Source organism: Ylistrum balloti, unplaced genomic scaffold, assembly GCF_031769215.1.
Source record: "Ylistrum balloti isolate Yb309-2 unplaced genomic scaffold, AGI_CSIRO_Ybal_v1 Utg370236, whole genome shotgun sequence".
Lineage (NCBI taxonomy): Eukaryota > Metazoa > Mollusca > Bivalvia > Pectinida > Pectinidae > Ylistrum > Ylistrum balloti.
Window position 1 is genome coordinate 317,400 of NW_026782193.1, and position 72,089 is coordinate 389,488.

The 72,089-nt window shown below is 36.7% G+C and overlaps 1 protein-coding gene across 1 annotated transcript; it reads left to right on the forward strand.

Moving 5' to 3' along the window:
- Positions 1 to 3,329: 3,329 nt before the first annotated feature.
- LOC132552103 (neuropeptide receptor 15-like) lies at positions 3,330 to 58,854 on the forward strand. The gene is made up of 2 exons (XM_060216247.1): positions 3,330 to 3,805; positions 58,125 to 58,854. The coding sequence occupies exons 1-2, from the start codon at positions 3,330 to 3,332 to the stop codon at positions 58,852 to 58,854; spliced, it is 1,206 nt and encodes a 401-aa protein (XP_060072230.1).
- Positions 58,855 to 72,089: the final 13,235 nt, after the last annotated feature.

Sequence of the window (72,089 nt, forward strand, 5' to 3'; positions counted from 1 at the left end):
ACCCATTGGTGTCCGCGCAGTAGATGAAAGAGTTGTGTGATAATTTTATACTTGACTTTTCAAAGACTGTTAAAGTGCCTACTTTAATACTTAACACTCAATAATCAGAACTATGCATAACACACCAGCAACTGCGATAGGGTATCAGGACGCCGAAAGTTCAGTCAGGAACGGGAAACTGTGAATTTTCCAAAGTACTCCTGCTATCAGTGTAGTGCACTCATTGACCTCGATACCTCTCCGCCTCCTCGTGGAGTGCACTTAGCGTCATCTGCTGACAAACCTACCTGTTTCCTCCCCTTTCTCGGCACCCCCATGGAGACAGCCGCCCGGATTGGCATCTTACAATGACATACACACTGATAGAACAGTAAAATCTGCCAACAGGGAGGCAAACATTAGCTACCTACATCGGAAAGCGCATTAACCCGTACAAACACATGTTCAATATTATTGTAATTACAAGCGAGTTGTATTTAGTACTAGCGATTTGTCTACAGTTTTCTCCAGGAAAGAACGTTTCAGTAAATAACACCGGTATCAGTAGTGATAATAAAGGTATTTACGTATAAAAGCCATCAGCTCGGACGTGTTGTTCACAACAATTTACCGTTTATAGTAAGAATTGATGACGTGTTAAACAGTAAAACCACCACCAATGCCAGACGACCGCTAGTTTTAATCATAATCACCATTCTTTAAATACATATGCTTTATCGGATGTGTATTCTCAGTGCTGGAGTCAATGTATGCACTATCACGAGGCACTCTCCCTACTTCTGTTAAAATCGATCCATCATATAGACGGATGATATTTGGGCGCGTTGTCCCACCTTCCCGACAATCTACACGGCACACTTGTTCTAAACCAATAAAGAGGAATAGCAGAAGGTGAAAATCTGCCACCTGTGGATAACTGTAGGTGAAAACGGCCACCTGTGGATAACTGTAGGTGAAAACGGCCACCTGTGGATAACTGTAGGTGAAAATCTGCCACCTGTGGATAACTGTAGGTGAAAACGGCCACCTGTGGATAACTGTAGGTGAAAATCTGCCACCTGTGGATAACTGTAGGTGAAAATCTGCCACCTGTGGATAACTGTAGGTGAAAATCTGCCACTTGTGGATAACTGTAGGTGAAAACGGCCACGTGTGGATAACTGTAGGTGAAAATCTGCCACCTGTGGATAACTTTAGGTGAAAATCTGCCACTTGTGGATAACTGTAGGAGAAAACGGCCACCTGTGGATAACTGTAGGTGAAAATCTGCCACCTGTGGATAACTGTAGGTGAAAATCTGCCACCTGTGGATAACTGTAGGTGAAAATGGCCACCTGTGGATAACTGTAGGTGAAAATCTGCCACCTGTGAATAACTAGGTGAAAATCTGCCACCTGTAGATAACTGTAGGTGAAAATCTGCCACCTGTGAATAACTAGGTGAAAATCCGCCACTTGTGGATAACTGTAGGTGAAAACGGCCACCTGTGGATAACCGTAGGTGAAAACCTGCCGCTTGTGTTTAACTCTAGGTGAAAACTGCCACCTGTGGATAACCGTAGGTGAAAACGGCCACCTGTGGATAACTGTAGGTGAAAATCTGCCACCTGTGAATAACTAGGTGAAAACAGCCACCTGTGGATAACTAGGTGAAAATCCGCCACTTGTGGATAACTGTAGGTGAAAACGGCCACCTGTGGATAACCGTAGATGAAAACCTGCCACTTGTGTTTAACTGTAGGTGAAAACTGCCACCTGTGGATAACCGTAGGTGAAAACGGCCACCTGTGGATAACCGTAGGTGAAAATATGCCACTTGTGTTTAACTGTAGGTGAAAACTGCCACCCGTGGATAACCGTAGGTGAAAATCTGCCACCTGTGGATAACTGGAATTATGGAGATACGTTTGGATCGCTTGCTACATCTGATATGGTGGTTTGATATCGTATCCTTTTAATAACCAGGTTGAACGGTTTTTAAATATGCTTGGTTGTGGTATAAGTCGGAGAGAACTCATTTTTCCGTTTATTAATTGTTTTTATTTTAAATTTTGTTTTTATCTCTTGTATATTTCATTATTTTGACATTTTTGTTACCACGTATTAAATCTGCGTGACCATCAGTAAGATATAACACAAGGTGAAAACGACTTATTTTAAATGACGTCATGATGATAATTAGGGTATTTGTGTACCGAGGAAACATATGTTAGTTCTGATAGTTACTGGTACGTTTAGCTCTGATCAAGATCAGGTTGTGTATTGTTACAAGAATATAAATATAAAATTGATCGCGTTTTCGCAGAAATAAAAAAATATCGAAAGTGTCCATATATTTTATCTGTACAAACAGAGACATCCGGTCTATGAAATGACAATTATACAAGAGAACTTTTTAGAACGAAATGAAAAATTACCCCAGTTTCTATTAATTTTCTTTTGCTTTTATCTAAATGCCGATTTCGCTTTTCTCCAAATTTTTTTATTATTACTCGTTAATCAGAAAATGTTGCACGTGTATGCCACAAATGAAATATCAGCTTAGGCACGTGCCGATATCGGTACAATTTATCGATAAGTACAGGTGAAAATGACAGTTCTGACAACATAACGATTTTTGTGATTTACACTATACAGATGAAGAAAGATCATTCCATATATTATAATGAAAATGTAATTCAGTGATTACTTGTTATGTGGTGTCTGGTAACCGAAAATATTCAGTGTGAGTTACACGTGCACGGGAAATAAACAAGTTACGTGATTTAGGGCAACACGAATCACGTAACGAGTATGTGATAGCGTTATAGCTATAATAATTAAGCATGAAATTTGAAGAAAAATCTGGAATGTGATGGTGTCCCGTTTTTCTAAATAATCACATGTAGATCGACTTTTTGAATCTCGCTATGTCTCCAATATCACGAGGTCTCCCGTGTATTTACAAGAGAGAAACATATTGTTTGCTTTCCTAAATTTCCTTTATTAACATACAGATAGTGTTTGACTGTCGGACCAGGATTTACAGGAAACTGATCCCAGAGGTGGTCAGGAAAGTTCGTATCCATGGGAAGGAATGAGAGCGCGTGATCCGAAAGCGCGTGCGGATCTGGTTGGACAGGAGTTTGTAGAGTGTTAAACAGTGTCGAAGATTTTCTATGCGTCCTGATCGATATCAGTGAGCGCTATTAGTTTTAACTCTCACCTGTACAAGTCTGAATTAGTTTTGTGTTCTTAAGATGTATAAAGCATTCTAGAAACCACTGGCGACTCCTGTTGACTATCTGGAGAGTATTTGTGATTTGAAAAATTGGTTGTTTCTTGTCCATTATGGATAACAAGAAGGGTACTGTTTTGTCAGTGGAAACATGTATGGACTGTTTTGATGTCTTCGAAACTCCAACGGACACGACGATATTTCCTTTGTATTTCGGAAATGTTTCCGGCTGGCAAAAAAACATCACCCCGCCGTTTAAACCTGGAGAACGATCAAGTTCGCCAGTACTTCTGATCCTCTTGTCGGTTTTATTCTTTGTGATAGGTGTTACAGGGATTTGTGGTAATGCTTTAGTGGTCTTCGCTGTTATGCTTAACAGAAAGATGAGAACATCAATGACAAACTTACTGATAACTAATCTAGCTTTTGCTGACCTTGTTATCATGATCCTGGGCATTCCAGAGACTGTGCAGTTTATGATGGACCGAGGGTGGACGTTACAGGCAGTGTGTTGTAAGATAAACCGTTACGTGCTGGTGACCGCTTTATACGGGTCCGTCCTGACTCTCATGGCCCTCTGTGTGGAAAGGTAAGTAACATATCATCAAACCAACCGTAAAGGTCAAATATATATATAACAAATACCCGTCTTTCCGGGTCACTATTTTAGGGTCACTGTATCATACAAATTACAGAAAAAGCTTCTCTATATAACGACTACACCATCCACTAACGTGGCCTTGATAGAGGCACGTGATAGTTTCCCTTTAACACGGACTACAAATTGAAAATTAATTCTTGAATACTCTTAAAATCTAAGCTAAAGATAGTGGTGTTTACTGATTTTTCATTTTTGACAATAATTACTTTAAACAAGTTTAATACGTGCTCTACTTTCGAGAATGAATTTATAATTCTAAAGCGAGAAGATATTTTATATCATTTAGGCATTTTCTAGCTAAAATTCTAATTTGGTAAGATAAAAAAATTCTGTACGATCGCATTTTCTCCCGGGAACTGTCAATGTGGTTACTAAAAATATGATATTCAATTTTGTTTTTATATCTAAAAAGAAATCTATAGATAGTGATGCAAATTAATAAGTGTGTGTGCTTGTGGCTCCATTTCATTCACAAACCGGAAGTTGCTGCTACATCATAGTTATATGCTTATTACGAAATCATTGGTGCTGGTCGCAATAAAACGGAAATTGTTAATTTAAATAATTCATCATGGCGGGAGAGGGAGGAGGGAAAACTCTGTCGCTTATATAATAAGTCACATTCTCACTGACATGTTCCGTGAATGCTTGAAATACGAAATGGCTTACAGATTAAGGAGGCTGAATATGTATGGATTCAGCGAAGGAGGCTGAATATGTATGGATTCAGCGAAGGAGGCTGAATATGTATGGATTCAGCGAAGGAGGCTGAATATGTTAGGAATCAGCGAAGGAGGCTGAATATGTTAGGAATCAGCGAAGGAGGCTGGATATGTAAGGATTCAGCGAAGGAGGCTGAATTTGTAAGGATTCAGCGAAGGAGTCTGAATATGTATGGATTCAGCGAAGGAGGCTGGATATGTATGGATTCAGCGAAGGAGGCTGGATAAGTATGAATTCAGCGAAGGAGGCTGAATATGTTAGGATTCAGCGAAGGAGGCTGAATATGTATGGATTCAGCGAAGGAGGCTGAATATGTTAGGAATCAGCGAAGGAGGCTGAATATGTTAGGAATCAGCGAAGGAGGCTGAATATGTTAGGATTCAGCGAAGGAGGCTGAATATGTATGGATTCAGCGAAGGAGGCTGAATATGTATGGATTCAGCGAAGGAGGCTGAATTTGTTAGGAATCAGCGAAGGAGGCTGAATATGTTAGGAATCAGCGAAGGAGGCTGAATATGTATGGATTCAGCGAAGGAGGCTGGATATGTATGGATTCAGCGAAGGAGGCTGAATATGTATGGATTCAGCGAAGGAGGCTGAATATGTATGGATTCAGCGAAGGAGGCTGAATATGTATGGATTCAGCGAAGGAGGCTGAATATGTTAGGATTCAGCGAAGGAGGCTGAATATGTTAGGAATCAGCGAAGGAGGCTGAATATGTATGGATTCAGCGAAGGATGCTGAATTTGTTAGGAATCAGCGAAGGATGCTGAATTTGTTAGGAATCAGCGAAGGAGGCTGAATATGTATGGATTCAGCGAAGGAGGCTGAATATTACGGATAATTTGCAGTATTTCATGCAAGTTGACGCTCGGACTTAAGTCACTGAGTGATATTGCTACCACCAACAATGTTAGTATTTATCACTGTATCTATTCGGTATTTGACGGATGTGTATATTTATATAGGCCATGCCTGTTGCCAAATTCCTTTTGACGGTAAAATCATGACAATAAAATATTGAAATGAAAAATATGAGCGCCAAATTCTTACTGATATTTAAGTCTGTTTTTAATTTCGACCGAAGAAAGAACTGGTCAAACCTTCATTCATACGACGGATACAAGCAACACACTTAGCATGGTCAAACTTTAAACGAAAGTGGGATCAGCTTATCTAGGACAAATCATTGCGACAATTTACCAATATTTCTAAGGCTCTGATATTCTCCATGATAATATCTTCAAGCGATGAACGTTTCCATATTTAAGATCGTTGAAATTAGTTTTACAGCTTTCTATGACAAAAAGCTTCACGGAAATTCGACAGATTTATCAAATATAAGATCTTGAAAAACACATGTAACAATCATATGCCTCACTTTAAAATTTTTGGATTTTGAATTATCGAAAATGTAATTTGAGTTATCCAACGGCGGCGCTATCTATATTCAGGCTACATGACTCTTGTCATTAAAGCCGATCTTGATAACAAATGGGGAATCATCTGGGCTTATCTGATGAAAACGTGTCCACATTCATTTACTTTATTTTTTTAATTTTCAGATAATTATTTTAATTATGAAATATGACTTTCTTGCTGTTTTTTTATCTTGCTTGCTTAGCTTATCATCATGTTATTATTTGTGTTGACATTTAACGAAATAGCGTTTCAATCTCTCAGTTATCAAGTAAAATTCTCTCCTTGAATAATTATCTGTCATTTCAATCAGTCCAAACGCACAGGTTTGTGTAGGGTTGGTAACGAGGTCGTGGCATGTTTTTGCCGGATGTAGCATTTCCAAACTTGTTCGACAAATTTATTTGTTTAAACCAAGAAGAATGCAGGAGGCTATCGGCTGGCACTAATTATATGTACACTATCCCTTTAATATAAACTTTATTTATTTTACAACAATTGCGAAACAAGTTATGCTAACATCTTATACTAATCACTCTTGTTGGCCCGGATGTAAGCGCGCGAGGGGTCTTATTGTGGGAGGAAACCGGAGTATCCGGGGAAAACCCACGTGGTCGGGCAGGTGACCCCTTACCTTTGCACGTCCGTTCCGGGAATCGAACCACGGTCGGCTAGGTGAAAGGCGAGTGCGCCACCCGACCACACTATACCTTCAATTAATCACTTCTGCAGTTATTATGTTCATTGTGATTATCACTAGGCCCGGCCAAAAAATGCTGCCACGCTCTAAGCTTCAGGTTAATAACACATCTTAAACAATAACACTGATACAGGTGACAGCCGTATAAACATCTATTCTATGTCCAGCCTCATTACCATACTGTTGAAAGAGGAATGCAACGCATGCGTATCACACCGGAAGTAGCAAAGCGGAAGAACATACTCCAGCACTAACCTTAATTATCTCCCAAAGTCGGCCGTCTTTTGTCAAAATTTAGAGCTTGCGATGAACCATTCAGCAGATGTCAATGGTCTTTGAAGTGATATTTAGATGGATTAACTTTCATAGAATTATTCAACATTCAACAATATTCTGTGCTGTAGTAAATTTCATCAATAGGGACTCGACAGAGGCCAAATATAATTGCTCACGCGTCTCATCATACTTTGAGATCTGAGTATTAAATCCCAATAGCGATATCACAGGTTTATTTTCGATCTGAGGCGATGATACCGTGTCAGACGAAAAAGTAATTCAGTTATAAGTCAGGTTGATTCCTGTCTCGCAATCAGCTGAATCCAACAGGAGAGGTCATTGATAACAACGACAAACAGCAAACTTCATGCAAGTATTGCTTGTTTACTGAAAATACCGCACACAAATCCACTGTCTCGTATCAATTATTATTTTCGTTACAACCACGTGTGATAGTTTAGATTCTGTAACCGACATTAATATCGCTTGGAATTCAACTCATTAATTCCTAGGCTTCACTTTCAGTAGCTTTTGATAACTGCCGGAATCAGTGTTGAACACAGCCTCGAACATGTATACATGCTCTCCCCATTACTCCTACTATCGCAGGAGAAATTATTCTCAATGTCTAAGGCTATATAACCATCGAAAAAAACTTTCAAGCACGTTCTTATCAAATCCTTTCTGTGAATCAATGGTTCAGACATATGTCACTGTGAACTGGTGATTCAGACAGATGTCACTGTGAACTAGTGATTCACACAGATGTCACTGTGAACTGGTGATTCAGACAGATGTCACTGAGAACTAGTGATTCAGACAGATGTCACTGTGAACTGGTGATTCACACAGATGTCACTGTGAATCTATGGTTCAGACAGATGTCACTGTGAACTAGTGATTCAGACGGATGTCACTATGAACTGGTGATTCAGACAGATGTCACTGAGAACTAGTGATTCAGACAGATGTCACTGTGAACTAGTGATTCAGACAGATGTCACTGTGAACTAGTGATTCAGACAGATGTCACTGTGAACTAGTGATTCAGACAGATGTCACTGTGAACTAGTGGTTCAGACAGATGTCACTGTGAATCAATGATTCAGACAGATGTCACTGTGAACAAGTGATTCAGACAGATGTCACTGTGAACTAGTGATTCAGACAGATGTCACTGTGAACTAGTGATTCAGACAGATGTCACTGTGAACTAGTGGTTCAGACAGATGTCACTGAGAATCAATGATTCAGACAGATGTCACTGTGAACTAGTGGTTCAGACAGATGTCACTGTCAATCAATGATTCAGACAGATGTCACTGTGAACTAGTGATTCAGACAGATGTCACTGTGAACTAGTGATTCAGACAGATGTCACTGTGAACTAGTGATTCAGACAGATGTCACTGAGAACTGGTGATTCAGACAGATGTCACTGTGAACTGGTGATTCAGACAGATGTCACTGTGAACTAGTGATTCAGACAGATGTCACTGTGAACTAGTGGTTCAGACATATGTCACTGTGAACTAGTGGTTCAGACATATGTCATTGTTTCTGTAATACCTCGACTGTTTCTTTCAAGAGTACAATGTCGTCTGTAAACGCGTACAATAATGAATATATGACTTGCAGCTCAATACATACAGAAACACACATTTTATAGACACACTCCTCAATCATTTACATACATTTCATGCAGGAGATGATATTTCTCTTGAAATTAAATCTCGTTTTCAATGAAATCAGAAAAAATAGCATTTTAAATTATGATACCTACAATGCCTTGTTTAGCAGTGCGTACAGCATATTTAATATTGATGGTGATACAAGTTTGAACACGACGACGTGTGATGGTTATTTAATAACATATCATTCATCATATGGCGGGAGTGAAATGAGTTATTTGTTTACAGAATTCTATTGTAAATGTCGCTATACCTCAACCAAAAACCTCTCAACCGAAACCTCTAAAACAAATCAACCAAAACCTCTCAACCGAAACCTCTAAAACAAATCAACCAAAACCTCTCAACCGAAACCTATAAAACAGATCAACCGAAACTTTTAAAACAGAACAACCAAGAAGATTAGGCTGGAGAATTGAGCCTACTCCTATTGTACCCGTGGTTAATCATCCTATAAATTCACGAACTCTCGCGATCGGCGTTAAAGGCAGACGGTTACCACTTTAAGGAAACATAAAAATTATCATGTAAATTATATTGCTGAAATCTCAAAAAGATATACAACAGAAAACCAATGTTTTAGAATATATAATAACGAATTTGGCGTGGACGATGCACGAAACTTGAGTGAAATTTCCGCTCTATGTCAAAAGTCTTGCTGGCAATAGAAGGACCGGAAAACGACCTACAATTATCAAGGTTACTTGGATAAAAACGAGACACCATATCGTTCATTAATAGTCACACAATTACTACACTGTATCTCTTAAGACGACAACTTTCGTTTCGTTGCTTCCAATTATCTAAATTACGTCTGGTTGGAGAATACATATCGTTGCACGTGTTTTTTCGAAGGTTAATACTCTTTCTTACCATACGAACATACATAGATAATGAAAACACGCCAGATGTGACCTCAGCCCTATATTTTACACAACGCTATTGTTTCGAAGAGTATCTAAAACATGTATGGATGTTGACATAGTGAATGAGATATTTTGACATAAAACATGTATGGATGTTGCTATGGTAAATGAAATGATATTTGACATAAAACATGTATGAATGTTGCTATGGTAAATGAGATGATATTTTGACATAAACCATGTATGGATGTTCATATAGTGAATGAGATATTTTAACATAAAACATGTATGGATGTTGATATAGTGAATGAGGTATTTTGAAATAAAACATGTATGGATGTTGCTATGGTAAATGAGATGATATTTTGACATAAACCATGTATGGATGTTCATATAGTGAATGAGATATTTTAACATAAAACATGTATGGATGTTGATATAGTGAATGAGGTATTTTGACATAAAACATGTATGGATGTTGATATAGTGAATGAGACATTTTGACACGGTCAGTATGATGACTAGCTTTGATATGGTGACATTGGTAATGGTGATCGTGCTGCCCTATGGACAGCAAGGATATTTGAGATGGTGGTCTTTCCGCCCCGTGGACAGCAAGGACATTTGAGATGGTGATCGTGCCGCCCCGTGGACAACAAGGATATTTGAGATGGTGGTCTTGCCGCCCCGTGGACAGCAAGGACATTTGAGATGGTGGCAGACCCGCCCCTTGGACAACAAGGACATTGGTAATGGTGATCGTGCCGCCCCATGGACAACAAGGATATTTGAGATGGTGATCGTGCCGCCCCGTGGACAGCAAGGACATTTGAGATGGTGGCAGACCTGCCCCGTGGACAGCAAGGGCATTGGTAATGGTGATCTTGCCGCTCCGTGGACAGCAAGGACATTTGAGATGGTGGCAGACCCGCCCCGTGGACAGCAAGGGCATTAGTAATGGTGATCATGCCGCCCCGTGGACAGCAAGGACATTGGTAATGGTGATCGTGCCGCCCCGTGGACAGCAAGGACATTTGATATGGTGATCGTTCCGCCCCGTGGACAGCAAGGACATTTGAGATTGTGGCAGACCCGCCCCGTGGACAGCAAGGATATTTGAGATGGTGACCGTGCCGGCCCATGGAGAGCAAGGACATTTGATATGGTGATCGTGCCGCCCCGTGGACAGCAAGGACATTTGAGATGGTCATCATGTTGGTTCACAACGCCTTCGCAAATATATACACGTGTTTCTTTCTGCCATTCTCATCAATCATTGTTCTGTCGCTACGTCAATGTTTCATATGCAATGTCACTTCTTTTTGGATGTTGAAATGACTTATCGAAGAGTTCCAGCTCTGGGTACTTACTCGCTTTCAGTGTTCTGTAGTTGTTTCTCGCATTCAATTAACTTCGGGCTCCTCGGAAAGCATTTTTCGCAATTCAATTGCACTTAATGACGACAAATGACAGTATGTTCTAGTCTATGTCGATTCGGCACGAGATTCTATACTGAACAATACACGCTCCCAGTGTCTTGTACTTTTACAAACACGCCAATTTTTTAAACTCTTCCAAACAGTGAAATGTCAGTAAGAAATGGGAAGTGTTTTTTTTATTTACAAACCATCGATTGATGAGAATCGGCACAGTAGCTAAGCCCTTTGTAAAATTGGCTTTACTTTGAAAATGATTTGAAACCCGCATTTTGTATATCAGGTGTGCGTACTGAGATATCGACTATATCGCGACGAGACCGACGTCATTGGTGTGGATCTCTGTTTCTGATACACTGTATGACTGATATTCCACAACGTCAGTGGCGTGGATCACCTTTCTGATACACTGTATGACTGGTATTCCACAACGTCAGTTACGTGGATCACCTTTCTGATACACTGTATGACTGGTATTCCACAACGTCAGTGGCGTGGATCACTGTTTCTGATACACTGTATGACTGGTATTCCACAACGTCAGTGGCGTGTCTCACCTTTCTGATACACTGTATGTCTGATATTCCACAACGTCAGTGGCGTGTATCACCTTTCTGATACACTGTATGACTTGTATTCAACAACGTCAGTGGTGTGGATCACCTTTCTGATACACTGTATGACTGATATTCCACAACGTCAGTGGCGTGGATCACCTTTCTGATACACTGTATGACTGGTATTCAACAACGTCAGTGGTGTGGATCACCTTTCTGATACACTGTATGACTTGTATTCAACAACGTCAGTGGCGTGGATCACCTTTCTGATACACTGTATGACTGATATTCCACAACGTCAGTGGCGTGGATAACCTTTCTGATACACTATATGACTGGTATTCCACAACGTCAGTGGTGTGGATCACTGTTTCTGATACACTGTATGACTGATATTCCACAACGTCAGTGGCGTGGATCACCTTTCTGATACACTGTATGACTGATATTCCACAACGTCAGTGGTGTGGATCACCTTTCTGATACATTGTATGACAGATATTCCACAACATCAGTGGCGTGGATCACTGTTTCTGATACACTGTATGACTGGTATTCCACAACGTCAGTTGCGTGGATCACTGTTTCTGATACACTGTATGGCTGGTATCCCACAACGTCAGTGGCGTGGATCACCTTTCTGATACACTGTATGACTGGTATTCCACAACGTCAGTGGCGTGGATCACCTTTCTGATACACTGTATGACTGGTATTCCACAACGTCAGTGGCGTGGATCACTGTTTCTGATACACTGTATGACAGATATTCCACAACATCAGTGGCGTGGATCACCTTTCTGATACACTGTATGACTGGTATTCCACAATGTCAGTGGCGTGGATCACCTTTCTGATACACTATATGACTAGTATTCCACAACGTCAGTGGTGTGGATCACTGTTTCTGATACACTGTATGACAGATATTCCACAACGTCAGTGGCGTGGATCACCTTTCTGATACACTATATGACTGGTATTCCACAACGTCAGTGGTGTGGATCACTGTTTCTGATACACTGTATGACTGATATTCCACAACGTCAGTGGCGTGGATCACCTTTCTGATACATTGTATGACAGATATTCCACAACGTCAGTGGCGTGGATCACTGTTTCTGATACACTGTATGACAGATATTCCACAACGTCAGTGGCGTGGATCACTGTTTCTGATGCACTGTATGGCTGGTATCCCACAACGTCAGTGGCGTGGATCACCTTTCTGATACACTGTATGACTGGTATTCCACAACGTCAGTGGCGTGGATCACCTTTCTGATACACTGTATGACTGATATTCCACAACGTCAGTGGCGTGGATAACCTTTCTGATACACTATATGACTGGTATTCCACAACGTCAGTGGTGTGGATCACTGTTTCTGATACACTGTATGACAGATATTCCACAACATCAGTGGCGTGGATCACCTTTCTGATACACTGTATGACAGATATTCCACAACATCAGTGGCGTGGATCACCTTTCTGATACACTGTATGACTGGTATTCCACATTATTCAGTCTTGGCTCTTTTGTCGTTATTTGTATATATTGACATTAGCTATATTTGTTCACAATCAACATGCCGGGACTCATGGAAACAGGATTTCGGCAGAATGTAGTTGGATGTATTTAGCCAGGTGCCAAAGAACACTTGTTACCGTTTTCCCAGAAAACGTAGCCAGAAGTGTAACATTGGTATTGATTACGTCCATCCTTGTTTGTTATTGGAATATATATCAACTCAATTGTCACGTCTAGTTACTTCAAATCAATTATGACAATACACTATGTTGCTGTTATTGCTATATCAACTCATTCCAAAGCATTAACACGGTAAATCTTATGTTTAGAATATCGAAATCTATCATTATTTTTTACGAACTTGAAGTTAAATGGACATCACGGTAAACATTTTAGAATGGATTTATTGTTTACATATTCAATCAACACTCACGTATATTACGTCATTACATGACGTCACCCTATATATCATTATATACGTTGTATGTTATTGCTAAAGGCCCTCTGTAGAGGTATTGTATTTCAAGAATGTAACTCATTTATGTATATTTAATGGTTAAACATAATTATGTGTTATTGTGAAAGTGTTATTACAAAGTCTCTTGCTCATTACCCCAAATCCCCGGTAGTTAAAAAGTTGTTGATTCAAGTCTACTTTTCCAGATATACGTTTGTCGGCAAACAACGGGGCCTTTTAGTAATTCATGGTAATTTGCCTGAAAGCTGCATGTTGTAATGAACGTCAGTTTTTGTACTTTAATATTATACACCTGTTACACATACAATACCTTCACAGTAAGTAATTCCTGTATGATCTGAACGTGTCTCTGGGGGTTTATACTGTGATGGAGGTTCGCCGTTATAGCAAACAAGGTCAACGCTTCAATTACCGTGCAACGTGACGTTTGTGAAATGGTTTCGTGGAAATCATTTACACAGAAAATGAAGCGACGTGTTGATTGGTCAAACATTTGCCGTAATTGATAGCGATGCAAGTGTAAATTTAACAGCAGTGAATCACTCCCAGATTATCTGTATCTTAATACAGAATTAACATTACCTGTTAGCTTTGTTCACGGATAACAAGAAATTGTACAAAGTAAGAGACGCTTTCTAACGAGAACAGAAACAAATTTATTGAAAAATGTCTTTGAATTTTTAAATCATTTTATGTTATCGCCCAAGGCTATTTAGCATTATACACATAAAATATGAAGTAAACACGACGTGACACGTGTCCTTACTGCCCTGCAGACACAAGACTGAGTTTATCATAGGATTAATCATAAAAGAACGTTATTTAGAGCAATTAGAGTTGTCTCTAATTTAGTCCCAATTATAACTACGTGACAACGCTTCGGTTAAAATTTCACTTCAAGCGACAAATTATCAAGCATACGAGGAATTTTCAGATAAATAACGTTTTAACTCATTACTGCAACAACAAGTTACTACGCCTTTTTAATATCCGAGAACTTCTCAACACAATGATAAAGTACAAACGGGCGATGTCACAACACAGATTTGGAGTTTTGGGGGATTTTGTTAAACTAAAAACTTATAAGTAACATTATTTACATTCGCCTTAGGGTGGGGAAAATAAAACCTCCGTACATTTGTGATCAAGTGTTAAACAAGGCGTAGCTGAATTGACTACAGGACATTGTTACCATCAAGTGTATTTTTTTTACCTATAATCTTTTTACCATCTCGTCACACTAATTCGGACCTTAGTGTACTTACGATTATATTACAAATTTCAAACAATTTACTTACCTTTATCCTTATAACCAAGTACTTTCATCAGTGCAGTGGTAACACACTCGTCTCCCACCCAGGCGATCTGGGTTCGACTCCCCAGTCGGCCGTAAAAAGTAACCGGTCTGGCTACAGTAAGACACCGCTCTTTGATTCAATTAACAGAAACGATAAATTTATAATTTAAATTGTCGATTGCTCGTTTTGTCGTAAGATTTGCGGTCACATATTTTTCGCGGGTGGGGAGGGGGTTAAAAAATGGTATTTTTGGAAAAAACTAGATATCTTGAAATTAGGGAAAGAATAGAAATCCTTTTCATGCTGTTTGTAAAACTAAAAATTTGAAATAAAACATTGTTTGTAGTTATCTATAATTCGTTGGATTGGGAACATTGTGTCCCATTCGGGGAAAAGTCAAGAAAATTAGTGACGCTTATAGAAAATTAACAAACGTTTTGTATTGAAACTTGTCGGCCAAAGAGTTCTGCCTTAAAAGAATTTTTAAATGGGGGAAAATCATCAGTCTGAATGCCGATCTTTGCCACAATCATTTCAGATACTGTAACAGAGGCTATTTTCAATGGACTCTTATTTTCGCCAATTTCAGCGATATGGTAAAAGCTTTCAGAATAAAATACATATATAAAACAATAAGGACTCTGACATCGTTAAATGATTCCCTGGAGAGTTGGTTCTGATTGTACAGACGTTTGGTGAGACCTCGAAAAGCATCTATAAAAACTGGACTGTATCAGTGTAATACCTCCGTCTAGTTGTATACCCTCTCCAACATATTACGTAAATGGATTATAAAGAGATAAACATGTTGGTATGATCTATAACTATGTTGTACAATAGATATGGTAGGAGAATCACTTATTTGGCTGGAGACATATCACCATTATTAGATACAGACAGATACTGTGGCTGTAAAGTGTGCTCGGATATTGTACCAAAGCTCCCCCTACATAGTATATATGTCTTATCATTATAAGATAGTAGAACAATTACCCCGATATGTGATTCGGTGACAAGGACGAGTTTGACATTTATTATGTTACGGTATGAGTTGTAACATTAATCTAGTGTACTTGTATAGACAAAGATGTATATGGTGATTTGAATGATAACAAAAATGATGGTGTGTCTGTTTGGAACAGTGAACCGCATTCAAGGTGTATTCATAAGGAATACTGGGCAAATTAAGTGTAGTTTTGTTTTCTGTGTATCTTGGTAAAACGGTATGAGTGCTTAAAGAAACTCTTGATAATTAAAACGTACCGCGGTATTTGAAACAGTGTTTTTGAGTCGATCCAGATTCGGACCAGTGACTTAGGTAATCACAGTGTTCGTGAGTCGATCCAGATTCGGACCAGTGACTTAGGTAATCACAGTGTTCGTGAGTCGATCCAGATTCGGACCAGTGACTTAGGTAATCACAGTGTTCGTGAGTCGATCCCGACTCGGACCAGTAACTTAGGTAATCACAGTGTTCGTGAGTCGATCCAGATTCGGACCAGTGACTTAGGTAATCACAGTGTTCGTGAGTCGATCCAGATTCGGACCAGTGACTTAGGTAATCACAGTGTTCGTGAGTCGATCCAGATTCGCACCAGTGACTTAGGTAATCACAGTGTTCGTGAGTCGATCCAGATTCGGACCAGTGACTTAGGTAATCACAGTGTTCGTGAGTCGATCCAGATTCGGACCAGTGACTTAGGTAATCACAGTGTTCGTGAGTCGATCCAGATTCGGACCAGTGACTTAGGTAATCACAGTGTGCGTGGTTCGATCTCGACTCGGGACAGTGACTAAGGTAATCACAGTGTTCGTGGTTCGATCCATACTCGGGGTAGTGACTTAGGTAATCACAGTGTGCGTTGTTCGATCCCGACTCGGGACAGAGAATTAGGTAATCACAGTGTGCGTTGTTCGATCCCGACTCGAGACAGTGACTTAGGTAATCACAGTGTTCGTGAGTCGATCCCGACTCGAGACAGTGACATAGGTAATCACAGTGTGCGTGGTTCGATCCCAGCTCGGGACAGTGACTAAGGTAATAACAGTGTTCGTGGTTCGATCCATACTCGGGGTAGTGACTCAGGTAATCACAGTGTGCGTTGTTCGATCCCGACTCGAGAAAGTGACTTAGGTAATCACAGTGTGCGTGGGTCGATCCCGACTCGGACCAGTGACTCAGGTAATCACAGTGTGCGTGGTTCGATCCCGACTCGGGACAGAGACTTAGGTAATCACAGTGTGCGTGGTTCGATCCCGACACGGACCAGTGACTTAGGTAATCACAGTGTTCGTTGGTCGATCCCGACTCGTGACTTAGGTAATCACAGTGTGCGTGGTTCGATCCCGACTCGGACCAGTGACTAAGGTAATCACAGTGTTCCTGGGTCGATCCCGACTCGGGACAGAGACTTAGGTAATCACAGTGAGCGTGGTTCGATCCCGACTCGGGACAGTGACTAAGGTAATCACAGTGTGCGTGGTTCGATCCCGAATCGGGGCAATGATTTACGTAATCACAGTGTTCGTGTTTCGATTCCGACAGTGTTTGTAAGTCGATCGTGACTCGGTATAGATATTTATTATTCCCCGTGGTGTGATCTGTACTAATCATAACTTTGTGTTACCTGTTATTCCCCGTGGTGTGATCTGTACTGATAATAACTTTGTGTTACTTGTTATTCCCCTTAGTGTGATCTGTACAGCTAATAACTTGTGTTACATGTTATTCCCCGTGGTGTGATCTGTACTGATAATAACTTTGTGTTACTTGTTATTCCCCGTGGTGTGATCTGTACTGATAATAACTTTGTGCTACCTGTTATTCCCCGTGGTGTGATCTGTACTGATAATAACTTTGTGTTACATATTATTCCCCGTGGTGTGATCTGTACAGCTAATAACTTGTGTTACTTGTTATTCCCCGTGGTGTGATCTGTACTGATAATAACTTTGTGTTACCTGTTATTCCCGGTGGTGTGATCTGTACAGCTAATAACTTGTGTTACTTGTTATTCCCCGAGGTGTGATCTGTACTGATAATAACTTTGTGTTACTTGTTATTCCCCGTGGTGTGATATGTACTAATCATAACTTTGTGTTACCTGTTATTCCCCGTGGTGTGATCTGAATGATAATAACGTTGTGTTACTTGTTATTCCCCGTGGTGTGATCTGTACTGATGATAACTTTGTGTTACTTTTTATTCTCTGTGGTGTGATCTGTACTGATGATAACTTTGTGTTACTTTTTATTCTCTGTGGTGTGATCTGTACTGATGATAACTTTGTGTTACTTGTTATTCCCCGTGGTGTGATCTGTACTGATGATAACTTTGTGTTACTTTTTATTCTCTGTGGTGTGATCTGTACTGATGATAACTTTGTGTTACTTTTTATTCTCTGTGGTGTGATCTGTACTGATGATAACTTTGTGTTACTTTTTATTCTCTGTGGTGTGATCTGTACAGCTAATAACTTGTGTTACATGTTATTCCCCATGGTGTGATCTGTACTGATGATAACTTTGTGTTACTTGTTATTCCCCGTGGTGTGATCTGTACTGATGATAACTTTGTGTTACTTTTTATTCTCTGTGGTGTGATCTGTACTGATGATAACTTTGTGTTACTTTTTATTCTCTGTGGTGTGATCTGTACTGATGATAACTTTGTGTTACTTTTTATTCTCTGTGGTGTGATCTGTACAGCTAATAACTTGTGTTACATGTTATTCCCCATGGTGTGATCTGTACTGATGATAACTTTGTGTTACTTGTTATTCCCCGTGGTGTGATCTGTACTGATGATAACTTTGTGTTACTTGTTATTCCCCGTGGTGTGATCTGTACTGATGATAACTTTGTGTTACATTTTATTCTCTGTGGTGTGATCTGTACTGATGATAACTTTGTGTTACTTTTTATTCTCTGTGGTGTGATCTGTACAGCTAATAACTTGTGTTACATGTTATTCCCCATGGTGTGATCTGTACTGATGATAACTTTGTGTTACTTGTTATTCCCCGTGGTGTGATCTATACTGATTATAACTTTGTGTTACTTTTTATTCTCTGTGGTGTGATCTGAATGATAATAACGTTGTGTTACTTGTTATTCCCCGTGGTGTGATCTGTACTGATGATAACTTTGTGTTACTTTTTATTCTCTGTGGTGTGATCTGTACTGATGATAACTTTGTGTTACTTTTTATTCTCTGTGGTGTGATCTGTACAGCTAATAACTTGTGTTACATGTTATTCCCCATGGTGTGATCTGTACTGATGATAACTTTGTGTTACATGTTATTCCCCGTGGTGTGATCTATACTGATTATAACTTTGTGTTACTTGTTATTCCCCGTGGTGTGATCTGTACAGCTAATAACTTGTGTTATTTTCTTTTTAGAATGTATTTTTCGCTAATTATACTTTCACAGAAAAAAACTGAGAAATGCTACCGGCACGCAATGGATTAAAATTTTAAAAAATCCACTTTTAGTTTGGTAATCTCGGCTAGAAGTACATCTATATAGGATGGAGTATAAATACAGAAACACTTTTTTTCTGATTTTTTCAGATGTGGTTTGATCTGGTACGATCGATATCATTAGTTGTTAGTAAAACACCATTAAGCTATGTCAATTGCAAATACTGTGTGTTTTATCTACATTTATTTAACACGAACAGTGCCAATTTGTCAATACTAAAGGTTCGAATTGTAATGAAGATATGGGTTAACCGATCAAGATATACTTTTAAATATAAATTTTCTTTCTCTCATCATCAGATAAGAACATATTTGCTATTACATTGAACTGATCGCAGTTGGCATTTATGGGCATATAAATTCCGATAGGATAATATCAAACTCAATGAGGCGCTTATTCACTGAATTTGAAGTTATCCAGTCGGCATTCATAGGCTATGAATGATACCTGAGAGCAGTTCATTACTGTTTTCAGTTTTCATCTTATCATAAGGGAAGACACTATTGTATTACTCGCAATATTCCTACGATGCTGGCAGTTCATGAGCTGGTAACTGACGATGGTAATGACATACAATGGTAAACACTATAACATAAACAGATAAACATGAATAACTTTACTTAGATGCTTGACGGATACTTCAGGTCTTCTCGTTAACACTTGTCATCTTTGACCAATCAACACCTGAACAACCTATTCACATCAGGTCTTGACCCTGACCTTTATTCCTGACCTTGACCCTCGATTACACACTTTCATTCTGATCAACTTTGCTATATAATTTCATAATTTGTTACTAGTAAATCATTTAAGACTTTGATCGTGTCCTTTGAGGAATAGGCACAGAAACAAAATGTCATGGTATTGTACACCACCAGATGCATTGACGTTACACGTTTCGTCAAGATAATTTTAACAGTTCAAAAATTATGACCCGGGCAAGATTGTGTTTAATCGATAACATTAACGAGAAAAAATTTCCCACTATGGTGAAGTGGAGACATACATGGAGGCTCGTTGTCTTATCTACTCTGAATGTCAAAGAAAAAACTTAATTTTTTAATATTGACACAACTTAATCAGTGTCATCTATTCAGCTTATTGATTCTGTATATTTATCGTTTTACCTACTTCCCGTCTGGCGTGTCAGTTTAATTTATAGTGATGACTTCCATTTCGAACCATTGAACGTATTTGTTTCAATTAGTGGCTGAATCTCGTTTCACTCGTCAACTTCATGAACAACAAATTGACAACGTGGGTATTACATTATCTATAAATAGAAATGACCTTGACCCCGGAAACAATGTGCATCTGTCATCGGTGATTAATGAATTAACGAGGCTCTGATTAGCTCGTTAGTCAGATAACATGTGCTTTCTGTTTTAGGTGGGATGAACGTGACTTGTAAACAGTTTCAGGCCCAACAAACTGCTTTATAATTATAAAGGTCAAGATAGTGTTAACTAGTGAAAAATGGAAGAAAATCAAAACCGATTTTCATCAACTGTGATTTTTAAAATGTCATTCTATATACATGTCAGTATTTTGAAATGTTTCTCCGTATGTTAGAAATGACAGTGTTATGGATCACTGGTACATATTATGTCACATTGAGTAATGTTTAACATGTACCAATCTGTTGTTTTTACTTGTTATCTAGCGAATGATTCACTGCTTAAATTCAGGAGCAATGACAGAACTGAACAAGGTTATTCCTAAACCAGGCAAATGTAACCGATAATATTTCCAAATCTCGGTCAGACATCACCAACTTAACAGCTAAGACTTTCTGTCATTCCTGCCCTTTGTTTGTCCGTTAAGACAAGGCGGCTGATTGTATTTTTACGGTAAATAGTTATTTAGAGAGAAACCTGTGTAGGACACTGTCAATGAACGCCAGAATATCTTACGAAGCCGTTTATATCAAATCCTCTCAGCAGTTTATTACTCAAAGTGTTGCGCCGGCTCAGTGTTTAATGTAAAGTTACTATACAGAAAAATATAGCCTCCGATTTAACCGAACATTCAGTCTCTGATTAGATATAAAACACTTCAAAAAGGCATCTCGCAATTTCGAAAGGATAATAAAATGCGACGCTGGTGTGGTCAGCAAGGTTAGAAGATCCATGTAGTTTAGTTACAGGAGAGACGTGTAGCCTAGTTACAGGAGAGACGTGTAGTTTAGTTAGAGGAGATACATGTAGTTTACAGGAGATATATGTAGTTTACAGGAGATACATGTAGTTTAGTTACAGGAGATACATGTAGTTTACAGGAGATACGTGTAGTTTAGTTACAGGAGATACATGTAGTTTACAGGAGATACATGTAGTTTAGTTACAGGAGATACATGTAGTTCACAGGAGATACATGTAGTTTAGTTACAGGAGATACATGTAGTTTAGTTACAGGAGATACATGTAGTTTAGTTACAGGAGATATATCTAGTTTAGTTACAGGAGATATATGTAGTTTACAGGAGAGACATGTAGTGTAGTTACATGATATACATGTAGTTTAGTTACAGGAGATACATGTAGTTTAGTTACAGGAGATACATTTAGTTTTAGTTACAGGAGAAAAGTGTGGTTTTAGTTACAGGAGATACATTTAGTTTACAGGAGATATATCGAGTTTAGTTACAGGAGATACATGTAGTTTAGTTACATGAGATACATGTAGTTTACAGGAGATACATGTAGTTAAGTTACAGGAAAAACATGTAGTTTAGAGGAGATAAGTGTAGTTTAGTTACAGGAGATACATGTAGTTTAGTTACAGGAGATACATTTAGTTTTAGTTACAGTAGATAAGTGTAATTTTAGTTACATGAGATACATGTAGTTTTAGTTACAGGAGAAACGTGTAGTTTTAGTTACAGGAGAAACGTGTCCTTTTAGTTACAGGAGCAAAGTGTAGTTTTAGTTACAGGAGATACATGTAGTTTACAGGAGATATATGTAGTTAACAGGAGATACGTGTAGTTTAGTTACAGGAGATACATGTAGTTTACAGGAGAGACATGTAGTTTAGGTACAGGTGATACATGTAGTTTACAGGAGATACGTGTAGTTTAGTTACAGGAGATACATGTTGTTTACAGGAGATACATGTAGTTAACAGGAGATACGTGTAGTTTAGTTACAGGAGATACATATAGTTTAGTTACAGGAGATACGTATAGTTAAGTTACAGGAGATATATATAGTTTACAGGAGAGACATGTAGTGTAGTTACATGAGATACATGTAGTTTAGTTATAGGAGATACATGTAGTTTAGTTACAGGATATACATGTAGTTCACAGGAGATACATGTAGTTTAGTTACAGGAGATACATGTATTTTACAGGAGATACATGTAGTTAACATGAGATACGTGTAGTTTACAGGAGATAACTGTAGTTTAGTTACAGGAGATACATGTAGTTCACAGGAGATACATGTAGTTTAGTTACAGGAGATACATGTATTTTACAGGAGATACGTGTAGTTTACAGGAGATAACTGTAGTTTAGTTACAGGAGATACATGAAGTTTACAGGAGATACGTTTAGTTTAGTTACAGGAGATACATGTAGTTTACAGGAGATAACTGTAGTTTAGTTACAGGAGATACATGTAGTTCACAGGAGATACATGTAATTTATTTACAGGAGTTACACGTAGTTTACAGGAGATACTTGCAGTTTACAGAAGATACGTGTAGTTTACAGGTGATATATGTAGTTTAGTTACAGGAGATACATGTAGTTTACAGGAGATACATGTAGTATAGTTACAGGAGATACGTGAAGTTTAGTTACAGGAGATATATGTAGTTTAGTTACAGGTGATACATGTAGTTTACAGGAGATAAGTGTAGTGTAGTTACAGGAGATACATGTAGTTTACAGGAGAGACATGTAGTTTACAGGAGATACATGTAGTTTAGTTACATGAGATACGTGTAGTTTACAGGAGATACATGTAGTATAGTTACAGGAGATACGTGAAGTTTAGTTACAGGAGATATATGTAGTTTAGTTACAGGTGATACATGTAGTTTACAGGAGATAAGTGTAGTGTAGTTACAGGAGATACATGTAGTTTACAGGAGAGACATGTAGTTTAGTTACAGGAGATACATGTAGTTTACAGGAGAGACATGTAGTTTAGTTACATGAGATACGTGTAGTTTACAGGAGATACATGTAATTTAGTTACAGGAGTTACACGTAGTTTACAGGGGATACTTGCAGTTTACAGGAGATACGTGTAGTTTACAGGTGATATATGTAGTTTAGTTACAGGAGATACATGCAGTTTACAGGAGATACATGTAGTATAGTTACAGGAGATACGTGTAGTTTAGTTACAGGAGATATATGTAGTTTAGTTACAGGTGATACATGTAGTTTACAGGAGATAAGTGTAGTGTAGTTTACAGGAGAGACATGTAGTTTACAGGAGAGACATGTAGTTTAGTTACAGGAGATACATGTAGTTTACAGGAGATAAGTGCAGTGTAGTTACAGGAGAAACATGTAGTTTAGAGGAGATAAGTGTAGTTTAGTTACAGGAGATACATGTAGTTTAGTTACAGGAGATACATTTAGTTTTAGTTACAGTAGATAAGTGTAATTTTAGTTACATGAGATACATGTAGTTTTAGTTACAGGAGATACATGTAGTTTTAGTTACATGAGATACATGTAGTTTTAGTTACAGGAGAAAAGTTTAGTTTTAGTTAGAGGAGAAACGTGTCGTTTTAGTTACAGGAGCAAAGTGTAGTTTTAGTTACAGGAGATACATGTAGTTTACAGGAGAGACATGTAGTTTAGGTACAGGTGATACATGTAGTTTACAGGAGATACGTGTAGTTTAGTTACAGGAGATACATGTTGTTTACAGGAGATACATGTAGTTAACAGGAGATACGTGTAATTAACAGGAGATACGTGTAGTTTAGTTACAGGAGATATATGTAGTTTACAGGAGAGACATGTAGTGTAGTTACATGATATACATGTAGTTTAGTTACAGGAGATACATGTAGTTTAGTTACAGGAGATACATTTAGTTTTAGTTACAGGAGAAAAGTGTGGTTTTAGTTACAGGAGATACATTTAGTTTACAGGAGATATATCTAGTTTAGTTACAGGAGATACATGTAGTTTAGTTACATGAGATACATGTAGTTTACAGGAGATACATGTAGTTAAGTTACAGGAAAAACATGTAGTTTAGAGGAGATAAGTGTAGTTTAGTTACAGGAGATACATGTAGTTTAGTTACAGGAGATACATGTAGTTTAGTTACAGGAGATACGTGTAGTTTAGTTACATGAGATACGTGTAGTTTAGTTACATGAGATACATGTAGTTTTAGTTACAGGAGATACATGTAGTTTAGTTACAGGAGATACATGTAGTTTAGTTACATGAGATACATGTAGTTTAGTTACAGGAGATACATGTAGTTTAGTTACAGGAGAGAAAAGTAGTTTTAGTTACAGGAGATATATGTAGTTTAGTTACATGAGATACATGTAGTTTTAGTTACAGGAGATACATGTAGTTTAGTTACATGAGATACATGTAGTTTAGTTACAGGAGATACATGTAGTTTAGTTACAGGAGATACGTGTAGTTTAGTTACATGAGATACATGTAGTTTAGTTACAGGAGATACATGTAGTTTAGTTACATGAGATACATGTAGTTTAGTTACAGGAGATACATGTAGTTTAGTTACAGGAGATACATGTAGTTTTAGTTACAGGAGATATATGTAGTTTAGTTACATGAGATACATGTAGTTTTAGTTACAGGAGATACATGTAGTTTAGTTACATGAGATACATGTAGTTTAGTTACAGGAGATACATGTAGTTTAGTTACAGGAGATACGTGTAGTTTAGTTACATGAGATACATGTAGTTTAGTTACAGGAGATACATGTAGTTTAGTTACAGGAGATACATGTAGTTTAGTTACAGGAGATATATGTAGTTTAGTTACAGGAGATACATGTAGTTTTAGTTACAGGAGATATATGTAGTTTAGTTACATGAGATACATGTAGTTTTAGTTACAGGAGATATATCTAGTTTAGCTACATCAGTGTATTTATGGATATTGATCGAACGGACAAAAGAATAATGCGGTACATACAACAAAAAACAACGAACGTGTAAACAGTTAATTTCAACAGGAATTTAACAATTTATTACCGGTACACTATCGTGACGAGAGACCACCCTTTACGTCGAGTCTCAATCTAAAGTGTTAGGTGTATTGGCTCTCGTACGACGTATCGCCGATATCCGAAGTATTAAGTGTGGGTCTGTCTTTGTCAGCTTACTTTATCCATAACGGCACCAATATTGGTTTTCAAAATCGCTGTAATAAGCGGACGTCATGGCTACCACTAACACGGCAATGTACAATGTTATCTGCTATAAACGATTACAGTGGTTACACGAGCTAAAATGACCACAGATCGAACCAAAACAGAATCACAAAACAAACATTTATTCAGAAAAGAAGGTCAGCAATTCCATCGAAACAATTTGATGATTTTCGAAACAAAAGCAATGGAGTTATATGTACCAGACAAGCGAGTTTTCTGTCTAGTTAACGGTCGACTTATAGTACCTGACGGGCGAGTTTTATGTCTGTCCATCCGACTGTTGTGTTTAACATCCGCTTCAAGTACCTGACGGGCGAGTTTTATGTCTGTCCATCCGACTGTTGTGTTTAACATCCGCTTCAAGTACCTGACGGGCGTGTTTTATGTCTGTCCATCCGACTGTTGTGTTTAACATCCGCTTCAAGTACCTGACGGGCGAGTTTTATGTCTGTCCATCCGTCTGTTATGTTTAACGTCCGCTTCAAGTACCTGACGGGCGAGTTTTTTCTCTGTCCATCCGACTGTTATGTTTCACGATCGCTTTAAGTATCTGACGGGCGAGTTTTATGTCTATCCATCCGACTGTTGTGTTTAACGATCGCTTTAAGTACCTGACGGGCGAGTTTTATGTCTGTCCACCCGTCCGTTGTGTTTAATGTTCGCCTAAAGTACCTGACGAGCAAGTTTTATGTCTGACCATCCGTCTATTGTGTTTAATGTTCGCCTAAAGTATGTACCTGACGAGCAAGTTTTATGTCTGTCCACCCGTCTGTTGTGATAAATGTTCGCCTAAAGTACCTGACGAGCAAGTTTTATGTCTGACCATCCGTCTGTTGTGTTTAATGTTCGTCTAAAGTACATGACGAGCAAGTTTTATGTCTGACCATCCGTCTGTTGTGTTTAATGTTCGCCTAAAGTACATGACGAGCAAGTTTTATGTCTGACCATCCGTCTGTTGTGTTTAATGTTCGTCTAAAGTACCGGACGAGCAAGTTTTATGCCTGACCATCCGTCTGTTGTGTTTAATGTTCGTCTAAAGTACATGACGAGCAAGTTTTATGTCTGACCATCCTTCTGTTGTGTTTAATGTTCGCCTAAAGTACCTGACGAGCAAGTTTTATGTCTGACCATCCTTCTGTTGTGTTTAATGTTCGCCTAAAGTACATGACGAGCAAGTTTTATGTCTGACCATCCGTCTGTTGTGTTTAATGTTCGTCTAAAGTACCGGACGAGCAAGTTTTATGCCTGACCATCCGTCTGTTGTGTTTAATGTTCGTCTAAAGTACATGACGAGCAAGTTTTATGTCTGACCATCCGTCTGTTGTGTTTAATGTTCGCCTAAAGTACCTGACGAGCAAGTTTTATGTCTGACCATCCGTCTGTTGTGTTTAATGTTCGTCTAAAGTACCGGACGAGCAAGTTTTATGTCTGACCATCCGTCTGTTGTGTTTAATGTTCGCCTAAAGTACCTGACGAGCAAGTTTTATGTCTGACCATCCGTCAGTTGTGTTTAACGCTCTCCAGTAGTACGATATTTTCACCTGTTCTTTTTACAGTATAGTTTATATCATTCGAGGTTATCAAAGGTAATGTGAAATTGAAAATTTAAGAACAATACAGTATTCTTACAACTTGCAACTTTCCGACAGCCTCAGATTTTTCACTTATACATGTCACTCGTTTCTTTGAAATTGGCAGGTTTTTTTTAGTTTTTGTTATTTATTTTAAGGAGAGGTATCAAAACATTTTATTTGAAAAGGGAGGTAAGAAAGCTCAGTTTTTTGTTAAAGGATGTAGCAAAGTCCAGTTTCATCATTCGGAAAACCTCGCTTCGATTACAGTGCCTTCCATCATAGGTGATGACCTGGAATCGGCCGAGGTGTTCCGATTGCAGTTTTATTTGTAAAGAGAGGAATCAAGTTTTTGTAAAGTGAGATAACAAAAACCAGTTTTGTTCTTTGGGTTTTTGGGTTTTTTTATTATTATTATTATTGTTTTTGTTTGTTTGTTTTTTATTTTTTATGTAAAGTTTTTTTTTTTTTTTTGATATAACAAAGATTTTTTAAGTTAAATTATTCTATGTGTATTGTTAACTTAACACGATCCAAAAATTTACAATCAAACTTTAATGAGTCACCTTCTCCGATCATGCAGTGAAATACAACAAACCTTATTCTTGGGATCTGTCCCCTAGGAAATGATACCATTAGCGTGACGTCATTGAATTCATGACGTGAATAGAGACGAGAGGATATAGATAAGCTGATACATGAAACTTGATTATCTAGATATACAAAGTAAGTTTAATTATTGCTTAGATTATGAATGTTTTGAAAAAAACGGCACTCGAGCGAAGCTCTTTTAAGACTATATAGTGTAGGAATGAAAATCAGAGACTTGGCAGAATTACATCCCTTACCATGTGAGATGCCTTTATTTTTGATGGTCCGAAAACCGGAAGCAGCACGCATTGGAGAAAAAATATCGTGACAAGTGAAGAAACGAGGAAAATATAGTTTTAGTTTATATCTATGAACCTGCGCTTTTAGTTTTCAACTACAATTTGTAATAGGGAAAGATAATAAATTAATAATTATGATGTAGAACTGTAATATTTTCCCTTTTCGCGCGAGAGTTAGAAAAGTACATTGTAAATTATGCATCCGGTACCGAAATATTTGCATAGCCAGAGCATTCAAATCCAAATCAGCTTACGCCTTGCAAAGCTCATCCTGTTTTGTAGAAAAATTAGGAAAAGTATTTACCGTTGTGGTAACGCACAACGGACCTGAAACTTCGTGCGCATACACGCACGATATAATATCGTGCGCACAACTGTGCGTTAGGATCGCACTTTATGTGCGGTTTGGTGGTTGGCTTATATTACAAATTGAAAATCTAAAACAGAAAATTCGTGAAGTTATCGTGAAATAGCAATCACATAAACATTAAAATTGATTGGTAATTATAAAAGTCATTTTCAATTTTACAGTTTTCGAAATAACACTGGACCTGCATTAATTAATCTTGTTGTATATAGTTTTACACCTGAGAACGTGGCGAATAATGGTGTCTCGGGCAACAATAGTTTACTAGTATACACAGCACTGAAGATTTACCTGAGCATATATTTTTTGTTAACAAAATTAATGTAAAATGAGAGTAATACAGAAGCAATGAAAATAAAATGTCCTTTCTGACGGTATAAGATTTTAAATGATTCACTGCTGTGACATATTTCCATGTAATGTGTGTCCGTACGCTAAGGCTGGTCACGTGTGGCTCTTTGTAAACAAAATACTTAAAATTACGAGTGTATCTAACTATTCAGTGTGTATCTAATATATCTACAAGTTTCCAGCCTATATATCTATGGCTTAATTAGGAAATATACTTATTCTTATATACTTAGAAAATAAATAAACCCTATCCTACACATGTTCGGGTCGTTTCTAAATTAATACCAACTACAAAAGAACCGCACAATGTGCTTACAGATCTGCGAAAGCTTATTTCGTCCAATTTTCCAGTCGCGCGCACATCGTGTAGACACCGTGTAACGTTGTGCGATCCCACAACAGTAACAAATGCTTCGCTTTATTAAGATTTGTCTGTTTCACATAAATGACAACTGAACCATGTCTCAAATCATATATTCATAATAACTTGCATAAAGGGATATGATTTAATAAAACAATGTTGAATCTGGCGTCATAGCGATGACGTCATTAAGTACACATCATCATTGATATGAATGATGATAAAGCGAGCGAGCGTAGTATTCTTACTTATGTAAATAATTTGGCGACTATGATCGTCTAACCTAACATTTATTGAACTCCTTCCTTGAATATTATATTTACTGTGTTCCTAACCACGTGTTTTATCTTTCCTATTTTATCCTTTCGGACAATACTAATCAGTTAGTCTCATTCAGTCAGACTCTTGTAATCTGCACACGTGATGGAGCGTATTGGAGAGCTAGACTATTTGTCGCTCTTTCCGCCATGTTGCTATCCGCCATTGGCTCAAAGCATTACTTTGTCACAACTTCATGACTGATGGTATGTGTGATGTTTTTTCTTTTTTTTATTTCTTCGCGCGTGTTATCTTTTCTTTTCTTCACAAGCGCCCCCTGCCGTCCGCCATGAAGTCCGAGCAGCCCACTATTAAGTCGGAATCGATCGGTTTTTTGATTGACAGAATCAGTATATCTCCAATCGGCTGTTATCGTAATGAAGGGTATTCAATGTCTGTTAACTTCACGGCACAATAACACAGACATCTGACCGACTCTCTAACAGAATATAATACACAGGTCTCAATGGTACAATTGTCCTCAAAGACGAAATTCCACATCCGGTAACGTTGTAATCGCCCGCGTCATGCTGTCGGTGCGTGGTCTGTACACAGTATCATGTGCGCGTAAATAACACAAAAACGCTTAATTAAACGAGAGAGGGGGATATTTCTCCGATTTCATCGATCAGGTGATTGCAAACACTCAAGAAACTCTATCATTATCGGATCCAGATGATAAAAAACGAAAGTGTCTCTCCTCTCCTTGTGACGTAGGTAAAATACATGAAGCGAAATGTACAGTGACTCTTGTATCAGTGATGAAAATCTCGAGTTTTTATCAGAACCTTTATGATTCCGTACGTGTAAGAAAAACCTCTAAAATCCCGAACATGTATCAGAACCTTTATAATCCTGAACGTGTATCAGAACCTTTATAATCCCTAGCTTGTATCAGAACCTTTATAATCCTGAACGTGTATCAGAACCTTTATAATCCCTAGCTTGTATCAGAACCTTTATAATCCTGAACGTGTATCAGAACCTTTATAATCCCTAGCATGTTTCAGAACCTTTATAATCCTGAGCGTGTATCAGAACCTTTATAATACCTAGCTTGTATCAGAACCTTTATAATCCCTAGCATGTTTCAGAACCTTTATAATCCTGAACGTGTATCAGAACCTTTATAATCCCTAGCATGTTTCAGAACCTTTATAATCCTGAACGTGTATCAGAACCTTTATAATACTTAGCTTGTATCAGAACCTTTATAATCCCTAGCATGTTTCAGAACCTTTATAATCCTGAACGTGTATCAGAACCTTTATAATCCCTAGCTTGTATCAGAACCTTTATAATCCTGAACGTGTATCAGAACCTTTATAATCCCTAGCATGTTTCAGAACCTTTATAATCCTGAGCGTGTATCAGAACCTTTATAATACCTAGCTTGTATCAGAACCTTTATAATCCCTAGCATGTTTCAGAACCTTTATAATCCTGAACGTGTATCAGAACCTTTATAATCCCTAGCATGTTTCAGAACCTTTATAATCCTGAGCGTGTATCAGAACCTTTATAATCCTGAGCGTGTATCAGAACCTTTATAATCCCTAGCATGTTTCAGAACCTTTATAATCCTGAACGTGTATCAGAACCTTTATAATACCTAGCATGTTTCAGAACCTTTATAATCCTGAACGTGTATCAGAACCTTTATAATCCCTAGCTTGTATCAGAACCTTTATAATCCTGAGCGTGTATCAAAACCTTTATAATCCTGAGCGTGTATCAGAACCTTTATAATACCTAGCTTGTAACAGAACCTTTATAATCCCTAGCATGTTTCAGAACCTTTATAATCCCTAGCTTGTATCAGAACCTTTATAATACTGAGCGTGTATCAGAACCTTTATCATACCTAGCATGTTTCAGAACCTTTATAATCCTGAGCGTGTATCAGAACCTTTATAATCCTGAGCGTGTATCAGAACCTTTATAATCCCTAGCATGTTTCAGAACCTTTATAATCTTGAACGTGTATCAGAACCTTTATAATGCCTAGCATGTTTCAGAACCTTTATAATCCTGAGCGTGTATCAGAACCTTTATAATCCTGAGCGTGTATCAGAACCTTTATAATCCCTAGCATGTTTCAGAACCTTTATAATCCTGAAAGTGTATCAGAACCTTTATAATCCCTAGCATGTTTCAGAACCTTTATAATCCCTAGCTTGTATCAGAACCTTTATAATCCCTAGCATGTTTCAGAACCTTTATAATACCTAGCTTGTATCAGAACCTTTATAATCCCTAGCATGTTTCAGAACCTTTATAATCCTGAAAGTGTATCAGAACCTTTATAATCCCTAGCATGTTTCAGAATCTTTATAATCCCTAGCATGTTTCAGAACCTTTATAATCCTGAGCGTGTATCAGAACCTTTATAATCCTGAGCGTGTATCAGAACCTTTATAATCCTGAACGTGTATCAGAACCTTTATAATCCTGAACGTGTATCAGAACCTTTATAATACCTAGCTTGTATCAGAACCTTTATAATCCTGAGCGTGTATCAGAACCTTTATAATCCTGAACGTATATCAGAACCTTTATAATCCTGAGCGTGTATCAGAACCTTTATAGTCAGAACCTTTATAATACCTAGCGTGTATCAGAACCTTTATAATCCCTAGCTTGTATCAGAACCTTTATTATCCTGATCTTGTATCAGAACATTTTTTATCCTGAACGTGTATCAGAACCTTTATAATACCTAGCTTGTAACAGAACCTTTATAATCCCTAGCATGATTCAGAACCTTTATAATCCTGAACGTGTATCAGAACCTTTATAATACTTAGCTTGTATCAGAACCTTTATAATACCTAGCTTGTAACAGAACCTTTATAATCCCTAGCATGTTTCAGAACCTTTATAATACCTAGCTTGTGTGAGCAGAACCTTTGTATCAGAACCTTTATCAATCCCTAGCATGTTTCAGAACCTTTATAATCCTGAGCGTGTATCAGAACCTTTATAATCCTGAGCGTGTATCAGAACCTTTATAATCCCTAGCATGTTTCAGAACCTTTATAATCTTGAACGTGTATCAGAACCTTTATAATCCCTAGCATGTTTCAGAACCATCCTGAGTTTCAGAACCTTTATAATCCTGAGCGTGTATCAGAACCTTTATAATCCCTAGCATGTTTCAGAACCTTTATAATCCTGAAAGTGTATCAGAACCTTTATAATCCCTAGCATGTTTCAGAACCTTTATAATCCCTAGCTTGTATCAGAACCTTTATAATCCCTAGCATGTTTCAGAACCTTTATAATCCTGAAAGTGTATCAGAACCTTTATAATCCCTAGCATGTTTCAGAATCTTTATAATCCCTAGCATGTTTCAGAACCTTTATAATCCTGAGCGTGTATCAGAACCTTTATAATCCTGAGCGTGTATCAGAACCTTTATAATCCTGAACGTGTATCAGAACCTTTATAATCCTGAACGTGTATCAGAACCTTTATAATACCTAGCTTGTATCAGAACCTTTATAGTCCTGAGCGTGTATCAGAACCTTTATAATCCTGAGCGTGTATCAGAACCTTTATAATCCTGAGCGTGTATCAGAACCTTTATAGTCCTGAGCGTGTATCAGAACCTTTATAATCCCTAGCTTGTATCAGAACCTTTATAATCCCTAGCATGTTTCAGAACCTTTATAGTCCTGAACGTGTATCAGAACCTTTATAATACCTAGCTTGTAACAGAACCTTTATAATCCCTAGCATGTTTCAGAACCTTTATAATCCTGAACGTGTATCAGAACCTTTATAATCCCCAGCATGTTTCAGAACCTTTATAATCCTGAGCGTGTATCAGAACCTTTATAATACTTAGCTTGTATCAGAACCTTTATAATCCCTAGCATGTTTCAGAACCTTTATAATCCTGAGCGTGTATCAGAACCTTTATAATGCTTAGCTTGTATCAGAACCTTTTTAATCCCTAGCATGTTTCAGAACCTTTATAATCCTGAGCGTGTATCAGAACCTTTATAATACCTAGCTTGTATCAGAACCTTTATAATCCTGAGCGTGTATCAGAACCTTTATAATCCCTAGCATGTAACAGAACCTTTATCATCCCTATCATGTTTCAGAACCTTTTTAACCCTGAACGTGTATCAGAACCTTTATAATCCCTAGCATGTTTCAGAACCTTTATAATCCTGAGCGTGTATCAGAACCTTTATAATACTTAGCTTGTATCAGAACCTTTATAATCCTGAACGTGTATCAGAACCTTTATAATCCTGAGCGTGTATCAGAACCTTTATAATACCTAGCTTGTATCAGAACCTTTATAATCCTGAGCGTGTATCAGAACCTTTATAATCCCTAGCATGTAACAGAACCTTTATCATCCCTAGCATGTTTCAGAACCTTTATAATCCTGAACGTGTATCAGAACCTTTATAATCCCTAGCATGTTTCAGAACCTTTATAATCCCTAGCATGTTTCAGAACCTTTATAATCCTGCGCGTGTATCAGAACCTTTATAATCCTGAACGTGTATCAGAACCTTTATAATACCTAGCTTGTATCAGAACCTTTATAATCCTGAACGTGTATCAGAACCTTTATAATCCTGAGCGTGTATCAGAACCTTTATAATCCTGAGCGTGTATCAGAACCTTTATAATCCTGAACGTGTATCAGAACCTTTATAATACCTAGCTTGTATCAGAACCTTTATAATCCTGAACGTGTATCAGAACCTTTATAATCCCTAGCATGTTTCAGAACCTTTATAATCCTGAGCGTGTATCAGAACCTTTATAATCCTGAGCGTGTATCAGAACCTTTATAATCCTGAACGTGTATCAGAACCTTTATAATACCTAGCTTGTATCAGAACCTTTATAGTCCTGAGCGTGTATCAGAACCTTTATAATCCTGAGCGTGTATCAGAACCTTTATAATCCTGAGCGTGTATCAGAACCTTTATGATCCCTAGCTTGTATCAGAACCTTTATAATCCTGAACGTGTATCAGAACCTTTATAATACCTAGCTTGTAACAGAACCTTTATAATCCCTAGCATGTTTCAGAACCTTTATAATACCTAGCTTGTATCAGAACCTTTACAATCCTGAGCGTATATCAGAACCTTTATAATCCTGAGCGTGTATCAGGACCTTTATAATCCTGAACGTGTATCAGAACCTTTATAATACCTAGCTTGTAACAGAACCTTTATAATCTTTAGCATGTTTCAGAACCTTTATAATCCTGAGCGTGTATCAGAACCTTTATAATCCTGAGCGTGTATCAGAACCTTTATAATCCCTAGCACGTTTCAGAACCTTTATAGTCCTGAACGTTTATCAGAACCTTTATAATACCTAGCTTGTAACAGAACCTTTATAATCCCTAGCATGTTTCAGAACCTTTATAATCCTGAGCGTGTATCAGAACCTTTATAATCCTGAGCGTGTATCAGAACCTTTATAATCCTGAGCGCGTATTAGAACCTTTATGATTATCTCTTACATAAATCAGTTGAGCATCTTTTATCTATATTTTATCATGATTTCATATATTGAATATTATAAGTGTTAAGAAAGATAATCACATTTCTTTAAAGAATACCTTACAAAGTGTAACGTTGATCTTGAATTTTAGGTCTAATGCTGACAAAAATGTGATCGTGTTTTGAGTGCTCCCGGTCGTCGAAATCCCAGAACACGCTCTACCTAATTTGCTAGCACTGCTTTTGTTGTCTTTTCGCTCGATCTACAACGTGGAAAACCGTGGTTAACTCTCGCTACAATTTCGATTACTTCCGTTTACTCTCACTACAATCTCAGTTACTTCCGTTTACTCTCACTACAATCTCAGTTACTTCCGTTTACTCTCACAAAAATCTCAGTTACTTCCGTTTACTCTCACTGCAATCTCGGTTATTTCGGTATACTCTCACTACAATCTTTATTACTCTGTTACAATCTCACTACAATTAAAGCCATATAAGTAGCTAAGATAAATGATTGCCATGTCTTAATATTGATGTATGGAGAAGCATGGATTCTTAAATTATTTAATTTCACACAGATAAAATAATTTATCCTTTAAAATATCATTCTTCACGATTTGGGAGGGCAAACCTCGTCCGATATTTTACAATTCTTGTTTCAGTAAAGCTACAAAATAAATCTGAAGTAAATAGGACAATATCTTCGGTGTATGTCAAAAAAAAATACGTCAAAAATATGAGGTGTACTGTTTGCTTGATTCCGATGTTTATGCCAAACATGCAGCTAGACTTGTTAAGGAATTTGTGTTTTATGAGAAAATGAGCCAAGCGCAAAACCTTTAAGTCCAGCTTTAGAGAGTTAGATTACAAAGTATTAAAGTCGTAAGACACAAGATCATAAAACAGGAGATACGTTTTATTGTGTTCTCCAATTTTATATCAACATTGTACTAACCCACTTCTTTCTAAACTGTATGTAATAAGATTTCCAAATAGTGGACGGAATGTATACCAGGAGTAGGATGAACTAAGGAGGCATATGGGTTTACAGAATGAGAGAGCTGTTGATGAGATTTGGGAGATAGAACGATACAGACGGTCGAGGCCACGGGCAGAATCTAGATGTGCTACTCTGTAAAATTCATAGATAATTATGATTCTCTCTCGGTGATATCTGGATGTGGTTAAATGGTTCAAAAGATGTGGCTGATCAATTTATATCCGAGTGAAATAGGCACTTACCGCCTATTGGTGTGGAAATCAAAGTTGACAGTAGATTGAGAAATTTGACATTTTAAACGCTGCAGTATGATACCGGTAATCACTTTTAATGTCGATGCTTTTTCTGATCGGGGGCGTGTTGTTTTTGTGCTGTCTGTTGTCAACATTAAACTTGCCCATATCTATTGCACCTTAAGAGGTAGGGCTTTCATGTTTGGGATGTGTGTTCGTTGTGACCTTTCTGACCAATATTTTTTACCGTGGCCTTTGACCAAGATTTGCCTTAACTATTGCACTGTAAGACATAAATGGTTCACAAAGAGTGCATGCAATTAGCACGTGCCTTACACAGCACGGTTTCAATGTCCCTCCTCAGAATTTGGTCGCAACCGGGGACATAGCGTTTCATAAACACGCCTTCCTGTTGACAATGTTTTTCCACAAAATACTTTACGATAATTATGCGGGTATGGATGGTAAACTTTTACCGTTCATGTTTAACTGAATGCGTCAATGAAAACTTGTCAAAACCTGACGTTATCTTGAAATCAGCGGAGATAAGTGATGTCTGCTTTTTACCATACAGTTTCTAAATATCAGATAAAAGTATTAAACATATTTGTGGATGTAGGATAAAGAAACTGCACCAAAGGGGACATAAACTAATTGCAGGGTTAAAAAAAAGAACTCGGGTTTGACTACTTTCTATGACCCACTGGTGGCATATTGCTATCCTACATACATATTAAAGAGCGTTATAGTCGGAGTCGGCTGAGCTATCAATTTCCTCTCTCCGCTACATTAATCACCAGGAAAGTTTTCCTGACCACCCTAAGAGCACGTGGGAGGAAATGATTTAACATATCTGCAAACGTTTATAATTCTCACTCAGAGAAAATTACCTCATAGTTCAGCCATCAATCCTAAATACAGTCTCAATCATACTACATAGGTGCCAAATCACCAGGACACGTGGTCAGTGATAATCACTGTGTATAGTAAGGCACGTGCAGTGTGACACGGATATCAAGTCGACGTGTTACGCATTCCGGATAGTGTACAGATATACAACACAAATATATCTGAGCAGACTGTAATTAGAAATTAATACAAGTTTATCTACATCTTAAACCTTTTTCGGCTATCCGAGTGTTGATGTATGGCACGTGATCTATATATTGATACGTCAAACATCACGACTGGGGTAGTGATGTATATTACACGCAGATCGATAATAAAAAAAGGAAAATGTTCACCTTTAGATACAATAAATTAAACAGACAAACCGTTATACATAAAAAGGGTTGGATTTTGTTGGCAAGTTAATTCTTGAAAATGAAAATTGTGGTATTTAAATCATCTTTAAAACAGGCTCGACATAGCGACCAGCCGCCATTTTGAGATAGATATCAAACTCGACATAGCTATCAACCGCCATTTTGAGCTTGGTATCAAACTCGACATAGCGACCAGCCGCCATTTTGAGATAAATATCAAACTCGACATATCAACCAGTCACCATTTTGAGATAGATATTAAATTCGACATGTCAACCAGCCGCCATTTTGAGATAGATATCAAACTCGACATATCAACCAGCCTAAATTTTGAGATAGATATCAAACTCGACATATCAACCAGCCAACATTTTGAGATAGATATCAAACTCGACATATCAACCAGTCAACACTTTGAGATAGATATCAAACTCGACATATCAACTAGTCACCATTTTGAGATAGATATCAAACTCGACATATCAACCAGTCACCATTTTGAGATAGATATCAAACTCGACATATCAACCAGCCGCCATTTTGAAATAGATATCAAACTCTCATAACTAACCTTACTCTCATGACTGACCTTACTCTCATGACTGACCTTAATCTCATGACCTTACACTCATGACTGACCTTAAGCTCATGACCTTACTCTCATGACTGACCTTAAGCTCATGACCTTACTCTCATGACTGACCTTACTCTCATGACTGGCCTTACTCTCATGACTGAACTTAATCTCATGACCTTACTCTCGTGACCTTACTCTCATGACTGACCTTACTCTCATGACTGAACTTAATCTCATGACCTTACTCTCGTGACCTTACTCTCATGACCTTACTCTCGTGACCTTACTCTCATGACTGAACTTAATCTCATGACCTTACTCTTGTGACCTTACTCTCATGACTGACCTTAATCTCATGACTGACCTTAATCTCATGACTTATTTTAATCTCATGACTGACCTTACTCTCATGACGTACCTTAATATCCTGACTGATCTTAATTTCCTTACTGACTATAATCTCATGACTAATCTTAACAGCAGTCAGACTCTTCTGATACATTTAGTTGATGGGATGGTAAAGTAAAGATTTATTTTAAAATAAATTCTATCTTTCCTAAATGTTAAATATCATATTCAAGAAGTCTTCGTTTAATCCGAATATTCGTCATCATAACGTTTGAATCGTACGGAATACGAGAATGCATGTGAGCTACCTGGTAAATGGAAGGCGTTAGCAGTGTTTTTAATGGTGATTTTCCGAGTAGCCAATTTAAACCACCATGAAATGACATTTTCTTGGCTCATAAAAAAGACAATTTAGGTAGGTAGAAACATGGAAGCGAAGATAAGTTATTATATATATATTTGTACAAATGTCTATATATAATGATATCGTCTAGTGCTTTGATTTCACAAATATTGAAGAACAAAATTGTTCACTGAAAGAATCCCAAAAAACATTATGAAACTACTACAGCTGTACGTGCCACGAATGTACCACATAGTTTCCATGGATAAATCGTACACCGCTCTATAGGGTATCTCAGCGGGTACTTGATACCGACGGTATCACTATGGAAACGATTCCGATAACTACACTCATCTTGAGATATAGTAGTATTACATAACTGTAGTGATAGTTTTCATGAACCAGTAAAACCTATCACGACTGTGTACTCCTGTATATATATATATATATATATATATATATATATATATTAAGAGTTGTGCTCGGTTCCATCTATTCACCTTCATATGTAAAGAATACCTCATTATGACATCCGACCATTATCCTAACTTTATTCATTTCTCTAAACTTGCATTTGCTCTGTCATCTACTTAATGGTGCATTCCAGAAAAGTGGCATCCATAAGGCTATGTTTCCGTTCTGCTACCAGTTTCCCGTTAAGTTCTAAGTAAACCAGATGGGAGTATATCAGGCTATGAACGCCAATCTGGTCGAGCGTATGAATACACATTTGGTGAGCAAGATGAGACGTCCATCAAAAAGGAGTCCTGATAAGAACCGATCCAGAAAATAAGACAAAATAAGCATTTGTTATTGTGAGATTCCAGTTGAATGGTCCAGTATTTTTTTTCAAAAGGAATATTTGGGAGAATTTTTCATACAGACAGAGTTCTAACTAGGGACCCAAGTTAATAACGGATATCTGCAATGTCGTAAGATATCTGGCGTTTCTTGTCCTACAACTGGCACTGCCATGGTTGGAATACACTTGCCACATATTTTTGGCTGTACTTTGCAGTTGTGTTTTAGCACGTGCGTTAATTCGACAGAATTACTATCTGAATTTACTTTAAAATCACATTTTACAAAATAAATTTCTGTTGAAATAAGCGATTTACTACATTGTAATGACAAAGTTTATTTACGAAAATTCATAAAATCGCTGTCATATCCGTTGAAGTTTGGAACTTATTTCAGAGTGGAACAATTGTTTTCGCGTCCGTCATCACGTAAAATTCAGCGTAACATCAATGTCAGCTAAACAGAGACTGGACAACAAAACTGTTTTATTGTCTGATTTTAAATATGTGTTGCAGGATAAATAGAATACATGGTCAATGTCTTAAAATATACGCTACATTTTGGCTCGGGACAGAAAGACAAAAGTGTCTGTGTTTCTTCATCCTCGCCAAAAATACAGCTTATATTTGAAGACAGTGACCATGTATTCTCTATGTATCCAGGGTCATGATGTCATCTTCATTCTGTGTTCACCTTGATTTTATTGTGAAAAGGGACTTCATGGTAAAGTGATATCAATCCTATTGACTGTGTTTTATACACTTCAAGTTTAATGCTGATAACATCACGTGACAGTTTTGAAAACGAGGCAGTTCATTTGTATACACGAACACATATGACGGCGAAGAAAAATGAAGTGACGTATGGGGTAAACAGCTGGTTTTTCTGCACCCAATTGTTTACGTTTTTTGGACGAGTAGACATTGTTTTTTCGATAATCAAAATTTGATTCAGTGTTAATAAAAGGTAACATTAATAGCCATCGCTTTTTAAAGAGTATCACTCAGCCGTACATGTATTGTAAGCAACATGCAAAGATTGGACCTAATTCCACTTTGTCAGTCCGTCAGTTAATCCAGCACAATCATGCACCGTCCTCATTGCTTTCTGGATTTGATCAGTTCCCATCAGACATTGAAAGCTTCCCCAGCGGAATTCTGGGAAGTCTCCTGGCCATTTGGCCATCCTTCGTTTTCTTGCTGACTTTACAGGATGTTTTCAACCCCGACAGATTCACTCACGTTGGAAGATATTCTGGTTCATTAATGCGTGTTGTGTTCATGTGTTCTCGTACATGATACACCGATTTACCAAGCAATGACGAGTGATTCTATAACCATTATAAATATCTTAGTGTACAAAGTTTTCAGTGAAAACAGACTCATTGTTCATAAAGTGATACACTGCATTTACATATTCTAGAAAAAGTTTTACTCGCTGATGTCGCTTTAAAGAAATACCGGTAATTATATTAATAGATTCGTTACACTAGCAATATCTCTTAAGATACTTCATTATAAACACAAAAATCCTAAACAATTGAACTGAAATGTTAAATACTTTTTGAAATTTCTTTCTTGACTAAAATGCATACAAAGTACTCGTCGTGTCAATGATTCTTGTTCGTACGGTGATAAAGACTGCCTTTCCCAACTCCTAGATTATAAATAATTTATACGAAACTCAAAATAAAAATGAATTGTCTGCAGTCTGCGATATATCCGTTTTAGTGTCTTTTTTCGCCGTAGAGTCCTTAAATCTCCATTATAACTCCCGTACCGTACTCAAAGTCAGCGGGTGTCTGGTGACACATACCATGTCATAAATCATACTATCTACAAATAGAATTCGTGTAGAATTGAAAAAAATATATAAGATGTCCTGATCTTACGACACCTGATGTCGGATACTCTAACGGTTTTTTATTGACTATGTTTCTACGGTTTACTTAAGTCACGTGACAATGGAGGTATCAGTTACTTATATATCTAATTAATACTGATATTCTAACATGCCATCTTTGTTGTTAATGTCTCGATTGGTATTTCCTAATAAATCTCCAAATTGAATTTCAATGTCGGTCACCTGTCTTATCTAGCATGTGTGTTCTTTGATTTAGACATATTTTATTGTATCAAATACAATGGGATTGGACATAAGTGTTAAGACTTATGTGAAACCCTTTCCCCACAAAATGTGACGTCAGACAGACGGACAGACAGAATGTGTGTAGCCGAACAGCGATTGACTTTGTTTTAATGTTTGGAATCTTTTTCGCCTTTCATCTATCCTCTCATGACCTCTGTAAATTTTCTCTCGAAACTGAGTGCTTTGCATTTTCCTATGGTTAATGCTATATAAGTTACCTATGGTTAATGCTATATAAGTTACCTATAGTTAATGTTATGAAAGTTAAATTGTGGTTCCAAGCTACCATGGTGATAATTACAGGTCTTTAACGGTTCCAAGCTACCATGGTGTTAATTAAAGATCTTTAACGGTTCCAAGCTACCATGGTGATAATTACAGATCTTTAAAGGTTCCAAGCTACCATGGTGATAATTACAGATCTTTAACGGTTCCAAGCTACCATGGTGATAATTACAGATCTTTAACGGTTCCAAGCTACCATGGTGATAATTACAGATCTTTAACGGTTCCAAGCTACCATGGTGATAATTACAGATCTTTAAAGGTTCCAAGCTACCATGTTGATAATTACATATCTTTTAACGGTTCCAAGCTACCATGGTGATAATTACAAATCTTTAAAGGTTCCAAGCTACCATGTTGATAATTACATATCTTTTAACGGTTCCAAGCTACCATGGTGATAATTACAGGTCTTTAACGGTTCCAAGCTATCATAGTGATAACAGCATATCATTAATGGTTCCAAGCTACCATGGTGATAATCACAGATCTTTAACGGTTCCTAGCTACCATGGTGATAATTACATATCTTAACAGGTTCCTAGCTACCATGGTGATAATTACAGATCTTTAACGGTTCCAAGCTATCATAGTGATAACAACATATCATTAATGGTTCCAAGCTACCATGGTGATAATCACAGATCTTTAACGGTTCCAAGCTATCATGGTGATAATTACAAATCTTTAACGGTTCCAAGCTACCATGGTGATGATCACATATCTTTAACGGTTCCAAGCTACCATGGTGATAATTACATATCTTTAATGGTTCCAAGCTACCATGTTGATAATTACATATCCTTTAACGGTTCCAAGCTACCATGTCGATAATTACATATCTTTTAACGGTTCCAAGCTACCATGGTGATAATTACAGATCTTTAACGGTTCCAAGCTACCATGTTGATAATTACATATCCTTTAACGGTTCCAAGCTACCATGTTGATAATTACAGATCTTTTAACGGTTCCAAGCTACCATGGTGATAATTACAGATCTTTAACGGTTCCAAGCTACCATGGTGATAATTACAGATCTTTAACGGTTCCAAGCTATCATGGTGCTAATTACAGATCTTTAAAGGTTCCAAGCTACCATGGTGCTAATTACAGATCTTTAACGGATCCAAGTTACCATGGTGATGATCACTTATCTTTAATGGTTCCAAGCTACCATGGTGCTAATCACAGATCTTTAACGGTTCCAAGCTACCATGGTGATAATTACAGGTCTTTAACGGTTCCAAGCTACCATGGTGATAATTACAGATCTTTAACGGTTCCAAGCTACCATGGTGATAATTACAGATCTTTAACGGTTCCAAGCTACCATGGTGATAATTACAGGTCTTTAACGGTTCCAAGTTACCATGGTGATGATCACTTATCTTTAACGGTTCCTAGCTACCATAGTGATAATCACAGATCTTTAACGGTTCCAAGCTACCATGGTGATAATTACAGATCTTTAACGGTTCCAAGCTACCATGGTGATAATCACAGATCTTTAACGGTTCCTAGCTACCATGGTGATAATTATAGATCTTTCAACGGTTCCAAGCTACCATGTTGATAATTACAGATCTTTAACGGATCCAAGCTACCATGGTGATAACTACAGATTTTTTACAGTTCCGAACTACCATGTTGATGAATACAGATCTTTAACAGCTTCTTTTATCTGGTTTATTTCAATTGCTTGGACGATAAACAAGATACATAACAATGGTGATTGTGTTCCATACATAAAATTGATACCGTGTACGGGTATATTAAAGTAGTTGTTGATGTAAATGAGTGTTGTTTACTTTGGTAGCCCTTCCCGAATTGAGGAAGATTTAATTCTGCTGAACATGCGAACAGTAATAAAGGTACTGCACTTTTTGTTCAGTAATCCATTTCACCAAAGCGTACGTAAATATACTATGGGTGTTTAGTAAATATTAAGATTGTAGACCAGTACGTCAGTAAGCGACAACTCCAATCAAACTCTTTTCAGTTTTTATAAGATGTTTTTATTGCTAATTATCAGGAGTGAAATTATTGAAGCTGACAGCGCTACGACTTTCAATGTCTAGTTTTCCTTCCCTAAACGAAATTGAGCAATATGTATCTGTACATGAATATGTTCATGTCATGACCTCGCTCGCTCTGACCTCACGTGAAGTTTACCTCCATTAAAGAGAGCGGATGATGGGTAATGTCGATAATTACAGATAATGGATGGACAGATTAGAACGAAGCTACATGGCTGTTACAATTTTCTCCGAGTTCCTGAATTACAAGACATTTTAGTACAGCCACGATGGCAATCAACCTTTTTAAATAGGTCAGCGGAAAATGCCTTTTCAAAACATTTGGAAAATAAATGATTTATTTTTCTTTTTCTTTATCAACATTAGACCCATTACAGAAATTGACAGTAAGTTATTCCATACATAAAATTGGATTTAAGTCTCATTAATTGAGGCGGTAGGGATTAAATTACTATCGGGCTGTGATGTGATAATTTTGTTACACACTCACTTTGACGTTGTGATTCGAATCGAAAACGTGATCAGGTTTAAAAAAACGTGCCTTTTACCTCTCCTAAAATAACATTACCGTTAGCCCATCTTGTACTACATAATTTGAGGTATGATAACAAGCGGGCGACATTTGACGTGTGATTATAAGCGGGCGACATTTGACGTGTGATGTTAAGCGGGCGACATTTGATGTGTGATAACAAGCGGGCGACATTTTCTTTTGCCGTAGTGAATTCTACTTAGAAATATGTATTAGTAAGTTAATTGTTGTACTAGCCGATAAATTACTTCAGATATTATAATCAAATGGTGAAATCGTGTTCCTCTAGGCAATAGTGGTTTTGAATTGAGGGACATCGGAAGGAAACGGGAAGTCGTCGACTAAAAAGAGCTATTCTAATTGTGCTAGATATTGACTTGATACAAACCTTATCATATATGATTAAAAGTGCGATTTTAGCGACCGATAGACATAATCAAAATACGAAATTTTATCATAATTAATTCACGAAAGGCACGAATAATGAGAGTCACTCAGATTCCAGTGTGCATTCTTCGTGTTTATCAATACTTATAATTTCTCCAGCTGTTTTCTATTATCACAAAAACTGACTGATTCACATTGTAAATTACCAGTCAGACGTACTATATTGATCTAATTTGAATCACTTATATTTCACGTAGGATTTATTTTCCAGTAAATACACGAAGGGAGACAATCGTGAATTCCAATCCGTCGCTGTAATTTGTACTTAAATACCTCTGGATGGCTCTCATGATGAAATCATTTTCCAATGACGTATAACATTTGTAATTTTGACCAATCGGAGCGGTGCTTTTTAGTCACTGCATTGACAATCACCTTTCTGTTCGGCAAATTCAAACAAAGGTCGAATAAGTTGACTTTCCATCAAATCTACCCCGTGTACGTATCTATAACTTGGTAAGAAGTTAAAAGTTATCGAGTCTTATTAGATTATGGCAAATTTAATTTTTATTAAGAAATAAACTTACTGACCAAACGCAGAATTAATTTATTTTACATTTTTGGTGATGGAGGGACCAATGGGTTCAATTTCACAAAACTCCTGTGATGAAAATCTAAATTTTCTGTAACGGGATACCAAGAGGACGTTCTGTTGACATAAACTGATGGTCCTAGTCTGTTACCATTAAATACTGATACACTATCTATTTAGGATACTACATAATGAATCATTGAACAGTACAATGCCGTATTGTTTCGTCAAATATTGTATTGTAACTTACACCAGGACGGATTGACGCCATATCTCTAAATTGTCATCAAAAACATGCTTATCCTGTCGGTGTCCTTCAGTGATAAACAATACGCATGTCTATCTCTTTCATCCTGTCATTGGCGTGCGTAAACAACGTTAACAACAACATAATCAATAACAGTCAGATAACGATTACATCAACAATAACAGTCAGATAACAATTACATCAACAATAACAGTCAGATAACATAAACAATAACTGTCAGATAACATAAACAATAACAGTCAGATAACAATAACATTAACAAAAACAGTCAGATAACATAAACAATAACAGTCAGATAACATAAACAATAACATTCAGATAACATAAACAATAACAGTCAGATAACATAAACAATAACAGTCAGATAACATCAACAATAACAGTCAGATAACATAAACAATAACAGTCAGAAAACATAAACAATAACAGTCAGATAACATCAACAATAACAGTCAGATAACATCAACAATAACAGTCAGATAACATAAACAATAACAGTCAGAAAACATAAACAATAACAGTCAGATAACAAAAACATAAACAATCACAGTCAGATAACATAAAAAATCACATTCAGATAACATAAACATAAACAATAACAGTCAGATAACATAAACATAAACAATCACAGTCAGATAACATAAACATAAACAATCACAGTCAGATAACATAAACAATCACAGTCAGATAACATAAACAATAACAGTCAGATAACATAAACAATAACAGTCAGATAACATAAACAATAACAGTCAGATAACATAAACATAAGCAATAACAGTCAGATAACATAAACATAAACAATCACAGTCAGATAACATAAACATAAGCAATAACAGTCAGATAACAACAACATAAACAATAACAGTCAGATAACATAAACATAAGCAATAACAGTCAGATAACAACAACATAAACAATAACAGTCAGATAACATAAACATAAGCAATAACAGTCAGATAACAACAACATAAACAATAACAGTCAGATAACATAAACATAAACAATCACAGTCAGATAACATAAACAATCACAGTCAGATAACATAAACAATAACAGTCAGATAACATAAACAATAACAGTCAGATAACATAAACATAAGCAATAACAGTCAGATAACAACAACATAAACAATCACAGTCAGATAACATAAACATAAGCAATAACAGTCAGATAACAACAACATAAACATAAACAATAACAGTCAGATAACATCAACAATAACTGTCAGATAACATAAACAATAACAGTCAGATAACATAAACAATAACAGTCAGATAACATAAACAATCACAGTCAGATAACATAAACAATAACAGTCAGATAACATAAACAATCACAGTCAGATAACATAAACATAAACAATAACAGTCAGATAACATCAACAATAACTGTCAGATAACATAAACAATAACAGTCAGATAACATAAACATAAACAATCACAGTCAGATAACATCAACAATAACAGTCAGATAACATAAACAATCACAGTCAGATAACATAAACATAAGCAATAACAGTCAGATAACATAAACAATAACAGTCAGATAACAACAACATAAACAATCACAGTCAGATAACATCAACAATAACAGTCAGATAACATAAACAATAACAGTCAGATAACATAAACAATCACAGTCAGATAACATAAACATAAACAATAACAGTCAGATAACAACAACATAAACAATAACAGTCAGATAACATAAACATAAACAATAACAGTCAGATAACATAAACAATAACAGTCAGATAACAACAACATAAACAATCACAGTCAGATAACATCAACAATAACAGTCAGATAACAACAACATAAACAATAACAGTCAGATAACAACAACATAAACAATCACAGTCAGATAACATAAACATAAACAATCACAGTCAGATAACATCAACATAAACAATAACAGTCAGATAACATAAACAATCACAGTCAGATAACATAAACATAAACAATAACAGTCAGATAACAACAACATAAACAATCACAGTCAGATAACATAAACATAAACAATAACAGTCAGATAACATAAACAATAACAGTCAGATAACATAAACATAAACAATAACAGTCAGATAACATAAACATAAACAATCACAGTCAGATAACATCAACAATAACAGTCAGATAACATAAACAATAACTGTCAGATAACATAAACAATAACAGTCAGATAACATAAACATAAACAATAACTGTCAGATAACATAAACAATAACTGTCAGATAACATAAACAATAACAGTCAGATAACATCAACAATAACAGTCAGATAACATAAACAATAACAGTCAGATAACATAAGCAATAACAGTCAGATAACAACAACATAAACATAAACAATAACAGTCAGATAACATAAACAATAACTGTCAGATAACATAAACAATAACTGTCAGATAACATAAACAATCACAGTCAGATAACATAAACATAAACAATAACTGTCAGATAACATAAACAATCACAGTCAGATAACATAAACATAAACAATAACTGTCAGATAACATAAACAATCACAGTCAGATAACATAAACATAAACAATAACTGTCAGATAACATAAACAATCACAGTCAGATAACATAAACATAAACAATAACTGTCAGATAACATAAACAATAACTGTCAGATAACATAAACAATCACAGTCAGATAACATAAACATAAACAATAACTGTCAGATAACATAAACAATAACTGTCAGATAACATAAACATAAACAATCACAGTCAGATAACATAAACATAAACAATAACAGTCAGATAACATAAACAATAACAGTCAGATAACATTAACAATGACAGTCAGATAACATAACATCAACAATAACAGTCAGATAACAACAACATAAACAATAACTGTCAGATAACAACAACATAAACAATAACTGTCAGATAACATCAACATAAACAATAACAGTCAGATAACATAAACAATAACAGTCAGATAACATAAACAATAACTGTCAGATAACATAAACAATAACTGTCAGATAACAACAACATAAACAATAACTGTCAGATAACATAAACATAAACAATCACAGTCAGATAACATCAACAATAACAGTCAGATAACATAAACAATAACAGTCAGATAACAATAACATAAACAATAACAGTCAGATAACATAAACAATAACAGTCAGATAACAACAACATAAATAATAACAGTCAGATAACAACAACATAAACAATCACAGTCAGATAACAACAACATAAACAATAACAGTCAGATAACAACAACATAAACATAAACAATAACAGTCAGATAACATAAACAATAACAGTCAGATAACATAAACAATAACTGTCAGATAACATAAACAATCACAGTCAGATAACATAAACAATCACAGTCAGATAACATAAACAATAACTGTCAGATAACATAAACATAAACAATAACAGTCAGATAACATAAACAATAACTGTCAGATAACATAAACATAAACAATAACAGTCAGATAACATAAACAATCACAGTCAGATAACATAAACATAAACAATAACAGTCAGATAACATAAACAATAACTGTCAGATAACATAAACATAAACAATCACAGTCAGATAACATAAACAATAACTGTCAGATAACATTAACATAAACAATCACAGTCAGATAACATAAACATAAACAATAACAGTCAGATAACATAAACAATAACTGTCAGATAACATAAGCAATAACAGTCAGATAACAACAACATAAACATAAACAATAACAGTCAGATAACATAAACAATAACAGTCAGATAACATAAACAATAACTGTCAGATAACATAAACAATAACTGTCAGATAACATAAACAATCACAGTCAGATAACATAAACAATCACAGTCAGATAACATAAACAATAACAGTCAGATAACAATAACAGTCAGATAACATAAACAATAACAGTCAGATAACATCAACAATAACAGTCAGATAACATAAACAATAACTGTCAGATAACATAAACAATAACAGTCAGATAACATAAACAATAACTGTCAGATAACATAAACAATAACAGTCAGATAACATAAACAATAACTGTCAGATAACATAAACAATAACTGTCAGATAACATAAACAATAACAGTCAGATAACATAAACAATAACAGTCAGATAACATAAACAATAACTGTCAGATAACATAAACAATAACTGTCAGATAACATAAACAATAACTGTCAGATAACATAAACAATCACAGTCAGATAACATAAACAATCACAGTCAGATAACATAAACAATAACAGTCAGATAACATAAACAATAACAGTCAGATAACATAAACAATAACAGTCAGATAACATAAACAATAACTGTCAGATAACAATAACAGTCAGATAACATAAACAATAACAGTCAGATAACATAAACAATCACAGTCAGATAACATAAACAATAACTGTCAGATAACAATCACAGTCAGATAACATAAACAATAACAGTCAGATAACATAAACAATAACTGTCAGATAACAATAACAGTCAGATAACATAAACAATAACTGTCAGATAACATAAACAATCACAGTCAGATAACATAAACAATAACTGTCAGATAACATCAACATAAACAATAACAGTCAGATAACATAAACATAAACAATAACAGTCAGATAACATCAACATAAACAATAACTGTCAGATAACATCAACATAAACAATAACAGTCAGATAACATAAACAATAACAGTCAGATAACATAAACAATAACTGTCAGATAACAATAACAGTCAGATAACATAAACAATAACTGTCAGATAACATAAACAATCACAGTCAGATAACATAAACAATAACTGTCAGATAACATCAACATAAACAATAACAGTCAGATAACATCAACAATAACAGTCAGATAACATAAACAATAACTGTCAGATAACAATAACAGTCAGATAACATAAACAATAACAGTCAGATAACATAAACAATAACAGTCAGATAACATAAACAATAACTGTCAGATAACAATAACAGTCAGATAACATAAACAATAACTGTCAGATAACATAAACAATCACAGTCAGATAACATAAACAATAACTGTCAGATAACATAAACATAAACAATCACAGTCAGATAACATAAACAATAACTGTCAGATAACAATCACAGTCAGATAACATAAACAATAACAGTCAGATAACATAAACAATAACTGTCAGATAACAATCACAGTCAGATAACATAAACAATCACAGTCAGATAACATAAACAATAACTGTCAGATAACAATCACAGTCAGATAACATAAACAATAACAGTCAGATAACATAAACAATAACTGTCAGATAACAATAACAGTCAGATAACATAAACAATAACTGTCAGATAACATAAACAATCACAGTCAGATAACATAAACAATAACTGTCAGATAACATCAACATAAACAATAACAGTCAGATAACATCAACATAAACAATCACAGTCAGATAACATAAACAATAACAGTCAGATAACATAAACAATAACTGTCAGATAACATAAACAATCACAGTCAGATAACATAAACAATAACTGTCAGATAACATAAACAATCACAGTCAGATAACATAAACAATAACTGTCAGATAACATAAACATAAACAATAACAGTCAGATAACATAAACATAAACAATCACAGTCAGATAACATAAACATAAACAATCACAGTCAGATAACATAAACAATAACAGTCAGATAACATAAACAATAACAGTCAGATAACATAAACAATAACAGTCAGATAACATAAACAATAACTGTCAGATAACATAAACATAAACAATAACTGTCAGATAACATAAACAATCACAGTCAGATAACATAAACAATAACTGTCAGATAACATAAACAATAACTGTCAGATAACATAAACATAAACAATAACAGTCAGATAACATAAACATAAACAATCACAGTCAGATAACATAAACAATAACTGTCAGATAACAATCACAGTCAGATAACATAAACAATAACAGTCAGATAACATAAACAATAACTGTCAGATAACAATAACAGTCAGATAACATAAACAATAACTGTCAGATAACATAAACAATCACAGTCAGATAACATAAACAATAACTGTCAGATAACATCAACATAAACAATCACAGTCAGATAACATAAACATAAACAATAACAGTCAGATAACATAAACAATAACTGTCAGATAACATAAACATAAACAATCACAGTCAGATAACATAAACAATCACAGTCAGATAACATAAACATAAACAATCACAGTCAGATAACATAAACATAAACAATCACAGTCAGATAACATAAACATAAACAATAACAGTCAGATAACATAAACATAAACAATAACAGTCAGATAACATAAACAATAACAGTCAGATAACATAAACAATAACTGTCAGATAACATAAACATAAACAATCACAGTCAGATAACATAAACAATCACAGTCAGATAACATAAACATAAACAATAACAGTCAGATAACATAAACATAAACAATCACAGTCAGATAACATAAACATAAACAATAACAGTCAGATAACAACAACATAAACAATAACAGTCAGATAACATCAACATAAACAATCACAGTCAGATAACATCAACAATAACAGTCAGATAACATAAACAATAACAGTCAGATAACATAAACATAAACAATAACAGTCAGATAACATCAACATAAACAATCACAGTCAGATAACATAAACATAAACAATAACAGTCAGATAACATCAACATAAACAATCACAGTCAGATAACATCAACAATAACAGTCAGATAACAACAACATAAACATAAACAATAACAGTCAGATAACATAAACAATAACAGTCAGATAACATAAACATAAACAATAACAGTCAGATAACATTAACATAAACAATCACAGTCAGATAACATAAACATAAACAATAACTGTCAGATAACATAAACAATAACTGTCAGATAACATAAACAATCACAGTCAGATAACATAAACATAAACAATAACTGTCAGATAACATAAACAATAACAGTCAGATAACATAAACAATAACAGTCAGATAACATCAACATAAACAATCACAGTCAGATAACATCAACAATAACAGTCAGATAACAACAACATAAACATAAACAATAACAGTCAGATAACATAAACAATAACAGTCAGATAACATAAACAATAACAGTCATATAACAACCAATAACAGTCAGATAACATAAACAATAACAGTCAGATAACATAAACAATAACAGTCAGATAACATAAACATAAACAATAACAGTCAGATAACATTAACATAAACAATCACAGTCAGATAACATAAACATAAACAATAACTGTCAGATAACATAAACAATAACTGTCAGATAACAATTACATCAACAATAACAGTCAGATAACATAAACAATAACACTCAGATAACATAAACAATAACAGTCAGATAACAACAACATAAACAATAACAGTCAGATAACATCAACATAAACAATAACAGTCAGATAACATAAACAATAACAGTCAGATAACATAAACAATAACAGTCAGATAACAACAACATAAACAATAACAGTCAGATAACATCAACATAAACAATAACAGTCAGATAACATAAACAATAACAGTCAGATAACAATTACATCAACAATAACAGTCAGATAACATAAACAATAACACTCAGATAACATAAACAATAACAGTCAGATAACAACAACATAAACAATAACAGTCAGATAACATCAACATAAACAATAACAGTCAGATAACATAAACAATAACAGTCAGATAACATAAACAATAACAGTCAGATAACAACAACATAAACAATAACAGTCAGATAACATCAACATAAACAATAACAGTCAGATAACATAAACAATAACAGTCAGATAACAATTACATCAACAATAACAGTCAGATAACATAAACAATAACAGTCAGATAACATAAACAATAACAGTCAGATAACAATTACATCAACAATAACAGTCAGATAACATAAACAATAACAGTCAGATAACATAAACAATAACAGTCAGATAACATAAACAATAACAGTCAGATAACATAAACATAAACAATAACAGTCAGATAACATAAACAATAACAGTCAGATAACATAAACAATAACAGTCAGATAACATAAACAATAACTGTCAGATAACATAAACAATAACAGTCAGATAACATAAACAATAACAGTCAGATAACAACAATGAGGTCTGTATTTTAATTTATTGTCGTATTATTCAATTTTAAGTTATGAAATTGTTCTGAATTAAAAAAAAAAAAAAGTTATAGTGACTACAAGATCTTAAACAAGTACTGCATAGCTCTATCGTGTAACGTTGTCATCTCTTCCTGATAAATATTCTATTTAATATGCTTCTTATGGTCTAATTATGCTACCTCATTTTTTCCAGGAAAAGGTTCTGGTTTCTGTTTTTCTGCCTGATTTTTCGTGATCTGTTTGATGTTTTAGATTTCCTTATGTAACCATGTTGCCATGGAAACAGAAAACTCGCTAAGCATTTCAGGTGAAAATAGTTTTTTCAACTATTTGGATCAATACAATTGTGTTCTTCAAGCTGTTATATTTTGATATGTATCTCAGTGGATGAGACACATGATCAGACTTGGGGGTTTTATACATATCGTCAGCCATCGTTCTCATCATTTGGAATTTCAGAAACTTCTGTTTTTGTTATTTGCAGATAATCATGTAGAGAATTCTATTTCAAACTTATCAATTATTCAGTGGTCTTATTGGAAGATTTATATCCGTAGAGATTTTCCAGGAAGTACGAAAGGGAATAGAAAATGATGAACATTTGTTTCCTTTAAAAACAATTATCGTATATAAATATATATATAAAATATCGGAATGCCTCTGAAATCCTTGGCACATTATAAAAATGTTCATTTCACAGTATTATTACATAAATATCAGTATCTGGTTTTATCAGGGAAGACTATATGAAGGTATATCAACCCTGGGGGAAGACTACATGAATCCCTGGGGGAAGACTATATCAACCCTGGGGGAAGGTATATCAACCCCGGGGAAAGATATATCAGCCCTGGGGAGGACTATATCAACCCTGGGGGAAGGTATATCAACCCTGGGGAAAAGCTATATCAACCCTGGGGGAAGGTATATCAACCCTGGGGGAGAGACTATATTAACCCTGGGGGAAGACTATATCAACCCTGGGGAAAGATACATCAACCCTGGGTAAAACTATATCAACCCTGGGGAAAGATATATCAGCCTTGGGGAGTACTATATCAACCCTTGGGGAAGGTATATCAACCCTGGGAAAAGCTATATCAACCCTGGGGGAAGGTATATCAACCCTGGGGGAGAGACTATATTAACCCTGGGGGAAGACTATATCAACCCTGGGGAAAGTTATATCAACCCTGGGTAAGACTATATCAACCCTGGGGAAAGATATATCAGCCCTAGGGAGGACTATATCAACCCTGGGGAAAGATATATCAACCCTGGGGGAAGATATATCAACCCTGGGGAAGACTATATCAACCCTGGGGAGGACTATATCAACCCTGGGGGAGAGACTATATTAACCCTTTGGGAAGACTTTATCAACCCTGGGGAAAGATATATCAGCCTTGGGGAGTACTATATCAACCCTTGGGAAAGATATATCAACCCTGGGGAAAGATATATCAACCCTGGGTAAAACTATATCAACCCTAGGGAAAGATATATCAGCCCTGGGGAGGACTATATCAACCCTGGGGGAAGGTATATCAACCCTGGGGGAGAGACTATATGAATCCTGGGGAAAGACTATATCAACCCTGGGGGAAAGACTATATCAACCCTGGGGAGGACTATATCAACCCTGGGGGAAGGTATATCAACCCTGGGGGAGAGACTATATTAACCCTTTGGGAAGACTATATCAACCCTGGGGAAAGATATATCAGCCCTAGGGAGGACTATATCAACCCTGGGGAAAGATATATCAACCCTGGGGAAGACTATATCAACCCTGGGGAAAGATATATCAGCCCTAGGGAGGACTATATCAACCCTGGGGAAAGATATATCAACCCTGGGGAAGACTATATCAACCCTGGGGGAAGACTATATCAACCCTGGGGAAGGTATATCAGACCCTATATTAACCCTTTGGGAAGACTATATCAACCCTGGGGAAAGATATATCAGCCCTAGGGAGGACTATATCAACCCTGGGGGAAGACTATATCAACCCTGGGGAGGACTATATCAACCCTGGGGGAAGGTATATCAACCCTGGGGGAGAGACTATATTAACCCTTTGGGAAGACTATATCAACCCTGGGGGAAGACTATATCAACCCTTGGGAAAGCTATATCAACCCTAGGGAAAGATATATTAACCCTGGGGGAAAGACTATTTCAACTCTGGGGAAAGGTATATCAACCCTGGGGAAAGATATATCAACCCTGGGTAAGACTATATAAACCCTGGGGGAAAGATATATCAGCCCTGGGGAAAGGTATATCAACCCTGGGGAAAGGTATATCAACCCTGGGGAAAGGTATATCAACCCTGGGTAAGACTATATAAACCCTGGGGGAAAGATATATCAGCCCTGGGGAGGACTATATCAACCCTGGGGAAAGCTATATCAACCCTAGGGAAAGATATATTAACCCTGGGGGAAGGTATATCAACCCTCGGGGAGAGACTATATTAACACTGGGGGAAGACTATATCAACCCTGGGGAAAGTTATATCAACCCTGGGGGAAAGATATATCAGCCCTGGGGAGGACTATATCAACCCTGGGGAAAGGTATATCAACCCTGGGTAAGACTATATAAACCCTGGGGGAAAGATATATCAGCCCTGGGGAGGACTATATCAACCCTGGGGAAAGGTATATCAACCCTGGGTAAGACTATATAAACCCTGGGGGAAAGATATATCAGCCCTGGGGAGGACTATATCAACCCTGGGGAAAGCTATATCAACCCTGGGTAAGACTATATCAACCCTGGGGAAAGATATATCAGCCCTGGGTAAGACTATATCAACCCTGGGGAAAGATATATCAGCCCTAGGGAGGACTATATCAACCCTGGGGAAAGATATATCAACCCTGGGGGAAGATATATCAACCCTGGGGGAAGACTATATCAACCCTGGGGGAAGCTATATCAACCCTGGGTAAGACTATATAAACCCTGGGGGAAAGATATATCAGCCCTGGGGAGGACTATATCAACCCTGGGGAAAGCTATATCAACCCTAGGGAAAGATATATTAACCCTGGGGGAAAGACTATTTCAACCCTGGGGGAAGGTATATCAACCCTGGGGGAGAGACTATATTAACACTGGGGGAAGACTATATCAACCCTGGGGAAAGTTATATCAACCCTGGGTAAGACTATATCAACCCTGGGGAAAGATATATCAGCCCTAGGGAGGACTATATCAACCCTGGGGGAAGGTATATCAACCCTGGGGGAAGCTATATCAACCCTGAGGTACAATTGTGGAGGAAGTCACATTAAAAGATGGAGTCAAATCAATGGGCGGGGTTACTTTACGTACTAATGTATGGGGAAGGGGAAAGTTACAGTAGTAGGTGGGGTTACAACAGTAGCGCTTCCTTAACGAGTTTGTATAAGAAGTGTTAAAAACCGACATACATATAATCAATGTATCAAATACAATAACGGGGGTGGGGGGTTTATCTCTTAATAACGGGGGTGGGGGGTTTAACTCTTAATAACGGGGGTGGGGGGTTTAACTCTTAATAACGGGGGTGGGGGTTTAACTCTTAATAACGGGGGTGGGGGGTTTAACTCTTAATAACGGGGGTGGGGGTTTATCTCTTAATAACGGGGGTGGGGGATTTAACTCTTAATAACGGGGGTGGGGGGTTTAACTCTTAATAACGGGGGTGGGGGGTTTAACTCTTAATAACGGGGGTGGGGGGTTTAACTCTTAATAACGGGGGTGGGGGTTTAACTCTTAATAACGGGGGGGGGGGGGGGTTAACTCTTAATAACGGGGGTGGGGGGTTTAACTCTTAATAACGGGGATGGGGGGTTTAACTCTTAATCAAAACGTAGAACCGATATCGTGATAAAACCATCATTATAAGTTTTGCACATATATGTTCGGAGGATTGACTTAGGTAAAAGATCTTTTTAAAATGGATGATTTGAAAACCGCACACTTGTAATTATGACATTTTGTTTCGTTCCAGATACGTTGCGATCATTCATCCAATCAAAGCCCACATTGTTTGTAACAAGCGCCGAATCGTCGTTATTCTTGGATGCATATGGCCGTGCGCATGGGCAGCAGGACTTCCGACTTTAATATTCAACGAAGTCCGACAGGGCCATCCTCACATACCAGTGCTGTACTGTATGATGGTGTTTCCCGATAACCACATATTTTACTTTAAAGTATTTAAATATATTGAGTCGGTTCTGTTTTATTTCATGCCGTTGTTGATACAGATAGTGTTATACGCCTTCATCACGAAACATCTATTCCTGGGATCGGACAGACTCCATCGAAGGGTAACAGTTCGTCAGGTGAACGGGTCATCCATGGAACGGTTCTCAGAGGCGCTACAAGCGCGGAGGGGCGTGGTTAAAATGTTGATGTTGAGTGTGATTGTTTATTTCATAAGTTACTCTCCCAATCAGATCTTACTGATCTGTAACACAGTTTCCCCAACAACGTTCCATGAAAACTTTTCTTTTCAAGTGTTTACAATGGTCATAGCTAATCTGAATTCTGCAGCCAATCCGATTCTGTACAGTATATTTAGTCAGAACTTCCGGCAGTGTTTTCGATATATGATGTGTGGGTTATGTGTTAGACGACCAAAACCAAAACCTACACGACAGTTGACGCTTACATCGAATGGCTCGAGACTCTGGAGACATACAAGCATGGCGTCTGCTGCTTCCACAGAAGTGTAAATCGGAAAAAGAGGATATTTTGGGCCCAAAAAACATACTCCAAGGTTCAAGGTCATCTTTTACATTTAAATAAAAATGACAATTCGTTTGTCCGACATCGTGAACTTAAGTCGATTACCAGATTTATCATAAAATCGACATTATTTATGTCAGTATAGTTTTGTCAGTGTAGAAGGTTTGCAAATGTGGAAGGATTGTCAGTGTAAAAGGTTTGTCAGTGTAGAGGGTTTGTCTGTAGAAGGTTTGTCTGTGTAAAAGGTTTGTCTGTGTAGAAGGTGTGTCAGTGTAGAAGATTTGTCTGTGTGGAAGGTTTGACAGTGTAGGTTTGTCTGTGTAGAAGATTTTTTAAGTGTAAAAGGTTTGTCAGTGTAGAACATTTGTCACTGTAGGTTTGTCAGTGTAGAAGGTTTGTCAGACAGTGTAGAAGGTTTCTCAATGCAGAACATTTGTAAGTGTAGAAGATATGTCAGTGTAGAAGGTTTGTAAATGTTGGAGGTTTTCAGTGTAGAAGATTTGTCAGTGTAAAAGGTTTGCTAGTGTATAAGGTTTGTCAGTGTATAAGGTTTGTCATTGTAGAAGGTTTGTCTGTGTAAAAGGTTTGCTAGTGTATAAGGTTTGTCAGTGTATAAGGTTTGTCATTGTAGAAGGTTTGTCAGTGTAGAAAGTTTGTCAGTGTAGAAGATTTGTCTGTGTAGAAGGTTTGTCAGTGTAGAACTTTTGTCAGTGTAGCAGGTTTGTCAGTGTAGAAGGTTTGTCTGTGTAGAACACAAGGTTTGTCAGTGTAGAAGTTTTGTCAGTGTAGAAGGTTTGTCAGTGTACGTTTGTCAGTGTAAATGATTTGTCAGTGTAGAAGGTTTGTCAGTGTACGTTTGTCAGTGTAGATGATTTGTCAGTGTAGAAGGTTTGTCAGTGTAGAAGGTTTGTCAGTGTAGAAGGTTTGTCAATGTAGAAGATTTTTCAGTTATCATGTATTGCTCACTAATTGTGGATTTCATTAGAATCAATTCTCCATTACGTTTTGAAACACTTTACTTTAGAAACCAACAGCATGTTTAACCTTACCTTGGACAATTGGTGAGATGACAGGAAACGATGCACGGTGTCTTTCTTATCTAACCGTATATCGGTTATGATCAGTTGTAGAGATTGATAATGTCTGACGTGTAGACGCTGATGACGTCATATCAGAATTTTTGTTTAAATATTAAAGTATATCAAAATATTTTTGAAATCTGTTTTTCAAATTGTGTGGATTGATTTTTTTTTAATCCGACAAGATGTCAAGACTTGTGTAGCTTTGTTCATTGTCCTGTCACTTAACATATGGAACAAATACAAAAGAAATGATGTAGTCTTGAGGTTGCACTAGTCATTGTGTAAAAGAATCTGACGGGCGGACAGACGAACTGTAGTAAATGAAAATATTAATAACAAGTCTGTGATAAACACGGAGTGAATTTCTTTTATCTATATACACCCCTAAGAACTTTTAGGATGGTTGGGTGGCGCAGTGGTAACGCACTCGTCTTCCACCTAGTCGTCTGGGGTTTGATTCCTGGAACGGACACGTGGGGTTTTCCCCGGGCACTCCGGTTTCCTCCCAAATTTAGACCCCTCGTGCGCTTACATCCGGGCCAACAAGAGTGATTAGTATAAATGGAAATGACTTGTTTCGCAGTTATTGTAAAATAAATATATACAAAAGTTTATATATAAGAACTTTCAAATGTAGCGCCATGTGATGTGATGGGGAGTTATGTCCCCATAATTATTAATGTTGACAATATTTGACTAAATTTAGGTCAACACACATGTTACAAAGTTACAACAAAGTTGTATACAATCTTTTAAAACTGTAAAAACCAATTATCTTTCTGGAAAAGACCGAAAATATCTTATTCGTCATGTTATTACTGAATTCTGTAACATTTCTATTACCGTACAGCTATCAGCATTCACTTTCTAAATCTTCAAGATACACTGTAGTTTGAACACCCTGCATCCTTTGTGTCTTAGTGAATAACATTACCATGTCACAAAATTTGATCGAATTTTTTACATGTTACTAAGAACGCAGCACGAACAAAAAATATATAAATTTCCACCCTTGCTTGTCGATTCAAACCTATCTCATTGACAGTAAAGGGATCAGTGGTCTTATCAAGTCCTCTCCGAACATAACAATACACAATACCAGGTGATAAGACGAGATCACACTAAGATGACATTTGAATCAAGAGCTATTGTGCCATTTTTGATGTCCGACCGAAAAAAAAGAATGGTAGCCGAGAGCATAACTGCATACTGCTATCTACACTCATGCAAAATTTCGCTTGAATTGGACTTATGGTTTTCAAGAAATGTTGATGGACAAATGGACGACCGGACGGACGCAGAGGGTATACCATAATACGTTCTTTGCCGTTCGACAGGCGTGTAAAAGATAAGATTCCTTATCCCTGATAGCATTGCTAAGTGTTTTTTTTTTATTTAATGTTACGTCAAAATGTTCTTGCTGGTTTGTTACATTGTTTCGGACGCAAACTTTCTGCCAAGTTTTGACCTGTGGGTAATCGGACATCACCAGCCATGTCATTCACATAAGGAAAAAAGGGGTCATCATCGGCTGGGCTATCACGAACATCTGGTACAGGACACCGACTGAATGCATCTAGAACTTGCATCTGGGAAGCTGGTTTATATGCTATCTTAAAGTTGTTTTGCTGGAAAATTGTTAGTCACCTTTCGTAGATAGTGCCCTTCAATTTGTTTTCGTACAGTGGCTTTAAAGCCTGGTCACCTTCCACAGAAAATTTTGATCCTTTCTGATACATCGAACAATCCAAGAAAGCATTAACCATACCAACCAATACTAGATTGGTCGGCCCATAGGACTTTTACCAGCTGTTCAAAGATTTGGAGCCAAATCGTACCACACGATTGATGTCCTTGCCATCAACATTATGTACTTGATATAGCATGTAGCCAAGGCCATGTGAAGACGTATCCACTGCTAAGCGAAATGGAAGGTTGTAGTCAGGGAAAGCTAGTGCAGGTGAATTGGTAAGAGCAGCTTTGAGGTCATCTAGTGCATTTTGTTGCAAATTCATCCACTTGAACTCAACACCCTTCTTGGTGAGGCGTTGCAATGGTTCGACAATAGACCTATAATTCTTGATGTATTTTCGAAACCAATTAAATGTGTCAAGAAGACGTCTAAGTTCTTTTACATCTGAAGCAGGCTTGAGATGTAGCACGGCGTCAACTCTATCTGGAGGCGGCAATATCCTATTCTTTGAGATATGATGGCCAAGAAAGACACATGAGCTTTGTGCAAAACAACACTTTCTAGGTCCAAGTTTCAAACCAGCAGCTTGAAGACGAGAGAAAACAATCTCGATGTCTGCCAAATGTTCTTGAAATGTACTAGAGGCAATGAGGACATCATCCAAATAGCACAGACAAACTTTAAACGTGAGACCATGAAGAATACGGTCACTCAGAAGCTGAAATGTTCCCGGCGAAGAACTAAGACCCATCGGTAAGCGCAAAAACTTGAAAGTACCAAAACGTGTTGAAGGCTGTATGGCGTGCGCTATTTCGATCAATTTTCATCTAGAAGAAATCCGAACCGAGATCAATGGATGCTAGATAGTTAGGTACTTTAGCCAAAAATGATTCAGTTAGTTCCTGTAAGTTTGGAATTTCGTATTGAAAATGTTGCGTCTGGCTATTCAAATAACAAAAGTCAACACAAAATCGAAACTTAGATAGGCTTGACTTCCTCGTAATTGGTTTCTCTGGGACGTGACTTCTGGACTGTTTTGTAACCAATACAATGGAACTTGAAATGAGGACTTCCTCAGTCTCACTTACTGGAGCAATGATTCCCTGTTCATGTAACTCATCCAAATGATGTCGTAGCACTACCCGTTTATCCGGTGGTAGTCGGTAGGGCCTCTGCTATTTAGGTTTGGCATCTGGTTTCAAAATGATCTTGTGCTGCACCTTGTCAGTGAATCCTAATGACAGATCGTCATCAGAAACAAACAAGTCCTTGAACCGATACAGGCATGAACGAAGTGCCGCCTTTTCTTCGAGTTGTAAGGTATCTGGAAGAGTTCTGTTGGAAAACTTCCCAATCTGTTTCAGGATGCTGACTTTGTTTGACAGATCCATATTAGCTATGATTTATCTTCGACATGTGCAAAAGTATAATCCCGGTTGAGAGTCTGAAAATAGGCAACAACTTTTCCTTTTGGTATCACAACAGGATTCAAAGATGGATTTACAATACCTAAAGGGACCATGCGATTTGCTGTCACTGTTACAAGAGATTTAGCAATGAGTAAATTACGTTTCACCATATTCTTGGAGGTAGAACAGATTCCTTGCAAACCATAAAGAACATTGTCTGGAAGCTTCCCCCATAATACTGTCTCAGTTCCTGGAGGAACAGTTCTTCATTTAGGGCAACGAATCTCAGCATCATGAAGATTGTAAGAAAAAGAGCTCAAGTCAAGTACACCTTTCTGTTAAGCAAGAAATTGAGTTCCCAAAATTAGTGGATGACTAGTATGGGGTTAAACAAAACCTTGTAGTCAATGAGAGCCATGAGTCATTTGAGCATCAGTTGTTGCAGTTCGTAACACAGATACAGTTTGACCATTAGCTACAGTAATGTCAGCAGACTCCTCGGTAGATATAGGTGATTTGAACCCAATGGGAATCTGACCATACAAACTTTGAGAAATCACGTTGATGCTGCTACCACTGTCCACAATTGCCGCTAATTCAGTATGATGAATTTGTACGGGAATGAAAAGTTTGGTTGAGTTGTACTGTTCCCTGTGCTGCTGTCTGTATTGGTCTCTGTACTTTCAGAATCATCAGTGTCAGACAGTAGAAGAGGCACCAGCAATGTAGGCTAAGCTGTCCATCCCCGAGAACTGTGCCATTGGTTCCCTGGGGTCGAGAAGTTTCCCGGAAATTGTTTACATAGGGTGACTATATGGCCGTTCTGGGAACACAAGAGAGACTGGCTGAATACCAGAGCTTGAGAAATTAATCTACTCGAGGATTTTCAAATACGGACAAATATTGGTTCATGATGTGATTGACCATTTAAACATTGACAGTTCGACACAACCAGTACGTTACCTACACACGCATGTTTTCGACTACAATCACATGAGGAGTTCGGCTTTAATTGTATTTGCGTGGGCATACTCCATAAAAATGGTCTGACTAGGTATTCATTTGTCGTGACATTTACTTCCGGTATTAAGTCCACTCACAGCTGCAGGGTTTCCGCGCATAAGAAAAACATTGACGAGATCCAGATTACGTGCTTTTGTTCGCGTTCCTATCAGCTCCGGTTACGGTGTTTATATCTAAAGAATTGGTCAGTACATGTATTTCGATGTAAGTGTAATAGTGACTTTATTTCTATAAATAAACTAGGTCAACGCGGAATAATATCGTTTGGCTTTCATAAAAAACTGAGTGCCAAGAAAATAAAGTGATTTAATTTAAAACTACAATGTTGCTACTAATTTCCAGAAAAGGCACAGATCTTTGGAAGTTACCTTACTGACCTTGGGACAGTACAGATCTTTGGAAGCTAGTGTGACCTTGGGACAGTACAGATCTTTGGAAGTTAGTGTGACCTTGGGACAGTACAGATCTTTGGAAGCTAGTGTGAGCTTGGGACAGTACAGATCTTTGGAAGCTAGTGTGACCTTGGGACAGTACAGATCTTTGGAAGCTAGTGTGAGCTTGGGACAGTACAGATCTTTGGAAGTTAGTGTGACCTTGGGACAGTACAGATCTTTGGAAGCTAGTGTGACCTTGGGACAGTACAGATCTTTGGAAGCTAGTGTGACCTTGGGACAGTACAGATCTTTGGAAGCTAGTTTGACTTTGGGACAGTACAGATCTTTGGAAGCTAGTGTGAGCTTGGGACAGTACAGATCTTTGGAAGCTAGTTTGACTTTGGGACAGCACAGATCTTTGGAAGCTAGTGTGAGCTTGGGACAGTACAGATCTTTGGAAGCTAGTGTGAGCTTGGGACAGTACAGATCTTTGGAAGCTAGTTTGACTTTGGGACAGCACAGATCTTTGGAAGCTAGTGTGAGCTTGGGACAGTACAGATCTTTGGAAGCTAGTGTGACCTTGGGACAGTACAGATCTTTGGAAGCTAGTGTGACCTTGGGACAGAACAGATCTTTGGAAGCTAGTGTGACCTTGGGACAGTACAGATCTTTGGAAGCTAGTGTGAGCTTGGGACAGTACAAATCTTTGGAAGCTAGTGTGACCTTGGGACAGTACAGATCTTTGGAAGCTAGTGTGAGCTTGGGACAGTACAGATCTTTGGAAGCTAGTTTGACTTTGGGACAGTACAGATCTTTGGAAGTTAGTGTGACCTTGGGACTGTACAGATCTTTGGAAGCTAGTGTGACCTTGGGACAGTACAGATCTTTGGAAGCTAGTGTGAGCTTGGGACAGTACAGATCTTTGGAAGCTAGTGTGACCTTGGGACAGTACAGATCTTTGGAGGTTAGTTTGACCATGGGACAACACAGATCTATGGAAGTTAGTGTGACCTTGGGACAGAACAGATCTTTGGAAGCTAATGTGACCTTGGGACAGTATAGGTCTTTGGAAGTTAGTTGACTTTGGGACAATTACTCTGCGATATTGTTTGTCAGTTGCCGATATTTTGCACGATTTTTTTATGTTGGAAACAAGTCTTAACATACCGAATCAAGTTTGACATGTAAACAGTTTTTGTTGGGGTTACTGAGATGTTGCAGTTTAGAAATTAAAAAAATTCACAATAGTGGAATTTAAATTATTAAATGGAAAGCTGTCCACGTTAGTTTCGTTGTAAGAAAAGGACAAGATAAGCGGCTGACGTAGAGGGGTCCGGCGTGTCTTTGATTTACAGGTGGGTATATGCAACGGACGTGGTCAATACATTTCTTGCTATTTAAACACAAGACGTCGCCCATATACCGTAAGTGAAATTGTAAGATTTCAGAAGGTCTTGGTGACCTGTTTCCGACATTAAGCCGCATTTTAAAAGCCAAAACAAGGTAACCAAGAGAGGGGCACAATTTGTTTCCGTAGGCTGTGGCTGTGACCGCTTTAGTATGGAGTGCAGAGCTCGAGGTTATGACATCATGACCTTGTTCGACCGTCAACACTTCGATAAACATTAACTGATCCAACGTTTCTAACTTTGACGTGTTACGTTTCTCGAGAACTTCAAATTCTTCTGCTGGTTTACATCCGAAGCCAGGAAAGCAGAAATGTAAACATATACCGGAACTATCGTAATGCTTATAACCAATACCGCCTCCAACCTGCCCCGCCCCATCCTCCATCGATCTTCATCAACAAATATTTTTTAAGGAAGAAACTCACTTTAAAAAGAGAGCTATTTAAGGAATTGGAGGAAATAGTCAAGATATAAATGCGATTTTTAAGGGATACTTTATTGAATTTTTGAAAAAAATACATGAAAACAGTTATTTATGCTGAATACGGTAGAAAATTTGTAGTCAGAATACTAGTCAATAGTTTTTGTCTATAAATATTTAGATGATGAGATGTGGTACAAAGTAAAAATTTGTCTACAACTTGAAGACGAAGTGAACCCCTTCGCCACTGTTAACCAAAATTCAAGGGGAAATAACTCCCATAACAATGCAGACATGGCTTTTGGAAGCTTTGGATCTCATGGAGCTCTCTACTCAGTTTACTTAAAGTTAACAGTGCAAGTTATAAAGCCGTAAAACTTAGGTTAAAATTAATGATAATAAAACATTTACAGTTTTCAGAAAGCTTTTGTGATGTCCCGATAGACGTCGCTATCTTCCGGTTATGGTACATGTGGACTAAGACCACAATTAATTTCACTATATGTTTCATTGTAACGTTAAAATTCAGAACTAAGTCCCAAAGTTTCATCTGCAAATTTCCATTTCACCTGGCCAAGATCAACATCTGAGAAGCAAAATGTAAAAGTTTCAACCCACCATGTTGGGCATTTTCTGGAGATATACCTCCATGTGTGTCACCAACGTCAATTATATACATCCGGGTCAGGGGTAAAGGTGAAAACAGGACTTTTTACACCGGATCCTGCAGCACAAAATACATGTTCAATATGAATGATTTACACACTGACAGTTAGATTATCATCTCTATAACACATCTACATCAAATTTATAGGCAAACATCCAATTTAAAGAGGCATATTATTTTTTCCCAAATATACATACATTTTTTAGGGACTTCATTCGTGGGTACTGAACCCGGAAGTATTTAATTGTGGTCTTAGTCCATGTATCTATCACCACGTGACTTTGATTGACAGAGAGAAAAAATCGCACTCTTACTTCAGATCGACGACATATTGTAAAGATGGCCTCTATCTCCCTATGATGATCATATGTTTTTGTAACCAACAGAATAGTGATCATAAAACGAAAAACATTCAAATATTTCACGCAGTTCATTCATCTTTCCATGTACAGCATAGCGAGATGTTCCAAATAATAAATGCATTACAGATTAAACACACGCGAGTGACGTCATTTGTTTACGTCATTTTCACAGGGGCTTGTAACAACGTTTCTGTGTGGTGAGGGCTTGACAGAAAATCTTTAAAGACAGACAATGTCACTCTGGACTGGATCACTCAATCAACACTGCTTTCATATAAATAGACACACCGACAGAGAATATTTAAAGACAGACAATGTCATTCTGGACTGGATCACTGCAATAGTGATCTTTAGATTTTATAAGATATATCTAATTTTTTTTATTGTAAATAGGTAACCGAGCTAGACGTGACAAGGAAACCCTCCCCCCTCTCTCTCTCTCTCTCTCTCTCTCTCTCTCTCTCTCTCTCTCTCTCTCTCTCTCTATTCGGGAAATCTAGCCCGTGTCCAATGCAGTCATGCTGCTGAATTTTAAAGCACTTAATGATCTGATATCATTTTCAATAACAAGGCTTTGATCCTGGGCCACAATTAAAGCGTTTTATTCTTCCAAACCAAGTATAAAGTGATATTTTTAAGTTTTTCATTTCAGAATATTTTATTGTACGGATCGTATGTACAAAAGGAATTGGGCAACAGGCAAAGCCTATATTAGCCCTCTCCTTAAAAAATATAACAGTAATTACATGCACATTACATATGAATATAGCTTGAACATAATCTTCTTGTATTATTACATAACTTAGATAGAAGATTATTTGTACTATTGAGTGAACTTCAATAGACAAGAAACATTCTAATGATCAGAATTAATGTAATACTAAGCTAATTTAGAGTTCAGAAAAATCTTTTGGTGTCTCTGATGTATTTCTGAACCGCCTCCATAATATAAATATTCATGTTTTTAACTTGAGGCTGAAAACCATAAATTAACGTTTGAATATTGAGTGGAATGGAATCGTTTATTGCTGACAAAGAGTTGAGTAAAGTTAGTCTTTGATTAGAAAATAGAGGACAGTGCAAGAAAAAATGTTCACGATCTTCTAATGGAGCACCACATGTACAAGCAGGGCTATCACTAAGGTATGAATTGAATAAATCAGAGTTCAGATTACTTGCAAAATTTCTTAACTGACATAATATTATGTTAAATTTCCTATCACCTTGATATTTAAAAACATTAGAACATAATGGATAGGCATCCGTATCTGATGAGTTTAAACATTCCCTTTTGAATGCTGCAAGTGATGTCATTGTGGGTAACAGACAGGCTGGCTCATTCCATTCTGACATAAGTCTTGGAAAAAAGCTAGAACTATATAGATTCGTTCTTGGTAAAGGACAATCAAATAACCTGTTATGTCTAAAGTTGTAATTGACAACATTGTTAAAAAAGGGAAGTAGCAAGTCAGATACATGAGATGGACATATGCTGTTAAAAATTTTAAAAAATACAATATTTTGATGTAAGTGTCTTCTCATCCTAAGTTTAACAAAGCCAGTCTCTTTATATAGAGTGTCATGGCTAGTGCCTCGCCTTAGTCCAGATATAATTCGCAATGCTTCAAGTTGGACTGACTCTATGACGTCACACTCTCTCTGGGAACAGTTGGCCCATACGATATCGGCATATTCGAGGATTGGACGAATAAATGAGATGTAAATTTTCTCAAGGGATTTTCTATCAATCTTAAATTTTAACATTCTAAGAATATTAAGTCTTGAACAAGCCTTTTCATAGATAAAGTCTATATGAGATGACCAGTTGGCATTGCCATTGAATACAAGACCAAGATGTTTATGATTAGTGACATTATTGATTACTTCATTGTTAAAAATAAGATCAGGATGCAACGTCTCAGAGTCAGCCCTTCTTGAAAAAAGAAGAGAAACTGTTTTATCCGGATTGAATAATATACCCCATTTTTTAGCCCAAGTGGAAATTTTGCGTAGATCTTCATTGAGTATGTCAGCAGCCTCCTGTCTGTTACCCTCTATCAGTGTATATAAGGATGTGTCATCAGCAAAAAGCTTAACATTAGATGATAAATTATCTCCTATATCATTTATATATAACAAAAACAAATATGGCCCTAAAACTGACCCCTGAGGTACCCCCGCCTTTAACGATTTCCAGTTAGATTTGAATCCATTTAAGACCACTCTCTGTCTCCTATCCATTAAGTACGAAGAGAACCAGTTCAATATATTACCACAAAACCCATATTGTTTTAATTTGAATAATAAGCCATCATGCCAAACCCTGTCAAAAGCTTTGCTTATATCGCAAAATATCATTCTGGCTTCTTTACCTTTATCCAAATGCTTTACAATAGCATCGTATATTGTTAATAATTGATAGACAGTTGAATCTTTAGGGAGAAATCCTGATTGATTCTTAGAAATAATTTTATATTTTGAAAGATAATTAAACATATATTTAAAAACAATTTTTTCAAGAAGTTTACTAAAAATAGGAGTAACAGAGATTGGTCTATAATTGGATGGATTACTTTTTGAGCCCTTGCACTTGTACACGGGTGTTACATGAGCATTTTTCCATACAGAAGGAAGGGTACCAGTGGAGATGGACTTGTTAAAGATAAGAAATTAAGGTCTAATTAAAGCTTGAGATACACCTTTAATAAATGTGGGAGGAATGGAGTCAGGACCTTGAGGTTTGTTAGTATTGAGTGTGTGAAGTTGGTCAATTATGTCTTGTTCTGTTATGTCAAAGGTCGAGAAGCTATGCTCAGGTCGGTTAAAGTCGGTAGGTAAATCGTCAGCAGTCTTTTCAGTTTCTGATATTGATACAAAATAATTATTAAAAGATTCTGCTTTATCGGTGGGGTGCATTTTTAGTATACCATTGATAACCAAAGGGGAGTCAGTTTCACATTTGTTTTTAAAGTTCATTACAGATTTTGCAACACGCCACCATTTTCCCGGGGGTATGGATTTGTCTATTAAAGATGATTGTAATTTTGAAAGATAGTTTTCTTTTGCCTCGCGTATTAATGCAATTACTTCATTCCGAATACTTCTAAACTTTGTCCACGAGGCTGGGGTATTTGCAGTTTTGGCTTTAGAATGCTGACGATTTCTTTGTCTTATTTTTAGTCTTATGTCATTAGTCATCCAAATTTTATCGTTAGGCCTAATAGTTACAATTTTGTGAGGAACAAATTTATCTAAAGCAGTCAAGATTTTATCAGAAAGAACAAAATTCATATCTTCAATATTTCCATGTAGTTCAGAGTCCCAGTCGACCGAATTAAGATAGGCATTAGCCCCGTCATAGTCAGTATTATTAAAATAAAGCAATGTCTTCTTATAGGCACGTTTCTTTAGAGTCTTGAAGTTGAGGTCAGCACTGACAGGACAGTGGTCACTACAAGAAGGAGGATGAACTTTGCTATTAGTTACAAAATTTACGTTATTAGTTAGTATGATATCAAGTGATGTTGAAGACTGAGAAGTTATCCTGGTAGGTTCAAAAATAGTATTTTTAAGACCATATTTTGATAAAAGGCGGTGAAAATGAGAGTTTGGATTAAGATTTAACATGTTAACATTAATATCACCTACCAGGACAACTTCTTTCTGTAGATCCACAATACTGTCAAGATTATTGTCTAGTCTATCCCAAAAACCTACGAGAGAATTAGGGGGTCTGTATATACAACCAAGAAGAATAGGTTTATTGTTAGTTGTTACTTCAGTCCATATTAGTTCAAGATCATCTGATTCTAAATCATTTCTACGCTTTATGCTAACGTTATTTTTGGTATATATAAGTATTCCGCCACCATTATTATCAGTCCTATCCTTTCTGAAAATATTGCCAAAGTTTTCAAGAGATATGTTGCTTGCAGAAATGGAATTATTAAGATGAGTTTCAGTTACACATAGGATATCGTATTCAGAAAATTCAGCATCAAGAATGTGGGTCTTGTTTCTTAAAGAACATATATTGATATGACAGATAGATAAATTATGAAGATTGATATTGTCTTGTGGATAGGGTCCAGGGTTCGGATGAATATCGCCACAGGCTAGTAATATGTAGAGAGGTAGTAAATGAAAGTGCAAAATGGTGGAAGGCGAGCTCATTGAACCATCAGAGACACCAATACAAAATAGTTTACCATTCACAACTCCCTCCATACCAGGATGAATCACTAATTTAGCCATTGTCAAAAAGGATATACATGGAATGTGATGGATAATGGTAAGGAGAGTGATGTGAATGGACAAGGGAATTCATGATAAAGTACAATTGGAAAAGAAATGGATTAAAATATCGTAAGCAATGATTACATGTGTAACTGTTATTATTATGAAAACCGGCATGTTGTGCCAATAAATACATTTTAAACAAGTGTAACAAAACGGCATATATACATATAAAGACAATGAGCATTGCTTTATCATTCAATGATGTATGTTTGGCATAAGACATCATAGATTTTTTCAAGTCAATAGATATATCGACATAAGAATCCGTCCCAGTGATATTGAAAGCAAACTAACAAGTGAGAAGTTTATATAGACATCTAAGAGACCGATAGCACAAGCTCTATTTTTAGATACTAAATGCAGAAAATGAGATAATGAACACAATTATGGACTGACATGCACATTGATTCACTTCTACAAATGTTCACTCGAGGTAATTGAAACCGTAGAAAAGAACTCTGCGAAAAAAAAAAAGAAAACAAA

Coding starts and splice junctions, on each gene's coding strand:
- LOC132552103 (XM_060216247.1), top strand. CDS start 3,330: ATGGATAACAAGAAGGGTACTGTTTTGTCAGTGGAAACATGTATGGAC. Junction 3,806..58,124: donor ATGGCCCTCTGTGTGGAAAG/GTAAGTAACATA, acceptor GTTTCGTTCCAG/ATACGTTGCGATCATTCATC.